Source organism: Oncorhynchus tshawytscha, linkage group LG28, assembly GCF_018296145.1.
Source record: "Oncorhynchus tshawytscha isolate Ot180627B linkage group LG28, Otsh_v2.0, whole genome shotgun sequence".
Taxonomy (NCBI): domain Eukaryota; kingdom Metazoa; phylum Chordata; class Actinopteri; order Salmoniformes; family Salmonidae; genus Oncorhynchus; species Oncorhynchus tshawytscha.
The window spans coordinates 35354844-35426259 of record NC_056456.1 but is presented as its reverse complement, the minus strand read 5'-3'; the positions used below and the strand labels follow the sequence as shown (position 1 = coordinate 35426259).

Genomic DNA, 71416 nt, shown 5'->3' with positions numbered 1-71416 from the left:
CATGTGTGGCCAACTGATTATTAACAGACCGTTTTTATTGGGACAATGTCATTGCGCTGCTTTGAGACAAGCATGGGAACTCATCTTGATAAATTAATCAATGTCAGATTTTTTTTTCTCACTGAATCTCCGTTTGGATATTTGGTTACAATTGGAATGGGGAATGTTAGCTAAGTTGAGGTGAGTACTCATGATCATTAGTCAAGCAATTGAAAGCAATGCAGATATTCTCTCTACACTCACACTCATACATTAGGCCTATTACATGTTGAGCATCCCTGATGTTTTCCTGAACTTTTGCTTTTCTGATGCAATTCACTTAGCCTACTGATGCGAATACACATTTGTACACTTTTCCCATAGGATATTCAAGTAATATTGTTTAAAAAGGTAATAAGTGTCACGCCCTGACCTGAGATATCTCTGTTTTCTTTATATTTTGATTAGGTCAGGGTGTGACTAGGATGGGTACGCTAGTTTTGTATTTTCTAGGGTTTTTGTATGTCTAGGGTTTTGTAGGTCTAGGGTTTTTTGTAATTATATTCTATTGGCCTGATATGGTTCCCAATCAGAGACAGCTGTTTATCGTTGTCTCTGATTGGGGATCATATTTAGATAGCCATTTTCCTCCTTTGTGTTGTGGGATCTTGTCTATGTATAGTTGTTGTTTTGTTCAATGAGTTTCGATTTATTAAAATGATGTGGAACTCTACTCCCGCTGCGCCTTGGTCCGATCCTTACAACGAACTTGACAGAAACACAGGCTTCCAGGGAGGGCAATTTTGGGGCTTCACCATGTTTCATTGAAATGTACAGCTGTGTATCGTCCTTATAGCAGTGAAAGTTAACATTATGTTTCTGAATGACATCACCAAGAGGTAAAATATATAGTGAAAACAATAGTGGTCCTAAAACGGAATCATGAGGAACACCAAAACTTACAATTGATATGTCAGAGGACAAACCATCCACAGAGACGAACTGATATCTTTTCGACAGATAAGATCTAAACCAGGCCAGAACTTATCCGAGTAAACAAATGAGGGTTTCCAGTCTCTCCAAAAGAATGTGGTGATCGATAGTGTCAATAGCTGCAGGACAGATGCCAAACCTTGGTCTGACGGCATTAAAAGGTGATTTACCACCTTCATGAGTGCAGTCTCAGGGCTATGATGGGCTATCAACAGCTTTTACAAACAATTTTGAGAGGAATGGGAGATTCGATATTGGCCAATAGGTTTTTACATTTTCTGGGACAAGGTTTGGCTTTTTCAAGAGAGGCTTTATTACTGCCACATTTGGTACACATCCGGTTTGGTACACATCCGGTGGATAGGGACCCGTTTATTATGTTCAACATTGGAGGGCCAAGCACATGAAGCCGCTCTTTCAGTAGTTTAGTTGGAATAGGCTCCAGTATGCAGCTTGAAGGTTTAGAGGCTATGACTATTTTCATGAATGTTGTGTTGAGATGGGATTTAAAAACTTGAGTGTCTCCTTTGATCCTAGGTCCTGACAGTGTTGTGCAGACTCAAGCACACTGAGCTTTGGAGAAATACGCAGATTCAAAGAGGAGTCCGTAATTTGCTGTCTAATGATCATAATCTTTTCGTCAAGGAAGTTAATGAATTTATCACTGCTGAAGTGGTGAAAGCCATCTTCTCTTTGGGAATGCTACTTTTTAGTTAGCTTTGTGACAGTACCAAAAATACATTTTGGATTGTTTTTAATTCTCCTCAATTAGTTTGAAAAAAATAGGATGATCGAGCAGCAATGAGGGCTCTTCGGTATTGCACGGTACTGTCTTTCCAAGCTAGTCGTAAGACTTACAGTTTTCTGGAAGCTTGATTCAGGTCTCGGGTATTTTCTGTATACCAGGGAGCTAGTTTCTTGTGACAAATGTTTTTTTGTTTTTAGGGGTGCGACTGCATCTTGGGTATTACGCAAGATTAAATTTAGTTCCTCAGTTAGGTGGTTAACCGATTTTTGTACTCCGACGTCCTACATAGAAGATCATAAAGAAGTATTGCATTGTGATCATTTCTGATAACTGTCAGACAGATGTGGGAATTGTAATGTGGCACATTTATCAAGACTCGCTAAACTGCCCACTTCAAACGGGAAGGCATGTCCCCGTGCGTGGGCTAGTCAGTCCCCTCACATGTCCGGGCTGTACGCTCCGATGACCTTACGGCTGTCATTCCACTTCTGACACCAATGTAGCGAACGACAGGGAGGGGAAGGAAGTGAACCTGGGTCACTGGCTAGAAAGGCCAACACTCTATGCAGTGCACCTATACGATTAGTCCACTTGGTGGGAATTGTAAACTGTAAAAACTGTTTTCAGAGGATTGTGGGTAATATATATATATTTTACATTACAATACTTTACACAATGTTGTATGCATGTTTGAAGAAACAAAAGCACATTTGTATATTAGTATCAAACAGTTTGTTGTGCTATGAGGTGTAATGGATCATGATGAATAGATATCAAAACCGCTGGGAAAGTATTAAGTAGATCTAATGTACATTAACAGTTCTGGATTTGATACAATGAAGTTGGATCTTAACCATTGTTTTATGCTGGACTTAATATTTTAGTGTTTGAGAAACATTAAAAGTAAAGTATATTATACATAAAAATACATCATCTTGAGTATACCCCAAAAGCTGATGCAAATAGTTGCAATTTGATTTTGAAGTGGAACCAGCACAATATTTGATTTATTATTTGATCAATTGTTCACAATAACGTTGATATGACATTAAATTAGCTTACTGAAAACCAACATAGCTACTCAACAAAAAAATGATTTCAGAAGAAAGTAGCAGGAGCACTTCAAGTATTCTACAAGAACCACATATGCTCTTAAAGGGGAATCAGGTTGTCAGACCTGATGGGGTATTTTTATGTTTTAGCCCATACATTAGTGGGTTTTTAATTTTCAAAGTCTCACGAGTGCCTGGACTTTGACTTTTTTTTATGCCACTTAGCACCTATTTGTGGTTAAAATTGTTCCTATTTGCCTTTCAAAAAATGATTTCAGTTTGTCTTAAAATCATTCATGTAATACTGCCGTGCATCACACACATTCAACACAAGCAACAATCAGCATTAACATCATTACAAAATACTGATGTTTGGATGTGTTTTCAGTCTCGAATCCAAAGGCCCTGAGATGCAACAGTATGGAACTATTGCCCCCAAAGAGTGAGTGATCAATAAAATATCAAACAGATTTTTTAAAACAGATTTGTTTTCTCTGTCTAGATTGAAGAGTTGTGCATTTATGTTGTTCTGTTGAAATATGGTGCATAATGTTCTGAAAGAATAGCAAACCAAAATGTTAGTGTCAATATTTTCAACAATGTTTTCCGGCAGACATTTTAAATAAGGTTGTGGTGGTGTTTATGTTACAGTGTCTGAAAGTCCTACAGAGCTAAGGATTGTGCTGCTCGGCAAGAATGGCTCTGAGAAGAGTGTTGTTGGGAACTTCATCCTGGAAACGGGGGCATTTGACCCCAACTATGAACAAAGTTGCTGTGTGAGAGTCGGGGGTCAGGTGGAGCGAAGAAGCATAGCTGTGATCAACACTCCAGACCTGTTTGACCCTCACATCTCACTTGACAAACTCTCAGAGGAACTGCGTTGGTGTGTCACTATGTCTAAACCGGGACCTCATGTGTTCCTGTTGGTGCTGCAGCCTGAGGAGTTCACACAGGAAGAGGGAGACAGAATCAGGAAAATCCTAAACACCCTCAGTGAACGGTCCTTTGACTACTCAATGGTTCTGACAACTCATGAAGACAAGAGGGAACACATGGCTGAGGATCACCCTCTGAATCAGATGGTCAAAGCCTGTAGAGGGAGGCAGCACCTCATGCACCTCAGCGACCACACGCAACTTATGGCAGATGTTGACAAGATTGTAAAGGAGAATGGAGGAGACTATCTCACCTGTGATGTATTTGAAGATGCTACAAGTGACATGGTTCAAGGGAAAGAGGAAATCCACAGGAGTAAAACTGATGGAAGTCTCAAATCTTCCTCTGAGGAAGAACTTGGAAAGGCTGTTTTGGAACAAGGAGCTTCAGTACAATGGTACAATTTTGATACATTTACAGAAGTTGGTAAGTATACAGCACATTGACAAAAGTTATAGTGAGATGAGCATTGAATATAAGTTGAGAGTATTATAGTGATAGTCCCCCACATTACCCTGTCAGCACTTTTTGGAAAAGGTAAGACAGCAACCCATGCTTTGGTTGTGTTTACCTGGCCACTGTAAACAAGATTAAAATCGTTGTTAAAGTAACTTCATTGAACTACAATCAATTTCAGACATTTTAGGATGATTTGGACTTGAAATGGGAAAAATGCTATTGAACTATAGCATTAATACTGTCAACCTACATTCAATCTTCATTAAGGATGACTGCTTTTTAATTTCATCATGCTTGGTTGAAAGGGACTGCAAAGATAAGGTCACTGGTATTGATTGTCAACACTTTTTCAGGGTTGACATTCCTTAAGGGAAAAGTGGAGGAGCAGTCATGGAGTGGAGAAAAATGTGGTGGGTAAAATTCATTCTCGTTTACACCATGTTGTCACTTCTATATTAAAGTGGGATGGCTACGGCTCAGTTAGGATTTGTCCAAATTATCATTCTTTTTGAAGCTCTGTTTTCAAAATGTCTATCTTGATAGGAAAAAATGATGTAACAGGTGTGTAGGCAGAATTTACATGTGAAAGTAAATAGATAACCATTTTCCTTTTCACTTGACTAAATATGATGTACTCATCTTGCAGAGCAGGAATTCAAAATGTTCATTTTTCATAATGTAATTACAACAATTGTGAAAACATTCCCAAGAGGGACATTGGCACATGGTTCATGTAATTTGTTGTAATAGTAGTACATCATGTTAGATTAACTGAAGATTTATCCACATGTACTTACTTAATATTACTGTCTATTGCTGTCAAGCTTTTTAATCACAAGCATCACAAGAAAAGGGCCCATTTTAATTTGCAGCAGGGACAATTCAGTATGAATATTGATAAACTATATTATGTTTTATCTGCATATCTTTATATTAATCAATGTGTACATATAATTTACAGTGTCTCCACTCAGGATAGTGTTGCTGGGGAGGAGTGACGACAAGAAAAAAACAGTGGGTAACATGATCCTACAGCAAGGGGCTTTTCCAGGAATAGGCCTCTCTGCTGGTTTGTTTGGCAAAAAACAGCAATGTGAGTCAGCCAGTGGGAAGGTGAATGGCAAGTCTGTTACTGTTGTAAAGAGTCCAGACTTCTTTGCTCTGTCTGTGGAGTCCCTGATGCAGGAGATGGAGAAATGTATGTCCCTCTCTGCTCCTGGGCCTCATGGGATCCTGCTTGTGTTGAAGCCTGAGGAGTTCACAGAGGAGAACAGAAACACATTCAAGTTGATCCTGAGCATATTTGGTAAAGAGGCCTTCAAGCACTCAATGGTGATCATTACTCACGAGGGAGTCACAGGAAATCCTCATCTGAGACAAATGATCAAAGACTGTGGAGGAAGGCATCATGAAATGTACAAACAAGGAAGTGACCACAAAAAGTTAACTCAAAAGATAGAAAAGATGGTAGAGGAGAATGAACGGAGATACCTCACCTCCAATGAAGAGACGACACATGATACCATGACACCAAAGGCTCAGAGACTGAACGTGGTGCTGTGTGGCAGAAGAGGAGCTGGGAAGACTTCTATAGCCAATGTCATACTGGGTCAGACAGAGTCCAGTCCAAAGTCCAGCTCCTCCTCAGTGTGTGTGAAGAGAGAAGGAGAGGTGTGTGGTCGGCCGGTCACCCTCATCGAGCTGCCTGCTCTGTTTGGAACACATCTCACTCAGGAGGAAGTGATGCGTGAGACTTTCCGCTGTGTCTCTCTCTGTGACTCTGGAGTCCATGCTTTCCTCCTGGTCGTACCTTTGGGTCCAATTACTGATGAAGACAAAGGAGAGTTGGAGACCATCCAGAAGATTCTCAGCTCACGAGTCAATGACTTTGTCATGGTCCTGTTTAGACAGGATAACATTCCAGTTGATAAAACTGCAGTTGACTTTGTGGAACAAATTGCAGACACAAAGCAACTGATCAAGATATGCGGAGGGCGGTATAAAATCTTTGATGCTTCAAAGATTGATAACGCTAAGCAGACGACAGAACTTGTAGCAGAAATAGTGAAGATGATGGATCAAAACAGAACCTGCTACACTCTGTACATGTACATGGAGGCTAAACACCAATCAGAACTGGACCAAAAGAACAGAATAATCAAGGATTTAGAGGAGAGAATCAGGAACATGTCACAAGGTGAGTTTGTTGAACACAGGGAGGAACAAATATTGGGCAGTGATTGGGAAAGCAATGATTTAACACTATGAACCTTCTGTGTTGATTTCAATATCAATTCATGCAGTAATTAACATTCATATCTTATCATTTATTGTTTAATATGTAGGTGCTGAAATGGAGTGTTCCAGCACAGAGTGCATAAGGGTGGTGCTGATTGGGAAAACTGGCAACGGGAAGAGCGCCTCGGCAAACACTATCCTGGGCAGAGAGGAATTTAAGTCTGAATCCAGCACTGATTCTGTGACAACAGTTTGTAAGAAGGCAGTCGGCAAAGTTGATGGAAGACCAGTTTCTGTGGTGGACACACCTGGTCTTTTTGACACAACACTGTCTAATAAAGATGTTCAGCAAGAGATAGTGAAATGTGTTTCCCTGTCAGCTCCTGGACCCCATGTGTTTATCATAGTGTTGAGTATCGGGAGAATGACACAAGAGGAGCTGGACACTTTGGACCTCATAGAGACAACCTTTGGTCCACGGGCAGGAATGTTCTGCTTAGTTCTGTTTTCTAGAGGAGATGACTTGGGAACAATGTTGATTCAAGATTACATTGTGAAAAGCAAGAGTGATAAACTGAAAAAATTGATCAGAGATTGTGGATGGAGATTCCATGTCTTCAACAACAAAGACAAAAACAACCGCACACAGGTCACTGAGCTGATTAAGAAGATTAATGAAATGGTGTCCATGAACAAGGGCAGTTTCTACACCAATGAGATGTTCCAGGAGGCAGAGGCAGCCATTAAACAAAAAGAAGAAGAATATAAAATGAGGAAAAACTGAGAAAAGAAGAGAAAGACAAAGAAGAACGGCTTATAAATCAAGAAATTACATTTGAAAATTTAAAAAAGGCAGAAATGGAAAGGAGAGCAACAGAAGAGGATGAGAGAAGAAAGAATGAAGAGAAAGAAAGACGAGAGTGGCAAAGAAAAAAACTAAAGGAAGCAGAGAAAAGTCAAACAGAAAACATTCAGAGAAAAAAAAAGGGAATGGGAGGAACAATTACAAACAGTAATAAACAGACAACAGCATAGAGAAATGGGAATTGTGGAGACAGAATGAGGTACAAACTCTTGTAGAACAAGAGAAAAAACAGAGGAGATTGAGAGAGAGAGGGAACGAGATAGAATAAAGATGAAGGAATCAGAAGAGCAGAGGAGAGAAACAGAGCAGAAAGAAAGAGAACGAATAGAAAAAGACTTTGAAGAAAAGAGGAGAGAGTTGACAGACAAAATGACAACGCAACGAGAGCAGTGGGAGAGAGAAAGTGGAGAGGAACAGGAAAGAAGATTTCAAGAGGATGAAAATAGAAGAGTGGAGGAACAAATAATCAAAAAAGAGAAGGAAGAATGTCAACAAGAAGAGGAAATGAAGAAAGAGAAGGAAGATAAAGTCAGGAGAGAACAAGAAGAGAAGAAATGGAAGGAAATGAGGGAAGAGCACGAAAGGGAAACAAAAGAAAAGAAGGATAAATATGAACAAGAGGCCAGAAGACATGCAGAGGAAATGAATAACTTTAAAGAGAAATATGAAAATGACTTCAAAAACTATTGGATCAACACGAAGAAGAGAAGGATAAATATGAACAAGAGGCCAGAGCACAAGCAGTGGAATTAAACTGCGTTAGAGAGACGTGTGAACAATATAAAGAAGAGAAGGAGATACTTATGCAAAAGCACAAAAAGGAGACTGATGAATTAACAGGTCAATATGGTCATAATGAAAAAGAACTGACTGATAAAATGAAGGAATTGGAGATAAAACATAAAGAAGAGATAGAAAACATGACAACGGTAATGGGAATCGGTAAACAAGTGGTGAACAAATGTACTATGCAGTGAGAGTCTAAACTACATGACAATGTGCATTAGTTATACTAGTCCCATTCAGATATGGCTTAACCCTCTGAGATTGAAGGGTTTTCCCTATGATATTTCCTGCCCTAATACATAGATTAGTTTTAGTTTTAAAATAGTAATAACATGCACTAACATGCCCTAACAACATTACTGATGGAAATTCATATGTATATACTGTATGTAAATACAACATAGCACATAAAATGTCAGTACCTACTGGACAGTAATGATGATGAGGAGGAGGATGAAGTAAAAGCTGAAATAGTATAATATTAAGATCTTTGCTCCACATTCCTTTAACGACAGTGTTGTAAATCTAATGTTTAAACTGCTGTAGTTATAGAACGATAACTACAAATGTGCAGAATGTTCACCTGTACTATCACAGAGAAAGTGGTAGAGTCCGGACACCTGTACTATCACAGAGAAAGTGGTAGAGTCCAGACACCTGTACTATCACAGAGAAAGTGGTAGAGTCCAGACACCTGTACTATCACAGAGAAAGTGGTAGAGTCCAGACACCTGTACTATCACAGAGAAAGTGGTAGAGTCCAGACACCTGTACTATCACAGAGAAAGTGGTAGAGTCCAGACACCTGTACTATCACAGAGAAAGTGGTAGAGTCCAGACACCTGTACTATCACAGAGAAAGTGGTAGAGTCCGGACACCTGTACTATCACAGAGAAAGTGGTAGAGTCCAGACACCTGTACTATCACAGAGAAAGTGGTAGAGTCCAGACACCTGTACTATCACAGAGAAAGTGGTAGAGTCCGGACACCTGTACTATCACAGAGAAAGTGGTAGAGTCCAGACACCTGTACTATCACAGAGAAATTGGTAGAGTCCGGACACCTGTACTATCACAGAGAAATTGGTAGAGTCCGGACATCTGTACTATCACAGAGAAATTGGTAGAGTCCGGACACCTGTACTATCACAGAGAAAGTGGTAGAGTCCGGACATCTGTACCTGCGTCCTAAATAGTAGTTTGTTTGGGTTTGAAAAAATTGAAAGTTATACAGTAGCCTATGTGAAATGTCTTGCCTACTAATTACTAAACAACATACTGTGTACTAATCATACTACATACTAGATAGAACGCACCGTTTAGTAAAAACACATTCAGAAAGCAACAAATATCAACACACTACTTATCCGTACTGAAAAGGCTTCATCTAATGTGCAATCGCGATTGTTCCCCTCCCTAGGTTTATTTTTGTAGAGTGCGTCCCCTATTCTGATTATCAGCTGTTGTCAAACACACTTGTTGAGAAGACGATTCTCTTCCTCAATAGGGTGCAGTGATTTCTACTAGATGAATGGCCAAATGAGTATGACATCCTGGCATTTAAGCTTACTCGATGTTTGAAATTTCAACATACTGTAAAACTCTCTATTCACATACACAGAAGCCTATTATCTAGAATGCAAGTGTGGGTATTCGGTCACGGCAAATGTTTTAAATGCTAGGATGTCATTCACATTTCGGCTAAGAATTCACTGAATGCTATTGTGGAAGAGAATCGGTTTTTCAGACCCAGGTGTGTTTTACAACATCTGCAAATAAGATCAGGGGACGTGTTGTACCAAAATGAATGTATGGCAGTAAACAACGCAATTGGGCATTAGATCAGATTCCCAACCCCAGTCCTCCAGTACCCCCAACAGCACACATTTTAGTTGTAGCCCCGGGCAAAAACACCAGATTAACACCTGTCAAGGGCTTGATGATTAGATGACAAGTAGAATAAGGTGTACTTGTCTGTGGGCCACCGAAATATGGTCCTACTTCTGGTTGTACTTGAGGACCAGAATTGGGGAACACTGCATTAGATGACACATTATCCTGGTATGTATGATCATAGTATGTATGAGCCTAGTATGTATGTATGATCCAAGTATGTATGGTCCTTGTATGTATGTATGATCCTAGTATGTATGAGCCTAGTATGTATGATACTAAATCAAATCAAATCAAATTTTATTTGTCACATACACATGGTTAGCAGATGTTAATGCGAGTGTAGCGAAATGCTTGTGCTTCTAGTTCCGACAATGCAGTAATAACCAACAAGTAATCTAACTAACAATTCCAAAAAAACTACTGTCTGATACACAGTGTAAGGGGATAAAGAATATGTACATAAGGATATATGAATGAGTGATGGTACAGAGCGGCATAGGCAAGATACAGTAGATGATATCGAGTACAGTATATACATATGAGATGAGTATAGTATATATATCTGGGCTCCAAGGTGGCATAGCAGTTCAGACGTCTTTTGTCCTCGTCTTGTCGTGTCCTGTATATATATATATTTACAACTTTTTTCACATACATTTCATTTTTATTTTCCATCAACTCATCTTCAAAACACTCTCCTGCAACCCCCTCACCAATTTATATTTATAAAAAGTATTATTTACCTCAAATCTGTAATCCTCCAAGAAGCTAGCCTGAAACTAGCCAGAAGCTAATCCAGAAGCTAGTTAGCTTCTTTACTGGCAAATCGTTAGTATTCAGCTAACCACGGTTTGTGGTCATCAGCTATCCTTTAGCTCGAAAATCTATCGCCAGTTCTGTACGGCGCAGCGCAGCTCGGAACGGAACGGAACATACCGGACCAATTTCTCTCCATGTCCCTGGATTTCGACTGCTCTCTGGACATTCATACCCGGATCTCACAGCTAGCTAGCTGCTATCCGTGTGACTATCGGCCTTCGTCGATTCCGGAGCAAACATCAATTATTCCGGAGCTAGCCAGCTCCGTCAATCACTCCTGAGTTCCATCAATCACTCCTGGGCTGCAGTCACCTATCCGGACCCGTTCTACTGCCTACGCGGAGCCCCACCGGGCCTTCACAACTGGACTGCCGACGTTATCTACCCGAAGGAGATAGCTCCTCCGTCGCGACGTTACCTGAACGCCCATCTGCGGCCTGCTAACCGTTAGCTATCTTACCGGCTGCTATCTGAATAGACAATCGGACTATTTATTTATTTTTATTATTATTATGTTTTCTTCTTGGGCATCTATAACTATATCTATTGTTTTTATTTTTGTTGTTGTGTGATTTGGATTAATCCCCCCTACCACACGGAACCCCACTAATCTACTGACAGAACGCAAGAGGTGGCTAACAACAGACCTCCATCCTATGCTAGCTTGCTACCGATGGCCTGGCTAGCTGTCTAAATCACCAACCAACCTCTCCACTCACCGGACCCTTTTGATCACTCGACTAAGCATGCCTCTCCTTAATGTCAATATGTCTTGTCCATTGCTGTTCTGGTTAGTGTTTATTGGCTTATTTCACTGTAGAGCCTCTAGTCCTGCTCACTATACCTTATCCAACCTATTAGTTCCACCACCCACACATGCAATGACATCTCCTGGTTTCAATGATGTTTCTAGAGACAATATCTCTCTCTTCATCACTCAATACCTAGGTTTACCTCCACTGTATTCACATCCTACCATACATTTGTCTGTACATTATAGCTTGATGCTATTTTATCGCCCCCAGAAACCTCCTTTTACTCTATGTTCCAGACGTTCTAGACGACCAATTCTCATAGCTTTTAGCCGTACCCTTATTCTACTCCTCCTATGTTCCTCTGGCGATGTAGAGGTGAATCCAGGCCCTGCAGTGCCTAGCTCCACTCCTATTCCCCAGGCGCTCTCTTTTGATGACTTCTGTGACCGTAATAGCCTTGGTTTCATGCATGTTAACATTAGAAGCCTCCTCCCTAAGTTTGTTCTATTCACTGCTTTAGCATACTCAGCCAACCCGGATGTTCTAGCTGTGTCTGAATCCTGGCTTAGGAAGACCACCAAAAATTCAGAAATTTTAATTCCAAACTACAACATTTTCAGACAAGATAGAACTGCCAAAGGGGGCGGTGTTGCAATCTACTGCAAAGATAGCCTGCAGAGTTCTGTCCTACTATCCAGGTCTGTACCCAAACAATTTGAACTTCTACTTTTAAAAATCCACCTCTCTAAAAACAAGTCTCTCACCGTTGCCACCTGCTATAGACCACCCTCTGCCCCCAGCTGTGCTCTGGACACCATATGTGAACTGATTGCCCCCCATCTATCTTCAGAGTTCGTGCTGCTAGGTGACCTAAACTGGAACATGCTTAACACCCCAGCCATCCTACAATCTAAACTTGATGCCCTCAATCTCACACAAATTATCAATGAACCTACCAGGTACCTCCCAAAGCCTTAAACACGGGCACCCTCATAGATATCATCCTAACCAACTTCCCCTCTAAATACACCTCTGCTGTCTTCAACCAAGATCTCAGCGATCACTGCCTCATTGCCTGCATCCGTAATGGGTCAGCGGTCAAACGACCTCCACTCATCACTGTAAAACGCTCCCTGAAACACTTCTGCGAGCAGGCCTTTCGAATCGACCTGGCCGGGGTATCCTGGAAGGATATTGATCTCATCCCGTCAGTAGAGGATGCCTGGATATTTTTAAAAATGCCTTCCTAACCATCTTAAATAAACATGCCCCATTCAAGAAATTTAGAACCAGGAACAGATATAGCCCTTGGTTCTCCCCAGACCTGACTGCCCTTAACCAACACAAAAACATCCTATGGCGTTCTGCATTAGCATCGAACAGCCCCGTGATATGCAGCTGTTCAGGGAAGCTAGAAACCATTATACACAGGCAGTTAGAAAAGCCAAGGCTAGCTTTTTCAAGCAGAAATTTGCTTCCTGCAACACTAACTCAAAAAAAGTTCTGGGACACTGTAAAGTCCATGGAGAATAAGAACACCTCCTCCCAGCTGCCCACTGCACTGAAGATAGGAAACACTGTCACCAATGATAAATCCACCATAATTGAGAATTTCAATAAGCATTTTTCTACGGCTGGCCATGCTTTCCACCTGGCTACTCCTACCCCGGACAACAGCACTGCACCCCCAACAGCAACTCGCCCAAGCCTTCCCCATTTCTCCTTCTCCCAAATCCATTCAGCTGATGTTCTGAAAGAGCTGCAAAATCTGGACCCCTACAAATCAGCCGGGCTAGACAATCTGGACCCTTTCTTTCTAAAATTATCTGCCGAAATTGTTGCCACCCCTATTACTAGCCTGTTCAACCTCTCTTTCGTGTCGTCTGAGATTCCCAAAGATTGGAAAGCAGCTGCGGTCATCCCCCTTCAAAGGGGGGACACTCTTGACCCAAACTGCTACAGACCTATATCTATCCTACCGTGCCTTTCTAAGGTCTTCGAAAGCCAAGTCAACAAACAGATTACCGACCATTTCGAATCTCACCATACCTTCTCTGCTATGCAATCTGGTTTCAGAGCTGGTCATGGGTGCACCTCAGCCACGCTCAAGGTCCTAAACGATATCTTAACCGCCATCGATAAGAAACATTACTGTGCAGCCGTATTCATTGATCTGGCCAAGGCTTTCGACTCTGTCAATCACCACATCCTCATCGGCAGACTCGACAGCCTTGGTTTCTCAAATAATTGCCTCGCCTGGTTCACCAACTACTTCTCTGATAGAGTTCAGTGTGTCAAATCGGAGGGTCTGCTGTCCGGACCTCTGGCAGTCTCTATGGGGGTGCCACAGGGTTCAATTCTTGGACCGACTCTCTTCTCTGTATACATCAATGAGGTCGCTCTTGCTGCTGGTGAATCCCTGATCCACCTCTACGCAGACGACACCATTCTGTATACTTCCGGCCCTTCTTTGGACACTGTGTTAACAACCCTCCAGGCAAGCTTCAATGCCATACAACTCTCCTTCCGTGGCCTCCAATTGCTCTTAAATACAAGTAAAACTAAATGCATGCTCTTCAACCGATCGCTACCTGCACCTACCAGCCTGTCCAACATCACTACTCTGGACGGCTCTGACTTAGAATACGTGGACAACTACAAATACTTAGGTGTCTGGTTAGACTGTAAACTCTCCTTCCAGACCCATATCAAACATCTCCAATCCAAAGTTAAATCTAGAATTGGCTTCCTATTTCGCAACAAAGCATCCTTCACTCATGCTGCCAAACATACCCTTGTAAAACTGACCATCCTACCAGTCCTCGACTTTGGCGATGTCATTTACAAAATAGCCTCCAATACCCTACTCAACAAATTGGATGCAGTCTATCACAGTGCAATCCGTTTTATCACCAAAGCCCCATATACTACCCACCATTGCGACCTGTACGCTCTCGTTGGCTGGCCCTCGCTTCATACTCGTCGCCAAACCAACTGGCTCCATGTCATCTACAAGACCCTGCTAGGTAAAGTCCCCCTTATCTCAGCTCGCTGGTCACCATAGCATCTCCCACCTGTAGCACACGCTCCAGCAGGTATATCTCTCTAGTCACCCCCAAAACCAATTCTTTCTTTGGCCGCCTCTCCTTCCAGTTCTCTGCTGCCAATGACTGGAACGAACTACAAAAATCTCTGAAACTGGAAACACTTATCTCCCTCACTAGCTTTAAGCACCAACTGTCAGAGCAGCTCACAGATTACTGCACCTGTACATAGCCCACCTATAATTTAGCCCAAACAACTACCTCTTTCACAACTGTATTTAATTTTTATTTATTTATTTATTTTGCTCCTTTGCACCCCATTATTTTTATTTCTACTTTGCACATTCTTCCATTGCAAAACTACCATTCCAGTGTTTTACTTGCTATATTGTATTTACTTTGCCACCATGGCCTTTTTTGCCTTTACCTCCCTTCTCACCTCATTTGCTCACATTGTATATAGACTTGTTTATACTGTATTATTGACTGTATGTTTGTTTTACTCCATGTGTAACTCTGTGTCGTTGTATCTGTCGAACTGCTTTGCTTTATCTTGGCCAGGTCGCAATTGTAAATGAGAACTTGTTCTCAACTTGCCTACCTGGTTAAATAAAGGTAAAATAAATAAATAAATAAATGTAAACCAAGTGGCATAGTTAAAGTGGCTAGTGATACATGTATTACATAAGGATGCAGTCGATGATATAGAGTACAGTATCAACGTATGCATATGAGATGAATAATGTAGGGTAAGTAACATTATATAAGGTAGCATTGTTTAAAGTGGCTAGTGATATATTTACATCATTTCCCATCAATTCCCATGATTAAAGTGGCTGGAGTAGAGTCAGTGTCATTGACAGTGTGTTGGCAGTAGCCACTCAATGTTAGTGGTGGCTGTTTAACAGTCTGATGGCCTTGAGATAGAAGCTGTTTTTCAGTCTCTCGGTCCCAGCTTTGATGCACCTGTACTGACCTCGCCTTCTGGATGACAGCGGGGTGAACAGGCAGTGGCTCGGGTGGTTGATGTCCTTGATGATCTTTATGGCCTTCCTGTAGCATCGGGTGGTGTAGGTGTCCTGGAGGGCAGGTAGTTTGCCCCCGGTGATGCGTTGTGCAGACCTCACTACCCTCTGGAGAGCCTTACGGTTGAGGGCGGTGCAGTTGCCATACCAGGCGGTGATACAGCCCGCCAGGATGCTCTCGATTGTGCATCTGTAGAAGTTTGTGAGTGCTTTTGGTGACAAGCCGAATTTCTTCAGCCTCCTGAGGTTGAAGAGGCGCTGCTGCGCCTTCCTCACGATGCTGTCTGTGTGAGTGGACCAATTCAGTTTGTCTGTGATGTGTATGCCGAGGAACTTAAAACTTGCTACCCTCTCCACTACTGTTCCATCGATGTGGATGGGGGGTGTTCCCTCTGCTGTTTCCTGAAGTCCACAATCATCTCCTTAGTTTTGTTGACGTTGAGTGTGAGGTTATTTTCCTGACACCACACTCCGAGGGCCCTCACCTCCTCCCTGTAGGCCGTCTCGTCGTTGTTGGTAATCAAGCCTACCACTGTTGTGTCGTCCGCAAACTTGATGATTGAGTTGGAGGCGTGCATGGCCACGCAGTCGTGGGTGAACAGGGAGTACAGGAGAGGGCTCAGAACGCACCCTTGTGGGGCCCCAGTGTTGAGGATCAGCGGGGAGGAGATGTTGTTGCCTACCCTCACCACCTGGGGCGGCCCGTCAGGAAGTCCAGTACCCAGTTGCACAGGGCGGGGTCGAGACCCAGGGTCTCGAGCTTGATGACGAGCTTGGAGGGTACTATGGTGTTGAATGCCGAGCTGTAGTCGATGAACAGCATTCTCACATAGGTATTCCTCTTGTCCAGATGGGTTAGGGCAGTGTGCAGTGTGGTTGAGATTGCATCGTCTGTGGACCTATTTGGGCGGTAAGCAAATTGGAGTGGGTCAAGGGTGTCAGGTAGGGTGGAGGTGATATGGTCCTTGACTAGTCTCTCAAAGCACTTCATGATGACGGATGTGAGTGCTACGGGGCGGTAGTCGTTTAGCTCAGTTACCTTAGCTTTCTTGGGAACAGGAACAATGGTGGCCCTCTTGAAGCATGTGGGAACAGCAGACTGGTATAGGGATTGATTGAATATGTCCGTAAACACACCGGCCAGCTGGTCTGCGCATGCTCTGAGGGCGCGGCTGGGGATGCCGTCTGGGCCTGCAGCCTTGCGAGGGTTAACACGTTTAAATGTCTTACTCACTTTGGCTGCAGTGAAGGAGAGACCGCATGTTTTCGTTGCAGGCCGTGTCAGTGGCACTGTATTGTCCTCAAAGCGGGCAAAAAGTTATTTAGTCTGCCTGGGAGCAAGACATCCTGGTCCGTGACTGGGCTGGGTTTCTTCCTGTAGTCCGTGATTGACTGTAGACCCTGCCACATGCCTCTTGTGTCTGAGCAGTTGAATTGAGATTCTACTTTGTCTCTGTACTGGCGCTTAGCTTGTTTGATAGCCTTGCGGAGGGAATAGCTGCACTGTTTGTATTCAGTCATGTTACCTAGTATGTATGATCCTGGTATGTATGAGCCTAGCATGTATGTATGGTCCTAGTATGTATGTATGATCCTAGTATGTATGGTCCTAGTATGTATGAGCCTAGAATGTTTGATCCTAGATGCTAGTATGTGTGATCCTAGTATGTATAATCCTAGTATGTGTGATCCTAGTATGTATAATCCTAGTATGTGTGATCCTAGTATGTATAATCCTAGTATGTGTGATCCTAGTATGTATAATCCTAGTATGTATGGTCCTAGTATGTATAATCCTAGTATGTATGGTCCTAGTATGTATGGTCATAGTATGTATGGTTCTAGTATATATATGAGCCTAGAATGTTTGATCCTAGATCCTAGTATGTTTATATTTGTTGCTTACTGCATTCATTTTTTACTTAACAGTACATTAGAAATAGTATTTAGTATGATTACATACTTCGTACACACCCATTGTCTTCCTGGCCTGTACTAGCAGCCGCTGCCTTGCTTTTATTTGTTGATTTCATCTGTTTAACTTTTATATCCGTGACTGTGCTTTATATATCCTGATGCTATTTCTGTCTTTGTGCTGTTCAAACCACTGAATAAAAGACAAAAGAGACATATATCAACACATCTGTTAATGATTGATTTATTTCATTCAGTTAACAACAGTTCCCAAATCTCAATGTCTTGTCGTCCAGGGGCATGTCTGAATACCCATTCTTGCATTCTAAATATTTACACTCTGATTGGGTGTGTGAAAATAAACGTTCTATGTGAAATGTATAGTAGACTATGTGAAAAGTATAGGAGACTGTGACATTTTGCTGTAAAAAACAACATTTTGCCTGCCTGCAGACTGCTATATTGGTCCTCTAATACAGGATTATTAAAGGTCCAGTGCACTACAAAAAATAAAAATAAAAATTGTTGTTTATAAAAACATGTTTTCTGATTTTTCAGGGGGTGCTTCAGCACCCTTACTTCCTGCAGCTATGGCTGCAGATAACCATCTAATAAAGCATTGCATGGGTTAGGGTTAGGCAATTCTACATGACTGGCGACATTAGCTAAATATTTTTAAGTACAACACAAATAAGAGAAAGTACATGGTTAGAATATAGTTACAATAGGGCATATTTTATATTTTGAATTATTAATAGGCTGACTTTACAGAATATCTTAACACTTCCAACGCGTTCTCTCTCGCTCTGCTTTATAACTTTCTCGAGTGGGTAGAGAGGTGCAGAGAGAGGGGCTCTCAACAGTTTAATGAAATAAGGTTAGTTGTGAAAACATGTCAATATCGATGTTCCCGAACAGATTTGGTTGGTTTTAGATATTGTGGCTTAAGTGGGCTAGGTCTACTGTCTGTTCAAAAAGCAGATGTGTTCCCGCCTGCGCTCTACCGCCTACAACGTGTCATATATTTAGCAAATAATGTTGCATATCTAACATAACAGTGCAATTCTATAACAAGGAAAATAAATCAAATGGGCATATTTAATTATTTTAAATAAATGACGAAGTGCAATGCTGGAGAGAGTTGCAGGCTCATCTCTTTCAGAGCAGAGAGAGGGGAGAGGGATCATAATATAATATAATTCTAGTTCTGTGAAAGAGATTGTTACGAATACTCCCTCTCCGGCCTCTAGGTCACCAGGCTGCTGATTATCCCGCACACCTGTCACCATCATTACGACCGCCAGCGCATCATGACACTCACCTGGACTCCATCACCTCCTTGATTACCTTCCCGATATCTGTCACTCCCTTTGGTTCTTTCCTTTGGTGTTATTGACTCTGTTCCATGTCAGTGCGTTGTGTTGTGTTAATTAATTAATTAATTAATTAAAGATGCACTCCTTGTACTTGCTTCCCGACTCTCAGCGCATTCGTTACAGAGATGGCCTCATACGTCGGTCAAACACGCTCAAACCCAGGCCCTGCCCAACCTGCATCTGTTATCACAATATACCCTGGTGCGGCTGGGTAGCCTACTGGTTAGAGTGTTGGGCTTATTCTGCCCTTGAGTTGCGTTCCCATGCAAAACTAGACAGATAGCTGACAGATAGCTAACAACTAAGTCTTCAATAAAACTCCCAAGGCGTGACTTTTCTTGAATTAATATATTGAAAATTTATGTTGCGTTTATGTTGTGAAACTGCAAAATACAGAAAATAATATACTTTAGTATTCAATTCACACCGACATACTGCAGCTGTACATTAAACATTTGAAGTTGCATAAATACAAAGCACGCGCTAAGGTACCATGCATCTGGCATGATAACCAAACCATATAGCTAATTGTTAACCATATGGTAATTGGCTCCTTTCATTACTCTAATAATGTATAACCATCTATGTAGAATAACAAAGCATATTACACTAGAAACAGTAACAAAACTACAGTATTGTATATTTTACAATTCGTTTGCATGACGCATGAGCAAAGTAATACAGCTAACGACATACATTAAAGGCATTGCAATTTGTGAGTAAATGCAACCAACATTGATATGTAAGCAACTCTATCAATAACAAGATTATCATCATTATCTAAATGCTTGAATCGAACTTACAAACAAATATTTTTCCAAGGCTGAAGCGTGACAAGAAATAACTACATTGAAAGACCTGCACCGTAGCGTTGTTTGTAGCTGCTTCTATGCGTGCAAAACAAATTCTGTACTTCCTGTTTGCGTCGTCTTTCTAAGTACCAGAAAGCGCCACTAGGGGGCAAATAACACCATTGAACACAATGAAAATCCAATTTAACCATTGTAATAAAATAGTCTGTTACCTTCTAACAGGATGGCAGCACAGGGATAGTAACGGAAAGGTTGCAAGTTTAAATCCCCGAGCTGACAAGGTACACATCTGTCGTCCTTCCCTGAACAGGCAGTTAACCCACTGTTCCTAGGCTGTCATTGAAAATAAGTATTTGTTCTTAACTGACTTGCCTAGTTAAATAAAGGTCAAATAAATAAATCAAGCGTGGGTTGAAAATCTACATTTTCAAAATATGTTTTTTAGTGGGCAGGGTAATTAACAAGGAGGAAACTTGATATAGCCCAACTCTGATCGCTTTCCTTTGAATTTTTACAATGTAAACAGTGACAATTATTTGTCATGCCACAGAGGTACTGGATCCAGGCAAATGGGCGCCGGAATTCCAGAACTGAGAGGTTTCGGATCCTGTTCCGTCAGGATTCAGCTCAAATTAAGAACTGATCCCAACAAATATCATAATCGACTGATAGCTTTCTTATCCCTAGATTCTTTAATGATAAAGATCAGTGATCAAACCCTTTGAGTAATCATGTCTAATGTCTAATGTCTGCATTCGCAAAGTATTCAGACCCATTGACCTTTTCCACATTTTGTTACATTACAGACTTTTTCTAAAATGGATACAATTACTTTTCCCCCTCATCCATCTACACATAATACCCCATAATGAAAAAGTGAAAACTGGTCTTTAGACATTTTTTCAAATGTAATTTTAAAAATAAATTACTTATTTACATTTACAAGTATTCAGAACCTTTGCTGAGACTCGAAATTGAGCACAGGTGCATCCTGTTTCCATTGATCATCCTTGAGATGTTTCAACAACTCTATTGGAGTCCACCTGTGGTAAAATTCAATTGATTGGACATTATTTGGAAAGGCACACACCTGTCTATATAAGGTCCCACAGTTGGCAGTGCATGTCAAAGCAAAATCAAGCCATGAGGTGAAAGGAATTGTCCTTATAGCTCCAAGACAGGATGGTGTCGAGGCACAGATCTGGGGAAGGGTACCAAAAAATGTCTGCAGCATTGAAGGTCCCCAAGAACAGTGCCCTCCATCATTCTTAAATGGAAGAAGCTTGGAACCACCAAGACTCTTCCTAGAGCTGGCCAGCAATCGGGGAGAAGGGCCTTGATCAGGGAGGTGACCAAGAACCCAATGGTCACTCTGACAGAGCTCCGAAGTTCCTCTGTGGATAATAAGATATTACAGTTTTTAATGTCCCGTTGGTAGGGTATACGTGCTTTCAGTTCGTCCCATCTATTTCCCAGCGATTGAACGTTAGCTAGCAGTACGGATGGCAAAGGCAGATTAGCCAGTCGTTGCCTGATCCTCACAAGGCATCCCGATCTCTTTCCACTAAATATCAGTTTCTTTCTCCAGCAAATGATCGGAATGAGGGCCTGTTGGGGTATTTGGAGGATATCCTTCCCGTCCGACTCATTAATTAAAGAAACAGTATTTGTCCAATTCAAGGTGAGTAATCGCTGTTCTGATGTCCAGAAGCTCTTTTCGGTCATAAGAGATGGTAGCAGCAACATTATGTACAAAATAAGTTACAAACAAGAGAAAACAAACAAAATAGGATGGTTGGTTAAGAGCCAATGAAACGGCAGCCCTACTTGGCACCATCACAAGACGGCACCATCACAGTGAGTGAGTTAGCTGTTTCTGTCTGAAAATCTTTTGGTATGACATACCGTCCAGTATATATTCAGGAAAGTATTCAGACCCGTTGACTTTTTCCACATTTTGTTACATTACAGCCTTATTCTAAAAATATTTAATAAAAATCCTCACAATACCTCATAATGACAAAGTAAAAACAGGTTTAGACATTTTTGCTCAAATAAAATAAAACAGAAATACCTTATTTGCATAAGTATTCAGACCCCGCACAACTTCAACTCTTCTTCAACCCACGGCCTAACTCACAACTCTTCTACAGCCCACGGCCTAACTCACAACTCTCCTACAACCCACGGCCTAATGCACAACCCTTCTTCAATCACATGGCTTCTTCTCTACTTTCTCCCCTCTCTCCTATTCTCGTTAACAGAGCCCCTGTGTGTTACAACCTCCCCTGGCTCTTTCATATGTAACTGTGGCTACTATCTCCACATCATTCTCAATGTATAATGTCTATCCATAACATTCAACTTTTATCATTGAAATACTGTAGCAGATGGTTTGGTTAGTAACAGTACTGCCTTCCTGCAATCTGTAGGCTACTGTCAGTCCCGACCTAGAAATGCCTTGTGTTTTCTGGATCAGTGGTATTGACAGTGTTCCTGGAGTAGGTGGTGTTGTGGCGTGGGTTCTCTGGTCCACCATGGTAGGGATGGACCATTTTATAACAACACTACATAGAGGTATATCCAACATGCAGTATTTACAACATTTTATTCCAAGGATGTATAGACAAAAATGTGAAAGATGTATTTTAAATATACAGCTGTTTTCCAGATAAAGCTACCTAAATGTATTGCTTATTATCCAATAAGTATTCCCTGTTATGCAAGAAACAGTTTGTCACTCAAAACTTTCAACACACCATCCAGGTTTCTCTGGTTACTGGTGCCACCTTGTGGAGGAAGCATTTCATTGTGAAGGTGGGTTTACAGTCTTGATATACCTGGAGACAGTTTGGAATTTTGTCTTTACAGTTTTGTTTTGGGTATGAAGGGCCTAGCTAGATCTACTTAGCCTGCTCAAATCACTTCAGAGTAACATCAAACCAAGTCATTTAGCTAATGTGTGTACAGTATATGCCCAATATTAATCAAATATGCTATTTATTTGAATTGTACATTAATAACCATTTATGTTTTACAATTATATTTTGTTGTTGTTGAACAATGTTAACAATGTTTACCAAACACCTCTCAATATCTCCAACTGGAAAGGGACAGAATGTTTGGTATGTCATTTATTTTTTTAACTGCAAGGTATTTAATGGCTAAATGAGCTGGGTTTAATTCAATGTGCTGACATGGGTATGCAATTTAATGTATGTCAGGTGGAGAACATTCAGTCTTGTTGTTATTCTGATTACAAATCAAGATCAAGTTAGTGGTTTGTAAAGAAATTCACCTTGTAGATTGAAGTCTCTCCACAACTCCACAAAATGAATTGTCATTTTAACACGTAGGAAGCTGCAACTTTCACTTTCACATTTATCTGTCACAGTGCAGACATTTTAACGATGAAATGGCGGACTCTGCATCATTCAGAGACGAAGGTAAGAGCAGTAAAACCTCAACAATATATATATTGGCCTGATGTTCACCAAATCTTGTAACGTGTCATTCACATTGTTGGCTAAATTTCTAGCTCAATTTGCCAAACTGGCAAAATATTCTTTTTTTTGCGGCTCATATTGGGCAACTGCTCTTCGTCTAGTATGGCCTACAACACTCTATGCTGTATCTTTGGGAAATCATTTACAGGAAATAAAACCGGGGTTCTGGAGCAGGCAGCATATTATTGTTTTCCAGTTTATTTATAAAAATGTTATACCTGAATGTTAATAATCTAATTAATGACACGAATCTGTGTCGGAACTGATATTATTGTCACGGGTCTCGCCCCTGCACCATTCTGATCCAAAAGAGTTGGGTTGAATGCGGAAGACACAGGAACGCATTAATGCAACTGAACAGGGTTTCTTTCCTGTGTACGTCGCTCACAGTACGGACCCTCCCCAGCCTGCTGGAGCAGCAACTCTCTCCCTCGTCGAGCTTTAACAGCTACGGTTAATGAAGTCCACATGCGATAATGTTCAATAGGCATGACTTACACTTCACATTTGCAACATAGTTGTGAGTTAAATTGTTGGCAAAATTTACTTTGTTGCATAATCACTGTTAAAAGATCAATCATGAACTAATTAATTGGAGTACCGATTGCAATATAGTACAGTAACCGTGGCCTAGCTAGTTGGCTGTGGCTGCAGTGCCATGGTCTGGAATGTGGAAGAAGCGGCATGGGTACAGACAAGGTTGCCAGGTCAAGTTCAAATTTGTAGCCCAAATGACCCCTGAAAACTAAATAAATATACAAATATATACAATAATAAGACCCATAAATATTTTAAAAAGTAACAAAGACAAATAGAAACAAATTGTAGTATATAAATACAAATTAAAAAGATAATCTAATTATTACACTATTACCCTGTTGCTAACAAAACACACAAATAAAACTAAATTGCACAAATCCTATAATCACACAAATACACAAATAGAATAACACACTTATAAAGAAGAGAACCTGATTATTACACTATTGCACTTCAAACAAGAAACACCCAATCTAAATTGCACAACTAATTGCATTACTAATTGCATTAGTACTGTGCAAAGTTAGAGGTGCGCTATTTGATAGATTCCCACACTCCCGCTGCCTCGAGCTTCCAGTGGGGAGACCTGAGGTCAACCTACCCAGGCATAGATGCTTGTAATGTTCAAATCAAATCAAATATATTTATATAGCCCTTCGTACATCAGCTGATATCTCAAAGTGCTGTACAGAAACCCAGCCTAAAACCCCAAACAGCAAACAATGCAGGTGTAGAAGCACGGTGGCAAGGAAAAACTCCCTAGAAAGGCCAAAACCTAGGAAGAAACCTAGAGAGGAACCAGGCTATGTGGGGTGGCCAGTCCTCTTCTGGCTGTGCCGGGTGGAGATTATAACAGAACATGGCCAAGATGTTCAAATGTTCATAAATGACCAGCATGGTCGTATAATAATAAGGCAGAACAGTTGAAACTGGAGCAGCAGTTCAACTGCTCAACTGTTTGAGTCATGGTGATAAGACTGACATAACATCATGACACCCCTTCAAGTCAACACCTACAGTACCTCATCATGTATACTCCAAATGCCAATTTGGAAAAGCAATTTCCAAACACCTGAAGGTACCACGTCATCTGTACAAACAATAGTACGCAAGTATAAACACCATGGGACCACGCAGCCGTCATACCGCTCAGGAAGGAAACGCGTTCTGTCTCCAAGAGATTAATGTACTTTGGTGCGAAAAGTGCAACTCAATCCCAGAACAAGAGCAAAGGACCTTGTGAAGATGCTGGAGGAAACAGGTACACAAGTATCATTACCCACAGTAAAACAAGTCCTATATCGACGTAACCTGAAAGGCCACTCACCAAGAAAGAGGCCACTGCTCCAAAACCGCCATAAAAAAGCCAGACTACGGTTTGCAACTGCACATGGGGACAAAGATCGTACTTTTTGGAGAAATGTCCTCTGGTCTGATGCAACAAAAATATAACTGTTTGAACATAATGACCATTGTTATGTTTGGAGGAAAAAGGGGAGGCTTGCAAGCCGACGAACACCATCCCAACCGTGAAGCACGGGGAGGGGGGGGGTCATGTTGTGGGTGTGCATTGCTGCAGGAGGAACTGGTGCACTTCACATGGCATCATGAGGGTGGAAGGTTATGTGGATATAGTGAAGCAACATCTCAAGACATCAGTCAGGAAGTTAAAGCTTGGTCGCAAATGGGTCTTCCAAATGGACAATGACCCCAAGCATACTTCCAAAGTTGTGGCAAAATGGCTTAAGGACAACAAAGTCAAGCTATTGGAGTGGCCATCATAAAGCCCTGACCTCAATCCTACAGAAAATTTGTAGGCAGAACTGAATAATTGTGTGCGAGCAAGGAGGCCTACAAACCTGACTCTGTTACACCAGCTCTGTCAGGTGGAATGGGCCAAAATTCACCCAACTTATTGTGGGAAGCTTGTGGAAGGCTACCCGAAACATTTGACCCAAGTTAAACAAAAAATGTTTTACCCCTTTTTCATGGTATCCAATTGGTAGTAGTTACAGTCTTGTCTCATCGCTGCAACTCCCGTACGGACTCAAGAGAGACAAAGGTCGAGAGCCATGAGTCCTCTGAATCACAACCCAACCAAGCCGCACTGCTTCTTGACACAATGCACATCCAACCCGGAAGTCAGCCTCACGAATGTGTGAGGCTCTACACACCGTACACCTGGCGACCTACTTCTGAACCACTGGGAATATGATGAAAGTAGTAAATGCTTAAATAAATAAATGTCTCTACTATTATTCTGACATTTTGCATTGTAAAACAAAGTGGCAATCCTAACTAACCTAAGACATTGAATTTTTACAAGGATTAAATGTCAGGAATTGTGAAAATGTGAGTTTAAATGTATTTGGCTAAGGTGTATGTAAACTTCCGACTTCAACTGTACATACATATACCTCCACATGTATATGACATTGCATATGTACATACTGCTGTTTAGGAGTTTGACTGACAGGGGGATTATGGAGTGCTTACAGTACAGTCAAAAGTTTGAACACCTACTCATTCCAGGATTCTTCTTTATTTGTACTATTTTCTACATTGTAGAATAATAGTGAAGACATTATAACTATGAAATAACACATATGGAATCATGTAGTAACCAAAAAGTGTTAATCAAATCCAAATATATTTGCATTTGAGATTGTTCAAAGTTTGCACACTCTTGGCGTTCTCTCAACCAGCTTCATGAGGTAGTCACCTCGAATGCATTTCAATTAACAGGTGTGTCTTGTTAAAAGTTCATTTGTTGTTTTCTTTCCTTCTTAATGCGTTTGAGCCAATCAGTTGCGTTGTAACAAGGTAGGGGTGGTATACAGAATATAGCCCCATTTGGTAAAAGACCAAGTCCATATTATGGCAAGAACAGCTCAAAGAAGCAAATAGAAAGTCCATCATTACTTTAAGACATGAAGGTCAGTCAATCATGAGCATTTGAAGAACCTTTAAAGTGTCTTCAAGTGCAGTCGCAAACCATCAAGCGCTATGATAAAACTGTTTCTCATGAGGGCTGCCACAGGAAAGGAAGACCCAGAGTTACCTCTGCTCCAAAGGATAAGTTCATTAGAGTAACCAGCCTCATAAATTGCAGCCCAACATCAACTGTTCAGAGGAGACTGCGTGAATCAGGCCTTCGGGGTCGAATTGCTGCAGAAGAGACTTGCTTGGACCAAGAAACACAAGCAATGGACATGAGACCGGTGGAAATCTGTACTTTGGTCTGATGAGTACAAATTTGACATTTTTGGTTCCATGTCTTTGTAAGACACTGAGTAGGTGAACGAATGATCCACACACGCGTGGTTCCCAGCGCGAAGCGTGGAGGAGGAGGTGTGATGGTGTGGGGTGCTTTGCTGGTGACATTGTCTGTGATTTATTTAGAAGGTATTTAGAACCAGCAAGGCGACCACAGCATTCTGCAGCGATACGCCATCCCATCTGGTTTGCGCTTAGTGGGACTATCATTTGTTTTTCACCAGGACAATGACCCAACACACCTCCTGCATCAGAGTGCTGCATCAGATGACCTGGCCTCCACAATCACCCAACCTCAGTTGGACCACAGCATGAAGGAAAAGCTGCCAACAAGTGCTCAGCATATGTGGGAACACCTTCAAAGACTGTTGGAAAAGCATTCCAGGTGAAGCTGGTTGAGAGAATTAAGATTTTAAGAAAACACTTTTTTGGTTACTACATGATTCCATATGTGTTATTTCATAGTTTTGATGTCTTCACTATTATTCTACAATGAAGAAAATAGTACAAATAAAGAAAAACTCTTGAATGAGTCGGTGTGTCCAAACTTTTGACTGGTACTGTACATCTGATCAGATATAAGGGGAACCCTGTTGTGTCTGTCTGAAGGGAGAAGCTGAAACTCTAGGTGGAGTACATGGGAGGGGTCTGACATTATTTTACTGTTATGTCTCATGATAGTTTGTCCATAAACACAGTCTGCAGTGACGGGTGCTACCTCACACCCATCACCTTAATGGCTGTATGGACCATTGATTTGTGATTTTAAGGTAACTGACAAGTTGCCAATAGAATAGAATCTATGACAGCCTGGTAGAATAGGAGCATGACTTTCTGTGATGATAAACTTCTAACACTGAGGAACTGTGTGGGAATGTACAGACCTATAAAAGACAGGAACACAGGCTGGTGTACAGTGCATTCGGAAAGTATTCAGACCTTGGGAATTAACAGGACTATATGAGAATTAACTGGAATATATGGGAATTAACGGAAATATATGCTAAATAATATTAATACCATTTAAATGTAGATGTTTTTTTGCATTGGATATATTTAACATATCATATGGAGTCAGAAACATAATTACAAATGATGAAATCCTTCCAATAGAAAAAAACAATTAAGTTACGAATTGAACTTTAATTAAATGAGTTGACTCTTCACATTGGATGATTTCACTGAACAACAAAAGAAAGGGGATATTGAATGATCCCAATGATCCATCTCCTAAAAACGTTTCAAACAATTTATCTGTAAAATGATGTCTAGAAACTAAAGCTTTGGTTGTCTTCCTCTCAGGCTTCCATGTCTTCTCCCTGGACCTCCTCAACGTTCACCACTTGAACATCAGACTGAGGCCTCATCTCCACTGTCACTTTCCAACCTTGTTGAGGATGGCTCATTTTCAGGCTCAAAAGCCTCAAATTTTCCTGGACAGCCACCAATTTCTCAACCCTTGTATTGGTCAGCCTGTTGCGTGCTTTGGTGTGTGTGTGTGTGTGTTGACAAACAAGGACCAGTTGTGCTCTGAGGCGGCTGATGTTGGTGGGATTTGGAGGAGGATGGAGGGAACAGGGGAAATAACCTCAGATCCACAAAGTCCCTTCCACCAGGTGGCTGATGAGATATTGTTAGCACGACTGCCATATTGCATCTCCATCCCAAAGCCTTTGCTTGGAAGTGTACTTCGCTAGACTGCCAAGAACCTTGCCCTCATCCAGGCCAAGGTGGTGAGACACGGCAGTGACAACACAATAGACCTGGTTGATCTCTGCACCAGACAGGATGCAGAGTCTGAACATCAGACAGGATGGCATTGTCTCCCTCAATCCCTGCAATGGCTACTGCTATAGGTTTCAGGCTGCTTACCACTCTCTCCCAAAATACATCATCCAGGAGGATCCTCTTGATGGGGCTGTCCATATTGGCAGACTATAATATGTTCATTTCTTGGAGAAACTCCTTCCCTCCAGGAGACTGTCAAACATGATGATAACACCAACCCAACGGGTGTTGCTGGGCAGCTTCAGTGTGGTGCTCTTATTCTTCTCCCTTTGCTTGGTGAGGTAGATTGCTGCTATAACTTGATGACCCTTCACATACGTAACCATTTACTTGGCTCTCTTGTATCCATTGTTTTCAGTGCCATGATGTCCTTGAGGAGCAGACCTGTGTGTCTGTTGTCCCTTGTGTCTGTGCTCTTGTAGAATACTGGTTGAGGGGTGGAGATTATGTAGTTAATTATTCCTTGCCCACGAACATTCCACCACCCATAAGAGATGTTTGCAATACAGTCTGCTATCTCTATGATTTGCTTGACCTTCACTTGAACTCTGTTGAACTCCGCATCCAGCAAATGAGTAGATAAAGCATGTCTGGTTGGAGGGCTGTATGCTGGGTGAAGAATATTCAGAAATCTCTTCCAATACACATTGCCTGTGAGCATCAGAGGTGAACCAGTTGCACAGAGCTCGAGCAAGACATTCATCAGCATTTCTCTGACTATGTTCCTCCATTGAGTCAAGAAAACTTCTGATTCCAGGAGGACCATGAGGACCATGAGGTGTTGCTATCGATAAGGTGTCTGATTCATCATTTTCACCTCAAATTAGAAGTAGAGGGACTTTTGTCTGAGGTTGCTTGTTGTGAGCGCTGAGGGAACTTTATGCAAGTGGCCAGATGATTCTGCAACTTTGTTCTTCACATATGATTTGGCACAGTATTTGCAAATGTACACAGTGTTTCCTTCTACATTAGCTGCAGTGAAATGTCTCCACATATCAGATAGTGCCTGTGGTATTTTCCTGTAAAGATTAGAAAAATAGATTAGAAACATATACAATTCCATGTACAGATAAATAGTTAAGCAGTTAGATTAAACAACTCCTTTGTAAGATAAATATTTTAAAATGAAACATGTATGGAAACAGCTGAATTAACACTCCTCAGTTAGAAGGCTCAAGCATGCTAAAACCCACATGGTAGCAAAAACTAACTAGCAGAAATTGTTAACAAGTTAGAAATGATTTTAACACACTTTGCTGTAGGCTACTATTTATTAGTTAACAACAAATCCTGTATGTCATATAAAATATATTCACCCCACCCAGTACTGTAATCAAAACTTAAAAAAGAAAGCATGTAGTCCTTGACTCAGACAGTGTAGTAGTGTGGGCTCAATAGCATCTCATTAGTGTGCAAGATCTTGAGAATCAGCTGTACATGTGATGGAAGAATGTACTGTGCATGCAGAGGGTTGCAATTCCATTGAATTGGGGATAGTTTAACCAAAATATGTGTATCCCACAAATAAGGTTCACTGTTATAAGCTAACTTTTTGATGAATTTAAGCAAAATTCCCCAAATTCTCGGGTTTAACTTCCCATGAAAAATTTCCGGAAAAATTCCGGAAATTTACTGGACAGTTTCCGACCCTTTGCAACCCTATTCAGACCCCTTGACTTTTTTCCACATTTTGTTTCGCTACAGCCTTATTCTAAATTAGATTAAATTGTTGTTTTCTCATCAATCTACACACAATACCCTATAATGACAAAGTAAAAACAGGTTTTTTGACATTTCTGCAAAAAATGATGATCAATGGAAAGAGTCTCATAGAAAAGGGTCTGAATACTATTTCTGTTTTGTATTTTTATACATTTGCAAATATTTCTAAAAACCTGTTTTCGCTTTGTCATTATGGGGTATTGTGTGTAGATTGATGAGGAAAGGATTTATTTAATACATTTTAGAATAAGGCTGTAACGTAACTAAATGTGGAATAAGTCAAGGGGTCTGAATACCTAGCTATAGCAGCTATTAGTGTATTATAGCATGAGTCGGCTTGGTTGGTTGCTGTCTATCATCTCTCTTAACCACGGTAGGTAGCCTGGAGGTTAACGCAGTTGGGCCTGTAACTGAAACGTTGCTGGTTTGAATCCCGAGCCGGCAACATGGTAAAATCTTCCGTTCTGCCTTTGAGCAAGGCAGTTAACCCCCAACAACACCCACTCCCCGGGTGCCGATGACATGGATGTCAGTAAAGCAGCCCCCTGCACCTCTCTGATTCGGAGAGGTTGGGTTAAAATGTGGAAGACATGTTGTCTGAATGTTGTTGCGCCACTGACTAAGTTTTCTTTCCCCGCACCATATGTCGCTCACAGCCCCCTTCCCCTGCCTGCTAGATTGGCACCTCTCTCCCTCCTCGTGCTTTATTAGCTACGGTTAATGAAGTACTTTTCTGCTGCTTCCATCACTCAGATCGGACCGGGTGTGGATCCGACCAGGTCTATATGGAATGGTTCTCTATATAAAAACAATAATTTATCCATATCGGGTTCGGGTGGGAAAGCCCCAGGTCTGTTTTGGACCCGTAAAGACCTCTATTCTGAACCCCTCCTTAATAATCTGTTTGAGCCAGGGGAGAACGGCTGCTCCCTCTAATTGAAGCCACAAAGTTCAAGGCCGACCTCGGTACTGGAGGCATTGTTTGCAGAAAACAACATCCTCTGTTATAGTGAATGAGGAAATGGCAATCTTCGTGGTACATTTTTGTGTAAATAAAACAATTCAGAAGAAAATCATGGTACCAATAACTGTTTCTTACACCAGATGTCCTTTAACCAATTATTTTAAAATCGCACACAGAAGAAATTACGAGGATAATTTTGTAGATCATAACCTGTTGGCCTTCAACTTGAGATACTCAATGAGTCGTGTCAAGTGATCGATGGCTTTGTCCATTCATATATACAGTGATTGGTTTAGAGCTACAGACTTCCTGGATGTGTCAATTGACTTGTGTATTTGTTCTGGATCTGTGAGACAAGACAACATCCCGAAAACGATTATTCTCATGAAAACGGTTTGAGCTACATGCTATTATGACCCCACCATGACAAGCTTAGACTGTTTTGCTCACAAGCCACACAGGACTCAGAATGTCAAGGTTTTTATACATACCAGTAGAAGATCATCAGAAGGATTGCATTGTGATCATTCCGGATGTTTCTTATAGCTGTCAGACAGATGTGGGAATTGTAATTCTGCTCATTTATCGAGGCTCACTAAACTGCCCCCTCTAAACAAGAAGGCATGTCCCTGTGCTTTGGCTTGTCAGTCCCTCACAAATGTCAGTGTGTGCATTTAGGATGAATTCTGACACCAATGCAGCAAATGACAGGGAGGGGAAGGGAAGTGAACCCAGGTCACTGGCATGAAAGAACAACAGCCTATGCATCACTCCAATGGGGTTAATCCACTTGGTGGGAATTGTAAACTGCAAACAATGATTCAGGTGGTTAGTAAACTATACTATAATTATTTTGACATTAAAAAAATGTAGTTGTCATCTTTATTTGCTAAAAATGTGTACTTTACTTGACTTCTTCAACCAACCTGAAAAAAAAAAATTCAACATAAGATTTGATCTAAACAAGAAATTGTGTGTAAAAACAACTACAACAACAATTGTTTTTAATTTTCTCAATTTTCATAATATTTCCTTTCAACTTCAGAACTGTAAGTTCTTCCAACAACTTGCCATGTGTGGCTCTGTTTTCAGAGAATTGTGGGTAAAAAAATGTTTATACTTTACGATACTTTTACACAATGTCGTATTCATGTTTGAAGAACAAAACGCACATTTGTATATTAGTATTAAACAGTTTGTTGTGCTATGAGGTGTAATGGATCATGATGAACGGATATCAAAACCGTAGACAAATTGACCGTCAATGATCAGAACACCCATTCTCACCATTACTAAGATCATGTGCGCCATTATTGCCAGATGCCAATACGTGAAGCTACAATGCTTTCCTCCAGTTAGTGGAATGAGTACTACGCTTAATAATTCCTGCTGAAGTGGATAAACATGTCAACTGATTAAATACTGTAAATAAAGAAATGTTTAATACTAGAACACTATCAATGAAAATAACTATTCAGAAAGATGAAGTAGATCTAATGTACAATTACAGTTCTGGATTTGATACGATTCAGTTGGATCTATAAAAATGTTGTTATGCTGGACTTAATATATTAGTGTTTGTGAAACACTAAAAAGTTAGTATATTATATGCTAAAATTAGAGGTCGTCCGATTATGATTTTTCAACGCCAATACCGATGCCGATTATTGGAGGACCAAAAACATACAGATATCGGCCGATATATATATATATATATATATATATATATATATATATATATATATATACATATATATATATATACATATATATATATATATACATATATATATATATATACATACATATACATATACACACATATACATATACATATATATATATACACATATATACACATACATATACATATACACACATATACATATATATATATATATATATATATATATACACATATATATACATATACATATATACATATATACACATATATACATACATACATATATATATATTGAAATAATGACAATTACAACAATACTGAATGAACAATGAACACTTTATTTTAACTTAATATAATACATCAATAAAATCTATTTAGTCTCAAATAAATAATAAAACTTGCTCAATTTGGTTTAAATAATCCAAAAACAGTGTTGGAGAAGAAAGTAAAAGTGCAATATGTGCCATGTAAAAAACTGTTTAAGTTCCTTTCTCAGAACATATGAAAGCTGGTGTTTCAATATTCCCAGTAAATAAATATTAGGTTGCAGTTATTATAGGAATTATGACGCGTCGACTATTTCTCTCTATACCATTTGTATTTCATATACCTTTGATTATTGGATGTTCTAATAGGCACTTTAGTATTGCCCGCCTAATCTCAGGAGTTGATAGGCTTGAAATCATAAACAGCGCTGTGATCAAGCATTGCTAAGAGCTGCTGGCAAACGCAGTAAAGTTTGAAAAGTAAAGTCAAAATCCTAGTACAAAGAAACTTTTCACCAGATCATTACCAGGTATGATGTTTTATTGTTGACAACAAATACATTTATGGGCTGACCAGTGAAAACTGCTCTTGTTGTCTTGAACAGTAGCTAACGTTAGCATCAGCAGTACAGGAAATAGTTATTCAGCCAACCTGAATTATATTAATTCACGCCCGTCAATCCTGTACCTTCAAAGGTAGAAACCTTGACATATTCATAAAAGCTGTTTATAACTATTCTTATTTGAAAAAATTGTCCACATTAAGGTTGATATGACATTAAATTAGCCTAGCAATAATGTACATACTCAACAAAAATTACTTCAGAAGAAAAGAAGTAGCAGGAGCGCTTCAGGTATTCCACAAGAACCACAGGTTGGAGGGGAATCAGGGTGTCTGACCTGACGGAACTGATATGCGTTGGTGTATTTTAATAATGTTTTAGCCTATACTTTAAAGGGTTTTTGACTTTCAAACCCTCACTAGTGCCTGGACTTGGAGTTTTTGCCACTTAGCACCTATTTGTGGTTTTCCTTTTTTTTTCAAAAACATATTTCAGTTAATCTTTTAATACTTGTAAATGCTTGTCATTTAATGCTACACTGAGTTACACAAATTCAATTCAAGCAAAAAGTCAACCTCTACAGGATCGGTGGGTCCCCGCGGGACAGTTGAGCTAACGTAGGCTAATGTGATTAGCATGAGGTTGTAAGTAACAAGAACATTTCCCAGGACATAGACATATCTGATATTGGCAGAAAGCTTAAATTCTTGTTAATCTAACTGAACTATCCAATTTACAGTAGCTATTACAGTGAAATAATACCATGCTACTGTTTGAGGAGAGTGCACAGTTATGAACTTGTATTAATGAAAATGTATTACTAAATCAATTAGCCACATTTGGGCAGTCTTGATACAGAATTTTGAACAGAAATGCAATGGTTCACTGGATCAGCCTTAAACTTTGCACATACACTGCTGCCATCTAGTGGCCAAAAAGTAAATTATGCCTGGGCTGGAATAATACATTATGGCCTTTCTCTTGCATTTCAAAGATGATGGTACAAAAAAATACAAAAAAATGCATGTTTTTGTCTTTGTATTATCTTTTACCAGATCTAATGTGTTATATTCTCCTACATTAATTTAACATTTCCACATACTTCAAAGTTTTTCCTTTCAAATGGTATCAGGAATATGCATATCCTTGCTTCAGGTCCTGAGCTACAGGCAGTTAGATTTGGGTATGTCATTTTAGACGAAAATTGAAAGAAAGGGGCGGCTCCTTAAGAGGGTTTACAACTTTACAAAATACTGATGATTGTGTTAATTTGATGTGTTTTCAGTCTCGGATCCATGGGCCCAGAGACGCAAAAGTGTGGATTTATTGCCCCCAAGAAGTGAGTGATCAATAAAATAACAACCAAATAAAAATGTAAAAGATTTTAGATTTCTCTGTCTAGATTGAAAAGTTGTGTATTGATGTTGTTTTGTGGTAATATGGTGCATCATGTTCATAGTGTTATCCTGAAAGGAAAGCAAACAAAAATTTTAACATTTGAAATAAGATTGTGGTGGTGTTTATGTTACAGTGTCTGAAAGTCCTACAGAGCTAAGGATTGTGCTGCTCGGCAAGAATGGCTCTGAGAAGAGTGTTGTTGGGAACTTCATCCTGGAAATGGGGGCATTTGATCCCATCTATGAACAAAGTCGCTGTGTGAGAGTCGTGGGTCAGGTGGAGCGAAGAAGCATAGCTGTGATCAACACTCCAGACCTGTTAGATCCTCACATCTCACTTGACAAACTCTCAGAGGAACTGCATTGGTGTGTCACTCTGTCTGACCCGGGACCTCATGTGTTCCTGTTGGTGCTGCAGCCTGAGGAGTTCACACAGCAAGAGGGAGACAGAATCAGGAAAATCCTAAACACCCTCAGTGAGCGGTCCTTTGACTACTCAATGGTTCTGACAACTCATGAAGACAAGAGGGAACACATGGCTGAGGATCACCCTCTGAATCAGATGGTCAGAGCCTGTAGAGGGAGGCAGCACCTCATGCACCTCCGCGACCACACTCAACTTATAGCAGATGTTGACAAGATTGTAAAGGAGAATGGAGGAGACTATCTCACCTGTGATGTATTTGAAGATGCTACAAGTGACATGGTTCAAGGCAAAGAGGAAATCCACAGGAGTAAAACTGATGGAAGTCTCAAATCTTCCTCTGAGGAAGAACTTGGAAAGGCTGTTTTGGAACAAGGAGCTTCAGTACAATGGTACAATTTTGATACATTTACAGAAGTTGGTAAGTATACAGCACATTGACAAAAGTTATAGTGAGATGAGCATTGAATATAAGTTGAGAGTATTATAGTGATAGTCCCCCCACATTACCCTGTCAGCACTTTTTGGAAAAGGTAAGACAGCAACCCATGCTTTGGTTGTGTTTACCTGGCCACTGTAAACAAGATTAAAATCGTTGTTAAAGTAACTTCATTGAACTACAATCAATTTCAGACACTTTAGGATGATTTGGACTTGAAACGGGAAAAATGCTATTGAACTATAGCATTAATACTGTCAACCTATATTCAATCTTCATTAAGGATGACTGCTTTTTTAATTTCATCATGCGTGGTTGAAAGGGACTGCAAAGATAAGGTCACTGGTATTGATTGTCAACACTTTTTTCAGGGTTGACATTCCTTAAGGGAAAAGTGGAGGAGCAGTCATGGAGTGGAGAAAAATGTGGTGGGTAAAATTCATTCTCGTTTACACCATGTTGTCACTTCTATATTAAAGTGGGATGGCTACGGCTCAGTTAGGATTTGTCCAAATTATCATTCTTTTTGAAGCTCTGTTTTCAAAATGTCTATCTTGATAGGAAAACATGATGTAACAGGTGTGTAGGCAGAATTTACATGTGAAAGTAAATAGATAACCATTTTCCTTTTCACTTGACTAACTATGATGTACTCATCTTGCAGAGCAGGAATTCAAAATGTTCATTTTTCATAATGTAATTACAACAATTGTGAAAACATTCCCAAGAGGGACATTGGCACATGGTTCATGTAATTTGTTGTAATAGTAGTACATCATGTTAGATTAACTGAGGATTTAATCCACATGTACTTACTTAATATTACTGTCTATTGCTGTCAAGCTTTTTAATCACAAGCATCACAAGAAAAGGGCCCATTTTAATTTGCAGCAGGGACAATTCAGTATGAATATTGATAAACTATATTATGTTTTATCTGCATATCTTTATATTAATCAATGTGTACATATAATTTACAGTGTCTCCACTCAGGATAGTGTTGCTGGGGAGGAGTGACGACAAGAAAAAAACAGTGGGTAACATGATCCTACAGCAAGGGGCTTTTCCAGGAATAGGCCTCTGCTGGTTTGTTTGGCAAAAAACAGCAATGTGAGTCAGCCAGTGGGAAGGTGAATGACAAGTCTGTTACTGTTGTAAAGAGTCCAGACTTCTTTGCTCTGTCTGTGGAGTCCCTGATGCAGGAGATGGAGAAATGTATGTCCCTCTCTGCTCCTGGGCCTCATGGGATCCTGCTTGTGTTGAAGCCTGAGGAGTTCACAGAGGAGAACAGAAACACATTCAAGTTGATCCTGAGCATATTTGGTAAAGAGGCCTTCAAGCACTCAATGGTGATCATTACTCACGAGGGAGTCACGGGAAATCCTCATCTGAGACAAATGATCAAAGACTGTGGAGGAAGGCATCATGAAATGTACAAACAAGGAAGTGACCACAAAAGTTAACTCAAAAGATAGAAAAGATGGTAGAGGAGAATGAACGGAGATACCTCACCTCCAATGAAGAGACGACACATGATACCATGACACCAAAGGCTCAGAGACTGAACGTGGTGCTGTGTGGCAGAAGAGGAGCTGGGAAGACTTCTATAGCCAATGCCATACTGGGTCAGACAGAGTCCAGTCCAAAGTCCAGCTCCTCCTCAGTGTGTGTGAAGAGAGAAGGAGAGGTGTGTGGTCGGCCGGTCACCCTCATCGAGCTGCCTGCTCTGTTTGGAACACATCTCACTCAGGAGGAAGTGATGCGTGAGACTTTCCGCTGTGTCTCTCTGTGACTCTGGAGTCCATGCTTTCCTCCTGGTCGTACCTTTGGGTCCAATTACTGATGAAGACAAAGGAGAGCTGGAGACCATCCAGAAGATTCTCAGCTCACGAGTCAATGACTTTGTCATGGTCCTGTTTAGACAGGATAACATTCCAGTCGATAAAACTGCAGTTGACTTTGTGGAACAAAATGCAGACACAAAGCAACTGATCAAGATATGCGGAAGGCGGTATAAAATCTTTGATGCTTCAAGATTGAGAACGCTAAGCAGACGACAGAACTTGTAGCAGAAATAGTGAAGATGATGGATCAAAACAGAACCTGCTACACTCTGTACATGTACATGGAGGCTAAACACCAATCAGAACTGGACCAAAAGAACAGAATAATCAAGGATTTAGAGGAGAGAATCAGGAACATGTCACAAGGTGAGTTTGTTGAACACAGGGAGGAACAAATATTGGGCAGTGATTGGGAAAGCAATGATTTAACACTATGAACCTTCTGTGTTGATTTCAATATCAATTCATGCAGTAATTCACATTAATTTATTATAATTTGTTGTTTAATTTGTAGGTACTGAAATGGAGTGTTCCAGCACAGAGTGCATAAGGGTGGTGCTGATTGGGAAAACTGGAAATGGGAAGAGCGCCTCTGCAAACACTATCTTGGGCAGAGATGAATTTGAGTCTAAAATCAGCAGTAATTCTGTGACAACAGTTTGCCAGAAGGCAGTCGGCAAAGTTGATGGAAGAACAGTTTTTGTGGTGGACACACCTGGTCTTTTTGACACAACATTGTCTAATAAAGATGTTCAGCAAGAGATAGTGAAATGTGTTTCCCTGTCAGCTCCTGGACCCCATGTGTTTATCATAGTGTTAAAAATCGGGACAATGACACAAGAGGAGCTGAACGCTTTGGACCTCATAGAGAAAACCTTTGGTCCACGGGCCAGAATGTTCTGCTTAGTTCTGTTTACTAGAGGAGATGAATTGGGAACAATGTTGATTCAAGATTACATTGGGGAAAGCAAGATTGCCAAACTGCAAAAATTGATCAGAGATTGTGGATGGAGACTCCATGTTTTCAACAACAAAGACAAAAACAACCGCACACAGGTCACTGAGCTGATTAAGAAGATTAATGAAATGGTGTCCATGAACAAGGGCAGTTTCTACACCAGTGAGATGTTCCAGGAGGCAGAGACAGCCATTAAACAAAAACAAGAAGCAATACTGAAGGAGAGAGAGATGGAGATAAAGGCTGACATGGAGAAACTGAAGGTCAGACATGAAACAGACATGGAAAAGATGAAGTCAAAGTTGGAAGAGGAGAGATTGAAAGTTCAGGAAGAAAGACAGCTGAGAGAAAAACTGTTGAGAGAGAGAGAAGAAGCTATTAGAAAAGAACATGAAGACAAGGAGAAAGCAGAGAAGGAAGAAAGAGAGTTGGAGGACAAAAAAAGGAAAGAGGATGAAAAGTTGAAAAAAGAAATATGGGACACAGAAAAAGAAAAGATGGAAAAAGAGATAAAAACTCAGGAAATAAAGTTGAAAAACCTCGAAAGGGAAAAGGAAGAAGAATATAAAATTAGGAAGGAAAAACTGAGAAAAGAAGAGAAAGACAGAGAAGAACAACTTCAAAATCAAGAAAGGAAGTTTGATCAACTAAAAAGGGAACAGGATGAACAAATGGAAAAGAGAGAGAAAGAAGAGGATGAGAGGAGAAAGAAGGAAGAGGAAGAAAGACAAGAGTGGCAAAGAAAAATAGAGGAAGCAGAGAAAGGTCAAACAGAACTTCAAGAGGTCATGCGTAGAGAAAAAGAGGAATGGGAGGAACAATTGAAGAAAGAAAGAGACAGACAACAGGAAGAAGAAAGGCTCAGGAGACAGATGGAGGCAGACACTCTTGTAGAACAAGAGAAAAAACAGAGGAGATTGAGAGAGCAGTTTGAAAGAGAGAGGGAACGAGATAGAATAAAGATGAAGCAATCAGAAGATCAGAGGAGAGAAAAAAAGAGAGAAAAAGACTTTGAAGAAAAGAGGAGAGAGTTGACAGACAAAATGACAACGCAACGAGAGCAGTGGGAGAGAGAACGTAGAGAGGAACAGGAAAGAAGATTTCAAGAGGATGTAAACAGAAGAGTGGAGGAGAGACTACGACTAAGAAAACTGGAGGAAACATTTCAACAAGAACGTGAAGAAGAGAATATGAGGAAAGAGAAGGAAGATAAAGTCAGGAGAGAACAAGAAGAGAAGAAATGGAAAGAAATGAAGGCAGATTATGAAAGGAAAACAAAAGAAAAGAAGGATAAATATGAACAAGAGGCCAGAAGACTTGCAGAGGAAATGAATAACTTTAAAGAGAAATATGAAAATGACTTTCAAAAACTATTGGATCAACATGAAGAAGAGAAGGAGAAACTAAGACAAAAGCACAAAGAGGAGTATGATCTTTTGAATGCTCTATATGGTCATGATAAAACACAACTGACTGAGAAAATCAATGAATTGAAAAAGAAGCAGGAGAAAGAGAAAAAGAATGTGCGCAAATGTATTGTACTGTGAGAATCTTGAGCCCTATTTGAATGGGACCGGTATAATTAAGCAGTAAGGCCAGAGGAGGTGTGGTATATGGCCAATATACCACAGCTGTTCTTATGTACGACACAATGCTGGGTCCTTGGATACAGCACTTAGCCGTGGTATATTGGCCATATACCACAACCCCCAGGTGCCTTATTGCTGTTATAAACTGGTTACCAACATAATTGGAACAGTAAAAATATTTTTGGGTCATAACTGTGTATATGGTCTGATTTACCACGTATTTCGGTTTTAAAAGCAGGTAGCAAGCAGGGAGAATGTAATGACTACCTGAACCCAGTGTGTGTGCTCCGTCTGGTGACAGTTGAAAAACAAGAGGCCCCCATCACCACGGCGGCAGCTAACGCAAACTGATACATGTGAAACTCAAACAGTTGTGGTATTTCCTTCTATGCTTCTCAGTCAGGAGGTTTGTAATATACTGTACTGTATGTTCATTTGGTTTCAGCACTTTTATGAGGGCTTTTATGTCCAGTCCAAGATACAGTGCATTTAATGGGACAGTGAAGCATATTTTCTTATTTTGGCTATGGGGTTAAAGTGCAGACTGTCAGCTTTAATCCATATCAAGTGAACCGTTTATAAAATAAAGCACTTGTAAATAGTCCCCCATTTTAGGAACCTAAAAGTATTAAATTGTATGTGTATTAAATTAGTAAAAAGTGAAGAATTTAGTCCCATATTCCTAGCATGCAATGACTACATCAAGCTTGTGAATACATTTGCTTTTGCTGTTTGTTTTTGTTGTGCTTCAGATTATTTTGTGCCCAATAGAAATTCATAGTAAATATTGTATTGTGTAATTTTATTGTGTCAAATAAGGTTGTCACGAGAATTTTGTTCGCAATGTTCTAAACTGAACTTCAATTAAACTACTCGGTTTGTAAAGTTCTGGTTGAATGTAAAAGCCTGAGTCCCAATCTACAAGAATCAAAAAGTTTGTTCACAAGAGCTCTGCCCTTCTGGGACAGAACTATTCCTTTTATACACACACACAGTTACTTGGTTCTACCCTAGTCTAATTTTAGGCTACTCCCTGCTCAAACAAACAGCATCTTCCACTGACCACATTCCATGGTCTAACTGTTCCACATTTTGCCATATATCTTTTAGTCTTCTACAAGCCCACCAGTTTCTCCCCCACCTAGGTTGACCCCTGCTTTCACAGTTATCACAAATCGAGTGAACAGTTAGCCTGGGATATCTCAACTACCCCCAGCTCAACACACAATGGCTTAGGCACACACATTAACTGTATTATGACTCTAACACATTTATATATTCTTATAATTCGAATACATTTCAAAGTTATATGGTTTTAGAGTGGAATACTTTAGTCATTAAATCTGAAAATACAAATTCTTCTATCAGTATCACTCATCATTATTCACAATTCATTCAACAATATCTGTAATCATGGTTACATCCACAAGAAGGTAGAAGTGTTTAGAAACATATTATATTGTTATTTACAATAAAGGTGACTCAACACATTATTTTACGATTCACTTCTATTGGGAACAGAGAAGTGAAAATCTGAAAATCTGAAAAACAACCAAAATGAACAGCAAATGCATCCAACAAATTTGTAGTCACTGCGTGGTATGAACATGGGAACATATACTTACTACTTTAATACACACTTTGGTACCCTAAAATGGGAGTACTACATACAAAAAGTGCAGTAATTTCTTAACTGTCACCCTATGTCTGATTTCAAATCCAAACGTTTGGATTATATAGACAAAAAAATTTAAAAAATGCTTCACTGTCCCAATAATTACAGAGTGTACTGTCTAAGAAAAGCTATGAAGTACGTGTAAATAATGAGTTCATGGCTGAGTGGAAATACATATTATGTCTTGTACATCTGAGTCTTTATATGATGTTTCAGTCAGCTTTCAGTCATAGAGAAGACCTGTCATGATACTGATACTCATTCTGACGTCCTGGATACATCTACAATAGCCTTACCACACCCCTGGATTCCACTGCTGGATTCAGGAGATGACCAGGACTGAGTATTCTTACCTCTAAAATGCTGAACATGTTTGCTAATATGACATACATTTCAGACAGCAATGGCTTTTTACTATGTTTTCATATGTTATCAAAGCCTTTAATATGTCGTTGTGTAGTGTGGGTATTCATGTTTCCATAAGAAATGGAAGCTGGTTTCAAAACTTTTTATTTGGAAATAAAATTAACAAACTAACGAGAGGAAGGGTTTGAGGTTGACAGGTTTTAGAAATACTATGAAAACAACATTAAATACACTCAGGAGAGACAATGTTCACAAAACACTGGAAATGGACAATGTACAACCACAGAAAACATACCAACATACTGACACAAATTTAGATTAGACCATCTTCAAGTCTGCTAGCTTCCCCTAATTCTACAAACACAATACAGATTTTTTTTCTACAGACAAACGTAGTATTAAATGCGCAACTTTCACATAGACTTCTATGGGACCATAAAACCTAGAGGGACTCATGTTGGGTTTCAGGATAGTCAGGATATCACAGTCAGTAAAATGATATACCTTCAGGCACTGTAATTGAGCAAATCAGATTAACTATTGCAGGTTTGGAACTTCCTGTTGATAAGACACTAGTCATCCTGCTTTAGCAGTATTGGACCATGGGAGATATTTTAGTACCTTGGGAGGACCGTGAGAGAGTGTAAAACATGAACTTGTCTCACTTTCTTCCAGTTCTAGCGTCTAGTTGACATTTGTGTGACGTGTGTTTTTTTAAATGTACTTCTTCCTGTACTGACCCATGTAACTCCTCAGGAAGTCTTCGAACTGTGGGACAGCGTACCCGGGCCTTGCCTTCTGCTGCACCTGCTCCTTCTTGGGATCCTTGGTCGCTGATTCCATCGCAGCGGGGGAGTCCTCGGCGCGACGAAGGCGGCAGTTGTAGTCGTATTCAGGGTCGCAGTCGGGATCGGGCAAGATCACACCGCTCTTGGGCTTGTTGGCCTCGGCGGTGAGGGTAGCGGGGGCGGACATGCCGTTGCAGGTGAAGTCGTAGGGGTGGCACTGGGTTACAGCGGGGGCCTTGGGTTCGTCGCTGGCCTTCACAGGAGTGCAGTCCTTGTCGTAGTGCACGTAGCAGTCATGGCCCTCCTTGGTCTTCCCGAGGACGCCCAGGCGGGAGCGGATCTGGAACTGAGGCAGCGCTGGAGGGGCCTTATAGAGGGCGGCGGCGGCACCAAGCAGGCAGTATGGGTCGTAGCGCGGGTCACACGCCAAAGGGGCGGGGGCTGGTGCCGGTACGTCTTTTGGCGTGTACTCCAGGACGGGCTTGGTGAGGCCCGCCAGCTTGGTAGCGGTGAGGGGGTTGCAGCCCTTGTCGAAGAGGGGGTTGCAGTGCTGCTCCTTGGGGGTCTCCAGGGGAGTGGGAGGAGGGGTCGCTACGCTAGCCATGCACAGGGGGTCGGTGGCCGGGTCGCAGGTGGGGTACAGGTGGAAGAAGCCGGAGGGGTCCTTCTTCACCAGCTGAGGCCGGCAGTAGGGGTCGTTGGTGGGATTGCAGCCCAGAGCAGCATAGGATGGGGCGGGTCCAGTAGCGGGCCTGTAGCCGTAGGCGGCGCGCAGGTGGTACTGCAGACACTCGGTGTCGTCAGGGTTACAGATATGCAGCAGCTCTGTATTCTGCTCAGCGGTGAGGAAGGGCTCCAGGACTGGGGCGTAGAACCCTGTGGGGGTTTTCTGAGGGTACGGCAGGAAGGGGGTCAGGACAGGCACTGGGGCGGCTTCGACCGGAGTCGGGACAGGCTTTGGGGCAGCCATCTTAGGGGCCATGGGGAAGAGGCAGTAGGGGTCGATATAAGGGTTGCACATTCCGACGGTGGCAGTCTTGATGGGCGAGGGCATCAACACCTTGGCCTTGGGCTTGCTGGTGGACTCGGCGATGCACTCTGGGTCGTCGGATTCGGCGCAGGTCTTGTAGATAGCACTGAGGTGGGTGAGGTAGTGGTTGAAGGTGGGACCCTCCTCGGAGCGGTGCTTGTTCTGCAGGTAGATCATGTACATCTTGTCCAGATCCTCGATCTTTAAGTGAGGGAAGAAGAGACAGACTCCCATCAGATTCAGACATGGGTTCAAATTGTATGTTTTCTTTCAAATACTTTGCACATTTGATTGAGCCTGCCTGAAAAGCCAGATGGGTCAAATGTTCACTTTTCCCGACTATAACATTGGTTCCATTGTGCATTGCTCAATCTAGACTGTCGAGGGCTAATGGGGGTGGTGGAGAGGCGCAGTACAAAGTAGCAGTTATCTACAAGTCAATAAACTGAAGTATATGGATTAAGATAAACTGGTAGCTATCAAACCAAAAGTACGTTCACTCAAAACAACGTCTGTGGATTGTTTGACACTCACTCCTTCCTGGTTGCCAGTATCCATGAAGAATCTGTACCATCCCCAGAAGTCAGGGAGCCGCTGGAGGACGGACATGTGAACAGGAAGACTCCTCTTGCTGCGGACATCCCTGGATACTGAAGATGCTGATACAAGAGAGAGAAAGACAGTATATATTAAGAAGAGAATGTGGACTCAAAAAGAGCCATATTAGATTAAATAAACACATCAACACCTGTACATGAGTATGTGTGAGTACACCACTACATGGTGGTTGTGTATGTACTGTAAGGATGTATGTATAATGGTATCACAGTAAGTGAGTTAACTGTTTATGTCTGAAAATCTTTTAGTATGACATACTGTCCAGTACACACCTACTCATTCAAGGGTTTTTCTTCATTTGTACTATTTTCTACATTGTAGAATAATAGTGAAGACATCAAAACTATGAAATAACACATATGGAATCGTGACGCAACCCAAAAAGTGTTATATTTTAGATTCTTCAAAGTAGCCTTCCTTTCCACAGTCTTGGCATTCTCTCAACCAGCTTGACTGGTACTGTACATGCTAATATCCATGTTCCCCTTGTTGTCTCATTCAAACCAGTCCCCCTCACTCACCCTCCTCCTCCTCCACATTCTGCCTCACCGGGCCGGCCCCCAGAAACTCTGTAAAACAACGGTAGGGACATGAGTCGACGAGAACCAGATGTTGTGTGGCTCTGCTAATAGATTCCCTGGGAGCACATGGCAGGAGCCTGCACTTAAAGAAACAGGAAGCATCCTGACCATTAACATACACATCCTTTAAAAATACACATACTGTACAGACATACCACCTGGAAGTCAGTGGAAACCATAAAACTACAAAGAGAGCCCAGAAGACCCCCCCCCACCCAATTAAACCCCCACTATAAAGTAAGATGTTCTGGGGGGAGGCAGGGGGTGGAATCTGATGGTCTGTACATTGCGTCTCTGTACGTTAGACACACCAGGGGTTTCCTTCAGAGGTTTATGGCAGAAGGGGAAACTTCTCGTCAACTGGTTATGTTATGGTGAGACGTCTACGGTGCCTTACCTTGACTAATGAGACTAGAGTTCAGCTCCAAGGCATCAGAGATTCAGCTCCAAGGCATCAGAGATTCAGTTCCAAGGCATCAGAGATTCAGCTCCAAGGCATCAGAGATTCAGTTCCAAGGCATCAGAGATTCAGTTCCAAGGCATCAGAGATTCAGTTCCAAGGCATCAGAGATTCAGTTGGTAACCAGTTTATAATAGCAATAAGGCACCTCGGGTGTTTGTGGTATATGACCAATATGTATCCAGGTACTCCACCTTGCGTTGTGCATAAGAACATCCCTTAGCCATGGTATATTGCCCATATACCACACCCCTTCCTACCACACCCCTTTTTGCTTAAATAGAGCCGCATGAATGGTTCTGGGGGAGCTGAGCACACCTGATCAATTGAAATAAACTTGCCAACGTTAGAGTTCCTGCCGTCTGTTCAGAAAGAAATTAAATCAATTCAGAAAAGCCTACTGCACCATGAGAAAGACTATAATTTTGCCACAGAGGGTGAATAGCTTATTAAAAATAGCCAAGCTGTGGAGTGTAGCCCAAAAACAAGGCATAGCATGCAGTCGGAAACACACTACAAATCTGTCAGTGAACGAACAGCATGTAAACAAAAATGGCCTTTCAAAATATTTATACAATTGCGGGAAAACACGTTGGAAAGCAAATGGCTCCTGCTGAAAAGAGAAGACTATAATCTGTAGGCTTCCAAAATATTTTAGCATCTTCCAAATATTATTTTACAAAGTAAAACGAGAGAGCAAGAGAGAGAGAGAGCATGCCAAAACCATTCTCAAAGTAGCCTGCCATTTCGATCATTGTGCGGTATTATGATGCTTTCAAGACAACTTGGAACTCTGAAAAAATGTGGTCGAATCATGATGTCAGTTATCTACAGGTCGAAAAGTCTGAGCGCTAGAAAGAGGCCAGAGTTCCCCACTTGGATTACCAAATTACATGACCGTTCAAAACTAATTTCTCCAGTCGGAGCTCGTTTTTGTTTTATACAGAATTCCCTGTTGTCTTGAACGCACTGAAGTCGGAAGCTGGAGATTTCCCAGCTCCGAGTTCCCAGTTGTTTTGAACGCAGCATTAAAAAAAAGATTATACCAAAGTCTTCAGTTATGTAAAATTAAATGCGTTTATAAAAGTCCCAAAAATGTTTCCCTTGTGTGCAACTTCTGCAAGTGCCTCTATCTACTGCTCTATGCCACTACGCAAATGTGCTATGAATGCAATGCTTAATTATAAAATACTTTTTTTTGCCTCTTCTCATGCCTCAGAGCTCAGGTCCCCCCCTCCTCTTGCTCACTTTTTGTTCCGGCACCTTTAGAAATGAAGCACTAGGCTACAGTAAAGCGACTGATATAAAGTGCCAGTCAGTAAATCAGTCAGTCATGTCTTCTAGAAAGTGCTGAGGCACGGCAGTCTCACTCACCTGGTGATAACACTAGGAGGATTCCAGTGTAGATCAGGGAAAACGGTCTTCCTGCCCGTGCCATTTTCAGCTTTGTCTGTCTCCTGAGGGTGAAATTGGGAATATTGAGTATTTTTGGAGAGGAACAGGTAAGAGGGAGTGAGATTTATTCCTGAACATGCTACAATGGGCTAGACTTTATACACATTTATGTGTAAGCATTAACTATGTCTAAGTAGTGTACATACCAATAATAAATGAAGATTTGTTAACATTTCTAAATATGTAGTCTAAAATAATTTATACGTTTCCAATAGTGATCGGCTCCTCTAGCTCACAAAATGTCTGCTTGTGTATGGTCATGTAAATTCATAACCTTTGCAGTAAACAATTGTTTATACAGGCCCAAGTCATTGTCCTGTAAATGGCCAATCAGTCTAATTTGTTTATTCTATCAAAGGTTGAGAACAGCTGACCTTGGAGCAATGCACTAAAGCACCAAAGGCTAGTAACTTCAACAAAAAATATTTTAACTTTCTGCAAAACAATATCATGTAGCCTGCTTACCTTGGTCGGACTAGACTATAGTTTTTTCCTGAGGCAAAGTCTTGAAAAGGCATTCAAATGTAATTCACTGGAATGATGTATTCTTCTATTGGCTTTACCACTGATGGAGGGATTGACTTAACAGAATAGAACTCCTATGTGTTATGATGAAAATGCATTGCCAGCTTTGCTCCCAAACCAACAACTGAATCATTGTAGATTCTGAAATAAACTCTTGCATGTAGTAACTGACTGACACTAGCTTTCCTACCATACAAAGAGCTCGGTACTAAATAAACTCAGCTTTAGCCATGGTTATATAGACAATATACATGAACTGTATATAAAAAGTCACATTAGTGACATCTAGCAAACATTACACATTAGTGACATCTAGCAAACATTACACATTAGTGACACCTTGTATAATGAAAAGCGCTCTACAAATGTAATACATACTGATTCTTTATAAGCACACCACTGTAACACACTATACGCATTATAATCCATGACTTACCTGTTGTTCAAGTGAAGCTCTGCCCTCCGGAGATCCTGAAGGAGCCAGTGGCTCTCTGAGTTGATTGGTTTGGGGGGCGGGGTATAGCTCACCGAGCTGTGTGCGCACCCTACCTTTCTGCTCCCTTGTATGGGAGAGGAGCGCAGGGCAACATTTTTAAGGAGCTTCTTGATCATTAAAAAACAAAAAGGCATGTCGTATGGCTGGAGCATGCTGTTACAAACTCCGGTATTGGCTCCTGTACAGCCAGCTGATGGACCAATAGGGGGCCTGTAATTACCCCAACTGAACAGCAAGACCCCTGGGTAAATAAATACCCGATTAACAGGATACCATTTTGATGTACCTTCTTATTTGTTTTACACCGATTTGTAATTTGGGTTTAAGATGGCTATAAATATCAATCAAGACAACAATCATCGTCTCTGGATAGAACAGCCATTATTATGGATCTTGGAGCTGATTCAGGCAGCATGATTCACTCAGTAAAACCCTAAAAACAGTCAACTTGTCTCTGACTGTGTTGTTTCTCACAGAACATCTAGTGTAGTATAATAGAATGTAAAGATCCCTCACTCAGACATAGATACAGCCTACCTTCTACCACTATATGTGCAGTGTCTCCAGCAGGTTCATAGAGACAGCCCTGGTCAATAGCTAGTCATATATATCTCATAACACATTCCTCTGGTATTTAATTAGAATCCCCATCAGCTGTTGCTATAGCAGCAGCTACTCTTCCTGGTGGTCCACATAAATCATGACATAATACAGAACATTAATAGACAAGAACAGCTCAAGGACAGAATTACACAGATTTAAAATAACCAAAAAAGGGTCCTACAGTTAAACTATGGTCTGTGCGATCCAGAAACGTTTGGACGTCCCTACCCCATTGAAGTTGAAATTTATAATGGTTAAGGTAAGGGATGTCCCAAGAATGCTGAATAATACTGACCGTTACACTATCTTAACTTCTTACACCATCTTTCCTGGAAACACAACTGAAGAGAGCGACTGTTGTCCAAGCTGAGACCTTTAAGAGCACACTACCAACTGAGCTCTGACTGACACCTGGAAACATGCCAACCGGGACCGGTGGCACTGAGCTGGTTCTGTTGGAATCAACTTGAAAAGCTTTTATGAAGCCTTCAATGACCCTTCATAAGGCCTTCGTAGATGCTTCATCAACCATTCATAAGCAAACGTTGTGCTACATGGAAGGTGGGAAAAGGGCTATGCCACATTTGAATAATATAGAGTATAGAATGTATGGATCATGAAATGGACCATGTGCAAAGTGAAGACATTACCTCCTCAGTCTTCCATGCACGGAGGCATTCTATAGGTCAATGAACCAGTTGCCTTGACAACAACTCTTAAGTTAATAGTAGCCATATTGTTAACGTCAAAGTTGTTATACTCATGGAAACATTATGGCAAGGGAAATTTGTGTGAACAGCCCATAAAGCGGTTTCTTAACACTTGTGGACCCTGAAAACTCGTAAAAATAAAACAGACCCTTGCTGTAAAAAACGATGAGGTCCTACCACCACTTTCATGTAAGCAGTTTTTCATGTGTTCTCTTGCGTGTTCGTTTGACGAACTACACGCCACCAACAAGGGAAGAGAACACGTGTGGTCAGTCAACGAGGTGAAACATTCGGAAAGATGTTTAGTGGTGGGGGTACTGAAACTATTTTTGTCCGCTCACACAGGAGCAATAAAGTCCCAGTGCACAAAAAAAGATCCATCTCAGGGGAACCCTCAGCACCCCTACATCCCACAGCTATGGGAATGAATAGAGCTGATATCATTATTTATTCAACGTCACAATCAAATCTGTTCCACAGAACAGAGTTCTATCTCAATGTTCTGTGACGTAGCACCCTCGTCATCCACAATTGATTAAAAATAAATATTAATTTGTTGACATGGAAAGTGCTAATTCTAAAGGCCAGGAATTATTTACATTTTGGATTTGGAACATTACAATGTGTCCTGAGCAATTAATCATAGCATAGCCTATTACAATGTTTGGTGGAATTGGATCACACCAATAAATCAACAACTCTCCATATCGACATTAAACATACTCAAACTTTGTGCTTCAGTTGTTTACTTTAGAAAATACAGGTTATTCATGTAATTCTTTGTGGAGTACAATTGACATTTTGCTGTGAGAATGCCAAGAGTGTGCACAAGCTCTCATCATATATTCGTTTACCACTTTTTTGGTTACTACATGATTCCATATGTGTTATTTCATAGTTTTGATGTCTTCACTATTATTCTACAATGTTGAAAATAGTTTTTTTTTTTAAATAAACACCCTGGAATGAGTAGGTGTGTCCAAACTTTTGACTGGTACTGTATATACAGTATATATAGCTTTATAATGTACTGTGTCCTGCTCCAGTGTTTCCAAGGTAACCAAATGCATGTACCAGTGATATATGCATTTTCTCATGTTTCTTCTTAACATTTATGTAACCAATGGAGACCAAATGAAACAGGATATTAATCTAAACCACTATATCCATCAAGCCTCACTGTGCCCATATATAAAATCTAGGAACTACCATTATTGTCAGGCTTTTATTCGTCATTACAAATAATTTAAGCGATTCTTTGCGGTGCCCCATTCATCATCTACCATCTGCAATCTGACTGCATCGGAGGCTCTGAGATCATCCTGTATATAATTATGCTCCACATGCCTGAGGAGCAGGTGTTCTCAGAGAGAAGAGGGGAGAGAGAGAGAGCGAGAGACAAACCTACAATCCAGCTTGGAAGTCTGTTGAAGCTACGTTGTCAACTCATAAATTGGAACATTCCACATATTTTGGGGGAATCGTGCAACATCTGGTGGCAGCAGTGGCGATTTTGTTAAAACCTAGAACTGGCTATTTGGCTGAATGTAAATTGTATGTCATTAGAGTTTAAATAGCCAGTTTTCCATGTAGTCCCAAAAAATCATCCACTCTATCATTCAATCACCTTGTAAAATGTAAACCCCCCCCCACAAAAAGTAAACCCATAATCTTCCTCACTGGACATCATCATCATCAAAATGGTCTTCAAAATCTGTGAAGAAAAAAAACAGATGCATGAATTTAGAATAAACTGTGATCTTCACAAGTCAATCCCCTAAAAGCTGTTATCAAAAACCATACTTTGGCAATACTAACAAGGAAAAGGCAGACAACAGGAAAACATTACTTTAAACCAAATGAAAGACTCCAACCACTTGTAACCAACCACTTGTACATTACCTGTACTCTAAGACGGGCTGTTAAAATAGACGAGTACCTATCTCATATTACATGTTTATAGGGGGGCAGCAGGTAGCCTAGTAGTTCGAGCGTACAGATTAAATCCTCAAGTTGAAAAGGTAAAAATCTGACGTTCTGCCCCTGAACATTGTAAATAAGAATTTGTTCTTAACTGACTTGCCTGGTCAAATAAAAGTCACATAAAATAAATAGGGAGGCATGTCTAAGGGACATAATCTTTGTGCATCTCCTTTGAACTCAATTGGGAAACGTGTAGCCACTTAATGTACCAGACCTGGGTTCAATTAGCCTAACATTTGACATCTTTAAAGAAACTTTGGCCATTTGATTGAGCCTGAAGTGCCAGATGGGTGGGGTTTGCACTTGTGAGACTTTGATTGGTTCCATTGTGCCATGCAAGATCAAGCACAGATTAAGACTGTAAATAAAACATATACTATTTGAATCCAGGTCTGATATGCAGCCTACTGTGTACACGAATGCTGTATTCTACAGTACTGTCTGTAAACGAATGCAAGAATGTTTTTCTAAATCAACCTTTAACCCCCCAGCCAGCCAGCTGATTCAAAAGCCCCTCATTAGTTAAATCAGCTACTGCTAGTTCTGGAATAGATCAAAGATGTGGACTGGCTTGGGGGGGTATTCCAGGAAAGACTGTGATTAGGGAAACAATGCTCTAAACTAATCAAAATGCACACAAAAATAAAAAATTGTGCGCTACTTGATTTATTCAAACAATCCACTTTAATAAGTTTGGGGGAAGCCTCTTCAACTAGACACAGTCACATAGAGGAAATAAATACATAAATTCTGTCTCTTATAAACTAACGTCTCCTATAAACAAACAGCCCTGGATGTTCCAGCAGAGCGGGTCTAGGTAGTGAATCAGACTCCATTATTTATGTATTATCATCTGTTTTTCCAGGTTTCCAAAACATTTAATCGAAAAACAAAAATGTGGATGTTCTAAGTCCACAACATTTATCAAAACACACCAGGAGACAATTTTTTTTTTAGGTCTGGGAAGAAGAGGTTTATTTCCAATATGACAGTGGACACTACATAGCCGGTTCCAGGCTGCGTCCATCTGCTCCCACTCAAAGGAAACACAATTGAATACTTTGGCTAACAACCAATGAGGGCCTGCCAATAAAACTATGCGCATCCAATCAGATACATATTTCCAATATCACGAGCTGAACACGTGCATACCATTTTAACCAGGTGGGCCTAATAACATGCTGCACATCTCTCAAACAATACAGTTACCCTTTCATTCAAGTGTGTACATAGCAAGAGGATGTTGTTTAGCAGTTTCATATATGTAATGATAGAGTTGGATTAATGAAAATAGCATTCTGCCAGGTAAGCATAGGCTACTATGCAGTTAACATTTAATTCAGAAGGATTTTGTGAAAGCCTTTCCATCTACCAGGGACCCGTTTTTCATAAGTGATCTATCTAGATTTCATCTACCAGATAGGATTAAACGTATAGAAATAGAATGAATAGAACAATGGTTTGTCTGTTCTGTTCATTATATTTCTGTGCATTTTAATCCTACCTGATAGGCGAAATCCCAGATAACTTTTGAAAAAAATGGGCCCTGAAGGCTGTTTTCAAAACATCGTCGCTAACGGCTACACAAAGTTCAGAAAGGTTCAGAAAGTTGCAGGAAATACAAAATACTTGTGCATTGTGTTCATTATGACACACTTGGGGAAATATTTATTTTTAATATATTTTAGTTGATTCCCTATCAATTTCAATACATTGTTGAATATTGTTGTTCTGTTTTAATGTCTGGATTCCGTGATTGCGTCCACATTCTCCACATCGCGGATTTTATAGACATATGGTGAGAAGAAGTCATGTTTGATGTTATTTTGCCTCAAGACAGGGATCACACTACATTATAAAACTAACTTTGTAAAATAAAAAACAGGAATGATGGTTTGAGACCAGTAAAGATGCTTCCTGCTGCTTCAGAAGCCAACAGAGTTCTGAAGAAACAGAATGGAGGTGAGCTGCTGGAGGAAGGCACTAATGGATTCAATCTGCCCTGACGACTCGGCTCATACGGAACACAGCTCAGCTGCTCTGGTTAAAGGCAACAACCTCAACCCAGTCAAAGTTCCAATGCCCTACCAAGTCAATGTGTTTAAATTACAGTTGGATTGATTCTGTGAGTGTTAACATGATAGGAGTTTCAGGATTGATATTGTAACAAACCACCTCTACGTTATGCAACTGGAGGAGGAATCCTTATTGAATCAGTGGTTAGCTGGTCTGCCTACGGGCTGGGAGACCCTGTATCGAGACGCGGTATCGAGACCCGCAAGGGCCTCAATACATTATACACCGCTACCGTTCGCAAACAGATCACTACAATATCAAAATTATGCATATATTTGATACTGTTCAGTGATGTTTTAGTCATTTTAGCAGCTAGAACTCTTAATGTTTGAAAAGCACAAAGGTTATCATTGCTATTATTTATTTTGAGTAAAGTTAACCACACTACAACGTTACAAAGTTACTCTGACTATTCTGGTCAGATTATGTCTGTCCACGGATGCTAAATTTCGCATGGGACGTCAATGTCATTTTGTGCTTGTTGAGACGTCATATTACCATCTTACAAGGACAACATCTATGTGTCTAGGAAAGACATTTAGGTTATCTGGTCAATTAGCCTTGATTCCTTTCTCGAACTTCATATTTAGTTTGTTATCTTGGACAGTTAAAAAAAGACACCTTTTTCAGATCACTAAAGAAATCTAATCTAATCGTCTAGAAAATATACTTTTATTATCAGTACACAATCTGATCATGACGTCCCAAAATATGTCAGAATGACGTCATTGCAACCAGCTTTGTGTACTGGGCATGGGTGAACCTTTATGAATAATGAGTGTCTTCAAAAAGAGTGGTAGCATATAGCAGGGTTTCCTAACCCTGGTCCTGGGGCACCCCACGGGGGCACATTTAGTTGTTGTGTTTCAAATCATCCAAGTTTGATGATGAGTTGGTTATTTGAATCAGCTGTGTAGCGCTAAGGCAAAAAACTACGTTTGAGAAACCCTGGCATATAGGATGCAAGGCGGCGATGGCCCTGACAAACATTCACAAGAATGTAGCAGCAACTCTGTCTCTGACAGGATAGATAGTTACATATTTACTATTGGAGATGTAGAGTTATCATTTCACCCTAACAGGTGTTCTTAAATCTTACCATTGAAAAAGTCTGCATGAACTGCCTTCTCATTGGTGGCCAGGTCCATGAGCAGTCCTGAACTGCCCCCGGCCTGTCAGGATAGAAAATGCAGCAGGTGATGGAGGTGAACTCAACGAGCACACAGTTAAAGAGATGGGCATTTCTGAGGGTTGCTGTTATTACCTATTTAAATATCGCCTAGTCAGATCATTACTCTTGTTCCAGCTGGCATTATTAGGTAGGTACCATTGGCGTAGCATAAAGAACTTATGACCAACCTTAATGTGACGATACTTTCAAATCTTCTCTCATTGACTGAGACAGGTGGGTGTTCACCCCAAAGTGCTGCATGTCATGATGACGCTCACCCATCTCGACCAATGAGAGAAGATTTGAAATAGACAAGATGGCGGCGTACACATTGCTGGATTACTTCATGGAGCAAAATATTTTTTATTTAATAACAGAGTGTTTACTAAATTCAAACTAACCACTTGTAACTGGACACTGACATTTTAGAAGAAGATACATGTTTGGCCAAATCTAGAAAGAAGATGATAATCGCCAAGTTAAGGTTTGCTACACCAAACAGGTACTTATCCTCTACCGTAACAGGACACCCAGTAATGGATACCAAAACTCTGTGTCTATTTCCCATTATCTGGTGTATAATCTGTAGCTATGCGTGTGTGTTTCTGGGGGTTTCCCTGTGCCAATGGACAAAGTACGACTTCAACAGCTAACGTTAGTTCATCCAACTGCAACTCAAATTAGACAAGACAGCAGTGCTCAAAGTTAGTGGTGAGCTGAACCAGAATCTGGGTTTACAAAGAAGACGTTGAATATGGCGATTCTCCTTTAAGCTCAGGAAGCAGCCATTCAACTTGCCATTCACTAGCTTTTCAACTTTAATAATGTCCAAATGTGACCCGATTCAGGAAACTAGGCGTATGTCGCAAGTCTTGACTTCACAGGAGAGCCTTTTGAACATAGTTTTTTTTTAATCAAAATGTGTTTTTTTGGCAGAAATGCCTTCTTGAACATGTGAACTTTCATGTACCTTAATATCAAACTTGTTTGTCATCTGTAAATACAAATACAATTGTTAAATTATTAGCCTAGTTGGTTTAGCCACAGAAAAAGCCAGCAACCTTCCCGCTAGCCATGATTGGCTGAGATAATGAGTGGGCTGGATTGGTCTGCGGTGTTGCATCTGTGTCTATAAAATTAGCTGCTAGTAATGCAGTTTTTTTTTTAAGATATAACTTTAGCCATGGAGAACTGCAAATATGTTGCTACTGCTCTCAATAACATTGCTTCCCTGAATTTATCCGGCGCTATCGACAAAGGACTGGGAAAAAGGTTGTGATGGACTACTTTCTGGACGACGACGAGTGCCGTGCAATGCTGGCTGACTCACTCTGAAAATAACATGTCTTGAAATCAGTGGAACACAACGGGCCAAACAAGCTGTACTAAACAGAAACACAGGATGTCTGATGAAAGGTGTTGCAGTCTGCCGTGAAGCTTTCATCCATGTATACAGGTAAGAATCTAGCTACAGATTCAGATATTATACGTTCCGGTTTCGTTTTGGTCAGACAGTTGTTTTCATTGCAAACTAAAGCTTGCTGTTAGCTAGCTAGCTGGAGTTCGATGGCTGGCTTGCGAACTAACAATGAAGCTAACGTTAATTTGGTTAACTTTAGCTTGCTATGACAATCGATTTGTATTGCTAGTAACGTGACTCTATGGATTGGGATTATAGTTCTTATTTTAGCTAGCTAACGTTAATGTGACATGTCTAAATAAAAGACCAAGTTAAAGCTTGCTGTTATCTTTGATTTATTTCACCTTTATTTAACCAGGTAGGCTAGTTGAGAACAAGTTCTTATTTACAACTGCGACCTGGCCAAGATAAAGCAAAGCAGTGCGACACAAACAACAACACAGAGTTAAACATAGCGTACAGTCAACACAATAGAAAAAAAGGTCTATATAGTGTGTGCAAATGGAGTGAGAAGGTAAGGCAATAAATAGGCCATGTAGTAGCGAAGTAATTACAATTTAGCAAATTAACACTGGAGTGAAAGATGAGCAGATGGTGATGTGCAAGTAGTGATACTGGTGTGCAAAAGAGCAGAAAGTATATTAAAACAATATGGGGATGAGGTAGGTAGATTGGGTGGGCTTTTTACAGATGGGCTATGTACAGCTGCAGCGATCGGTTAGCTGTTCAGATAGCTGATGTTTAAAGTTGGGTGAAAGCTCTGACCTCTAGCCTGTAGATAATTTGTGGGCAGAACTGAAAAAGTGTGTGTGTCCAAGGAGGCCTACAAACCTGACTCAGTTACATCAACTCTGTCAGGAGGAATTGTGGCAAGCTTGTGGAAGGCTACCCGAAACATTTGACCCACATTCAACAATTTAAAGGCAATGCTACCAAATACTAATTGAGTGTATGTAAACTTCTGACCCACTGGGAATGTGATGAAAGAAATAAAAGCTGAAATAAATCATTCTCTCTACTATTATTCTGACATTTCATATTCTTAAAATAATGTGGTGATCCTAACTGACCTAAGACAGGAATTTTTTACAAGGTTTAAATGTCAAGAATTAATAAATAAATGTATTTGGCTAAGGCTAAGGTGTATGTAAACTTCTGACTTCAACTGTAAATGACTATCACCCAGTAGCACTCACTTTTGTCATCATGAAGTCCTTTGAGAGACTAGTCAAGGATCATATCACCTCCACCTTACCTGCCAGCCTAGACCCACTTCAATTTGCATACCGCCCCAATAGGTCTACAGATGATGCAATTGCCATCACACTGCACAATCCCATCTGGACAAGATGAATACCTATGTAAGAATGCTGTTAATTGACTACAGTTCAGCATTCAACACCATAGTACCCTCCAAGCTCATCATTAAGCTTGAGGCCCTGGGTGGTGAAGGTAGGAAACAACATCTCCACCCCGATGATCCTCAACAAGGGTGTGTGCTCAGCCCTCTCCTTTAGTCGCTGTTCTCCCACGAATGCATGGCCATGCACACCTCCAACTCAATCATCAAGTTTGCAGACGACACAACAGTAGTGGACTTGATTACCAACAACGATGAGACAGCCTACAGGGAGGTGGTGAGGGCAATCAGAGTGTGGTGTCAGGAAAACAACCTCTCACGCATCTTCAGGAAACAGCAGAGGGAGCACCCCCCCTATCCACATCAATGGGACAGCAGTGGGGAAGGTGGAAAAGTTAAGTTCCTCGGCGTACACATCAAGGACAAACTGAAATGGTCCACCCACACAGATAGTGTGGTGAAGAAGGCGCAACCTCAGGAGGCTGAAACAATTTGGCTTGTCACCCAAAACCCTCACATACTTTTACAGATGCACAATTGAGAGCATCCTGTCGGGCTGTATCACCGCCTGGTACGGCAACTGTACCACCCACAACCGCAAGGCTCTCCAGAGGGTGGTGCGGTCTTCACAACCCATCACCGCGGGTAAACTACCTGCCCTCCAGGACACCTACAGCACCCGATGTCACAACAAGAATTAAGGACAACAACCACCCGAGCCACTGCCTGTTCACCCCGCTACCATCCAGAAGGCGAGGTCAGTACAGGTGCATCAAAGCTGGAACCGAGAGACTGATGGCCTTGAGATAGAAGCTGTTTTTCAGACTGTTAAACAGCCATCACTAACACAGAGAGGCTGCTGCCGACATACAGGCTCAAAATCTTTGGCCACTTTAATAAATGGATCACTAGTCGGTTTAATAATGTTTACATATATTACATTACTCATCTCATATATATACTGTATTTTATACCATCTTGCCTATGCCGCTCGGTCATCCATATATTTATATGTACATATTCTTATTCAATCCCTTTAGATGCGTGTGTATTAGGTAGTTGTTGTGGAACTGTTAGATGACTTGTTAGATGTTGCTGCACTGTCAGAAACTAGAAGCACAAGCATTTCGCTACACTCGCATTAACATCTGCTAACCCTGTGTATGTGACTAATAAAAAAATTATTTGATGTTTTGCCACGGTGTGGGCAATATCAGAGGGAAAGAGAGAGGATGAGATCTAGTAAGAGGGAGATGTGGATATAGGACATTAGTTTAAAGAGTATATTGAGTAGAACGTCATTACATATAGTCTTTAATCTTTTTTAATGAGCAACGGGGCTGGCAGTTAGGATTTAGTTTCTCCCTGTCTCAGGCCCACACTCCAGTACAGTAGGTGGCGGTAATGCAGTATAACGTTGGATGCCTACCGCCAATAAACCCCACCGAAGACGACAGTGGTGAGCTGGCTAAATTCAATAAAAAGCTCAATTACAATTCCTACAGCCACCAAATAGAGCTTGGTTACTTCTAGTGTGAGTAGTTCATACAGAGGAAATCTAACTAGTTACAGTAGCTCCCTAACAGGTCATGTTAACGTTAGCCAACATAGCTACTTAACTATCAATCCTGAAGCATAACAAGTGTTTGCAAACCTCGTCAAGATCCACGTATGGCCCAGCTCCTTCGCGGAACATCTCATCACGGTTGAGTTTTTTTGAGTTTCGGTCTTTAATTGTCATACGTGAATTAAATAATTGAACGCTTGAATGTGTAGCAAACTAGCCGCTAGCTAGCTGCCGTCGCAGGTTTTGATGCAGTGTCACATAAAAATATATCCGATGGGGAGACAAGGAACGCGCATGCTACAGAATAAACGTGCAGGATATACAAGTGTCTCCTAAGGCACATTTACACCAACATTGTGTTTAGTTTAAGACTATGTTAAATGAGACCATATGATGGATTAAAACAACGTTAGGAGTTTTAACATATTAAGACTCATACATTTATCATGCATTCTTTTTTTTTTACAGCAGCCACAAGGTGGCAGTAAACATCTGTCCAATCAAGCTCACATGATATTGATTTCCTTGTACTTTATTGCCTCTAATGAGAATACTCATGTTTTCAGTTTGCGACACACATTTTAAATTAGGTCACAACAATTAAGTTCCAGTCATAGGATTTAAAATAACGTAATTGTAACTGGAATATATATATATATAACTATTTTCTTTTGACAGAAAAGCATAAAACCCAGACAAACTATTACTGTACATTGTTTTCCTCTAACGATTCCTCAGAATAATTAATGAAATGTCACTGAAGTTTACCCGAGCGAACATATTATTACACAGATGAGGGAAAATATATAACTTGTTTCCATCAACATCATACTTTGCATACTATGTTGTTGCAAACCAAATGTCCCTGTAGGAAAATTCTATTAAGTTCTACTCTACATTACTCTACTCTATCCTATTGAATTGATTGTATTGAATCTTTCAGAGGGTCTAATCACAGCCCTGCTGCCTGCTGGCAACCATCCGACTAACATCAATGTTGCTGCTCGTGAAGATCTCCCTGGCTTTGTTGACGGTGGCGGCAGGGAGGGTGCGTGTGCGCCCCAGGATCCAGGCAAAGTCCATGTGGAACAGACGCAGGACATCGGTGCAGGAATAGATCAGCGCTGAGTTCTCATAGTCAGTTGAGAGGATCCAGTAAGGAGAGTAGGGCAGGACTATTAGAGACACAGAGATGAGAAACAAACAGATGAAGGCAAGACACACAGGATCACATTAGGTTTATTTCACAGATTATAATGTGATTGCAGTCGTGATGACTTCTTCAAACTGCAAGACATGTAATTATCCCTCTCAAATGGTGTCAAGATCAACATAGTGGGATGAGATGGCCTTCGGTTCTTATTTTATATTATTCTGTTTATATGGGCTAACAGGTCCAACTCATGACATCTGCTGACTTTCAAAAAACAACCCCTACCATTTGAACTGTGGTGAGTGATCTCTACTGCTCAGTTTGTCCTTAAAGGCTAGTATCTTTCTCATATTTGTTGACCATTGAATGTCATTTGTTAGCTGTGAAGTCTACACACATGTTTAGTAGGGCACACTGTAGCAAAAACATTTAGCAACGGAAAACAAACAAGCAAAATCTCATAGGACAATTTCAGGTAGTAGCTACCTCCCTGTTTTATTCAATGGTTTATATATACACTAGATGACTAACAGGGGCCGCTGTTTTGATGCCACCTTGCCCTCCATCTTGGAACTACCCCACCGCTATAAAAAAGACTTTAGAAGCTATAGAAAGTAATTTATTAATGTCTACATTTGTTTTTGCCACGTTTATTATATTACACCTTAATGCATATTTGTTTATAATATTATGTGAGCATGAAAATAAAAATATAAAATATATAAAACATGTTCCTTAAAGTATATATTTTTTGCAAGTGCTAATGTTACTTTCCCCACTGCAACCATTGAAATACTGTAGAATTCCTATGAACGACTGTTCCTTCTGTGGAGTGCCAATATGATGGCCGGTGGCTTCAGAGCCTCTCATTGGCCAATACAAAGCATCAGCAATCCAGGGTTTATTCCATTTCAAAATGTTTTCTCCCTACTGAACATGACCCTGGTTAAACTTGTAAGAAGAAAAGGGATGGCTTAAACCAGAATAGACTGGAGCTCTTGAGAACTGGAGCTGGGCAGTGGCACTCCTGCCCTAGATGAGGTGTAGGACAAGTTCAGGCAGTACCTCCCTATTTAATGCAGTTTCTCCCTACTGAACACAACCCTGGTTGCCCTGCTCTACTGTAGTTATGGTGTAACAGCTGATCATAACACTCACCGTAAGAGTAGCTGATGCCTAACTTGGCTGGGTTCTTCAAGTCCTCTGTGACTCCTGTCCCCTCGATAGTCCTTAGCTCTCCCTTTCTGTCAAAGGTCACCAAAAGGTCAAAAGCACGAGATTCATATCAAAGGATATCAACAGAAAGAACTGTACAGCAACTGAAATGATCTGCATGTCAACTGAAATTAGCTGATTTTCAACAGAAATGAAATGTGTCACAACTGAAATAAACTGCATGGCTCACTACTTTGAATTTGCGAACAACATTGTTCAGGATAAAAGTGTATGTAATCAAAAGGTGTATTTAGGGTTGAAAAATTCCTGTAACTTTCCCAATATTGCCTGGTTTTCCCAAGAATTATTAGGAGGAAATAAGCAGGAAATCCGGAATCTTCCAACCAGGATTTTTGGAAAACTGGAGAATTTAAATTACCGGAATTTTTCAATCCTAGGTGTACGTAATCTACTCACAATATTTCAGAGCTGACCACTCTAATGGTCTGATCAGCCTTCATGGAGAAGTTGGTCTCAATGCACTTCCCTTTCTCAAACTGGGCAGGCAGTTTGGCGATTTCAAACCATCTACCCATGAACTAGAAATAAATAAACACAAATTCTCAAAATCTCCAACTTAACATGTTGTTGTGCTTGTTGATTCTTTCTGTGATAAAAATGCTACACAAGTTATTTAAATACATGATTATTATGAACATATCACAGTGAATGTCATACTAAATCTACCTGTCTTACAAGATGAACACTAAACACTACATTAGTCATGGTCTCTTCATTTTCTGATTGACTGGCCATTCATGATTGGCAGGTACAGTAGGTAAATTATCTGTGCCGATTGGTCAGGCAGGGGGTAGTACCTTTTTCATGCTGAAGGCGGGCTGGACGGCTGGTTCCGGACAAGGCCCCCAGTGGGGAACCTGGGCACTGACGAGGGGCAGGAGGAGGAGAGGCAAGAGGAGGGCAAACAATGGCGTCATGGTCACAGGGGCAGCCGTCACCTGAAAATAATTACTATCAATCAACAGAGAAAACAAAGCTTTAAAAAAATACATTTTCTGAGGGACAACAGAGAGGAAGAGGCTAAGCGAGAGGTTTACTCCGCCCAAAATCTGTCCGCGAAAATAAGCCCACGAAGTGAGGAATTTTTGTTTGGTGGTTAATGAGAGTGTAGAATTTGGTCAACAAAAAATCTAATCCTAATTTGCCACAAGGCGTATTTGATCGAAAATAAGTTAGTTAGGTTGTTTCAAATCACAGGCAGCCGGTGGCACCCTAAATGGGGAGGACGGGCTGGAACGGAATCATTGGAATGGCATCCAACACATCAAGCACATGGTTTTCATGTGTTTGATACCATTCCATTTACTCCATTCCAGACATTATTATGAGCCGTTCTCCCCTCTGGCCTCCCGAGTTTACAAATGCACTGATATAAGTGGACGCACTTGAATTTTGCAACTTTTTTAGTAGTGCCTTTTGCCATAGAGATATATAGTTTTAGCACGGACATTTGAGTTGAGGACTTCCACCATTTTAAAATAGTAAATTGGGTGGAGATTCCTATGAGTTTGGCGCAATCAGCCAATGAAGAAGAAGGACATTAACTACATTTTAAAATGGTGCTTCCCATGCGGTCACAGATCTATAATGGCAAAGATGAATCCTTTATCAACAGTAGTTCTAGGGCCTGTTGTTCACATGTGTATCTGCCCTCTCATTGGCTAGAATAGTCCCACCTGATCTCGCCTCCTCCCACCTGCCTTCCATCTTTGATGACATGTATTTCCATTTTTAGAGCGGTCACTTGACTATCTTGTCAATATAAGAGAACATTTTTGGGGACAAGAAGTCAGTCCAGGAATAGGCATAATTGGTGAAACTCGCCTTAGATGTTGTTGTCCATTTTACTAATAGAAAGATGGTTAAAGAGAGCAAACCACAGGAAATTCCATCTCGACAGTGTTTTTTTCATTGTCGATTAAAATAGTAAATGGAGAAAAGGAGGACAGATGACTCATCGGCCATCATTTCCTCAAATGCAAAATATTAACATATAATATCTCTCTCTGTCATAAACGCAAAACATACAGTATCTCTATCTGTCTTAAATGGCTGGCAAATGTCACTCACTTTCTCCTAATTAGTCACATTTTCAAGACAGAAAAAAAAGATTCTTCACAAAGAAAAGAGAAAATCAATATAAATATGTTTCAGCATCAATCATGTAACACACATCAATCATTGGGTTAATTGAAGTTCACTGCTATTTGTAAATAGATATATAGAGATCAGATTTGTTTCCTTTCCCAGTCCCTGCTGTTGGTCTCTTCGTCTCAGATGCCGAAGATATTCAGCAAACTCTACCTTATTTGTCTTGCTATCGTACCAACCAAAGTTCATTTGAACTCCCCAAACAAGTGTTCTAATTTGAACATTGAGAGCGTACATTCATTCGAAACATTTATCTTTATATGAAATCCCATACAACAGCAAAAAGCACATCTTACCTCTGTCTCTCTGGTCAGGATATCTGGTCAATTCAGGATGTGTATTTATAAGAGAAGCTTCAGTCTCCTGGGTCACGCCACACTGGAGTCTCTCTCATGAATGAACGTCTTTGTTGCACCCCAGGGCTTATTTCTGACATAAAGTAAACCATTAGCAAACTGGAGTCATGGGGACATACCAGGATAAATGTTATAAAACAATCTGGCGGGATGGAATAGGATGGAATAGATAGACTGGGATGGAATAGATAGACTGGGATGGAATAGATAGACTGGGATGGAATAGATAGACTGGGATGGAATAGATAGACTGGGATGGAATAGATAGACTGGGATGGAATAGATAGACTGGGATGGAATAGATAGACTGGGATGAAATAGGTTGGGATGGAATAGATAGACTGGGATGGAATAGAATGGAATAGATAGACTGGGATGGAATAGATGGAATAGATAGACTGGGATGGAATAGATGGAATAGATAGACTGGGATGGAATAGATGGAATATGATGGACTGGGATGAAATAGGTTGGAAGAGATGGAATAGATAGACTGGGATGGAATAGAATGGAATAGATAGACTGGGATGGAATAGATAGACTGGGATGGAATAGATAGACTGGGATGGAATAGGATGGAATAGATAGACTGGGATGGAATAGGATGGAATAGATAGACTGGGATGGAATAGAATGGAATAGATAGACTGGGATGGAATAGAATGGAATAGATAGACTGGGATGGAATAGATAGACTGGGATGGAATAGATAGACTGGGATGGAATAGATGGAATATGATGGACTGGGATGAAATAGGTTGGAATAGATGGAATAGATAGACTGGGATGGAATAGAATGGAATAGATAGACTGGGATGGAATAGATGGAATAGATAGACTGGGATGGAATAGATGGAATATGATGGACTGGGATGAAATAGGTTGGAAGAGATGGAATAGATAGACTGGGATGGAATAGATGGAATAGATAGACTGGGATGGAATAGAATGGAATAGATGGAATAGATAGACTGGGATGGAATAGATAGACTGGGATGGAATAGATAGACTGGGATGGAATAGATAGACTGGGATGGAATAGATAGACTGGGATGGAATAGATAGACTGGGATGGAATAGATAGACTGGGATGGAATAGATGGAATAGATAGACTGGGATGGAATAGATGGAATATGATGGACTGGGATGGAATAGATGGAATATATAGACTGGGATGGAATAGATGGAATCGATAGACTGGGATGGAATAGATGGAATACATAGACTGGGATGGAATAGATGGAATATGATGGACTGGGATGGAATATATGGAATATGATGGACTGTGATGAAATAGGTTGGAATAGATGGAATAGATAGACTGGGATGGAATAGAATGGAATAGATAGACTGGGAGGGAATAGATGGAATATGATGGACTGTGATGAAATAGGTTGGAATAGATGGAATAGATAGACTGGGATGGAATAGGATGGAGTAGATGGACTGTGATGAAATAGGTTGGAATAGATGGAGTAGATGGACTGGGATGGTATAGAATGGAATGGGATGGAATATGATGGAGTAGATGGACTGGGATGGAATAGAATGGAATGGGATGGAATATGATGGAGTAGATGGACTGGGATGGAATAGAATGGAATGGGATGGAATATGATGGAATAGATGGAGTAGATGGACTGGGATGAAATAGGTTGGAATAGGATGGAATAGATAGACTGGGATGGAATAGATGGAATATGATGGACTGGGATGAAATAGGTTGGAATAGATGGAATAGATAGACTGGACCTTTATTTCTTACTTCTTACTTACATTGTGTTGTCTGTTCTTGTTGTTGTTGTTGTTGGTCATCCAGAAGGCGAGGTCAGTACAGGTGCATCAAAGCTGGGACCGAGAGACTGAAAAACAGCTTCTATCTCAAGGCCATCAGACTGTTAAACAGCCACCACTAACATTGAGTGGCTACTGCCAACACACTGTCAATGACACTGACTCTACTCCAGCCACTTTAATCATGGGAATTGATGGGAAATGATGTAAATATATCACTAGCCACTTTAAACAATGCTACCTTATATAATGTTACTTACCCTACATTATTCATCTCATATGCATACGTTGATACTGTACTCTATATCATCGACTGCATCCTTATGTAATACATGTATCACTAGCCACTTTAACTATGCCACTTGGTTTACATACTTATCTCATATGTATATACTGTACTCGATATCATCTACTGTATCTTGCCTATGCTGCTCTGTACCATCATTCATTCATATATCCTTATGTACATATTCTTTATCCCCTTACACTGTGTATAAGACAGTAGTTTTTTTGGAATTGTTAGTTAGATTACTTGTTCGTTATTACTGCATTGTCGGAACTAGAAGCACAAGCATTTCGCTACACTCGCATTAACATCTGCTAACCATGTGTATGTGACAAATAAAATCTGATTTGATTTGATTTGATTTGTTGTTGTATGGTCCACTGGGAAATGTTTGAGTGGCACTCTATTTAGCTGTACAGACATTAGTAGGTGTTTACTAAGCAATTTGTTCTAACAAGCTCAGTCCACACAGTCGTATCTGTAATTTAAACAAGACTTTGGAGGATGTCAAACTTTAATATAAGATGTAAGCTATGATTTTCAGGTGTGAATCCCGAAAGAGTAACAAACACACAATTCTTTGTATGCAGGCATGTAATAAAATGACTTAAAGCATCATTCCACCCACCCCCCACCCCCCAAAACCCCAAACAGCAAGCAATGCAGTTGAATAAGCACTTTGTTTTAAGCTCTTGATTGAGCTTGCCTGGCTCAATTGAACCAATGGAATTGTCCTAAAAGTACAAACCTTGCACATCTGGCTGTCCAGGCAGGCTCAATCAATAGCTCCAAAATATTTGAAATAAAAACTGTTATTTTGGACCCTTGTCTGTACTGACAACTGACAAGTGAGGGAGTTTCATCTGACAACTGAGGGAGTTTCTAACATGGATGCCATACTTTGAGTTTCTTTGTTACTCGTGCATGACAGTGCAGAGTTTGGGGGGTCTCGTCTGGGACGGAACGCTCTCTGCTCAGGATCAAAGTTCACATGGAACAGACTGCGAGTACACCAGGGTGTAGCTGTCATAGTCAGTGGACAGCACCCAATAGGGACCAGGGTGTAGTTGTCATAGTCAGTGGACAGCACCCAATAGGGACCAGGGTGTAGTTGTCATAGTCAGTGGACAGCACCCAGTAGGGACCAGGGTGTAGCTGTCATAGTCAGTGGACAGCACCCACCAGGGAGTAGCTGTCATAGTCAGTGGACAGCACCCAGCAGCGACCAGGGTGTAGTTGTCATAGTCAGTGGACAGCACCCAGTAGGGACCAGGGAGTAGCTGTCATAGTCAGTGGACAGCACCCAGCAGCGACCAGGGTGTAGTTGTCATAGTCAGTGGACAGCACCCAGTAGGGACCAGGGAGTAGCTGTCATAGTCAGTGGACAGCACCCAGCAGCGACCAGGGTATAGTTGTCATAGTCAGTGGACAGCACCCAGTAGGGACCAGGGTGTAGTTGTCATAGTCAGTGGACATCACCCAGTAGGTGTTACTACTACTACAACAGTCACTACTATTGCCGTTATAGTCTACTACTACTACTACTACCACCACTACAACAGTGTCATGACGTTGGCAACAGTTACTACTTCCACTACTACTACTTCTACTACTACTGCTACTACAACAGTTACTACTTCCACTACTACAATAATTACTTCTTCCACTACTACTACTACAACAGTTACTACTACTACTACTGCTACTACTACTGCTTCTACTACTCCTACTACTACTACAGTTACTACTTCCACTACTACTAATACTACTGCTGTTACTACTCCTACTACTACTAGAGTTACTACTTCCACTACTACTACTACCAATACTACTACTACTACTACTACTACAACAACAGTTACTACTACTTCAATAGTTACTACTACTACTACTACTTCCAATACTACTACTACTTCCAATACTACTACTACTACTACTCCCACTACTATTACTACTACAACAGCTACTACTTTCAATACTACTAATACTACTACAACAGTTACTACTTCCACTACTACTACAGTTACTACTTCCACTACTACTACAACAGTTACTACTACTACTACTTCCAATACTACTACTACTTCCACTACTACTACAGTTACTACTTCCACTGCTACTACTACTACTTCCACTACTACTACTACTACAACAGTTACTACTACTACTACTACTACTTCCATGCTACTACTACTACTACCACCAATACTACTACTATTACTACTACTTCCAAAACTACTACTACGTCTACTACTAGTACTAATACTACTACTACTTCCAATACTACTACTACTACTACTTCCAATACTATTACTACAACAGCTACTACTTCCAAAACTACTACTACTACTACTTACACTACTACTACAACATATACTACTTTCAATACTACTAATACTACAACAGTTACCACTTCCACTACTACTACTACTACTACTACTAATAATAATAATAATAATACTAATACTACTTCCAATACTACTTTTACTACTACTACTACTACTACTACTTCCAATACTACTACCATTACTATTACTACTACTTCCAATACTACTACTACTACTACTACTTCCAATACTATTACTACAACAGCTATTACTTCCAATACTACTACTACTTCCAAAACTACTACTTTCAATACTACTAATACTAATACTACTACTACTACTACTACTATTTCCAATACTACTAGAATCATAAAACACGGGACAAGATGTTAAAAACTGTCCATTGTGCCAATAGATGGAATGCACTCACATGAGATTTGCCGTGATGTTGACAGAGTGGCATGGGAGGTTTATTTCTTAGACTGGGTTAAGATGTCAATTTTGGGACACATCCTCAGTAGTGTGCCTTCGAATCAGTGGGTGTTTCGGCCTTTAATCACTAAACACCCTCATCAAAGGTGGCCAGCTAAAGGGTGATCAAGCCTTAGCTTGTGTCCCATGCCCAATTAAGATGTCCCACGGGACTATGCAAGGCAGGGGCGTCCTCTTCCCTGAGCCAGCCCTACAGCTGACCGCATACCTCATATGCCCTCCTCAAGTTGGAGGGATCTGAATTGGGTTCTCAGGTGGGGGTGGGGGTCATGAAGTTATAGCCCAGCAAGGGTCCTTCCGTTTGATCCAGATCCACTGGCTGCCTCTTTCAGCTGCTTGAGAAACTGCTCTGACGGTCTACCGCAGAGCCTGTCCATGGATTCCAAGTTCTTTCAGCAACCTGAAGGTGGAAGACGCCACAAATCCTCTGCATCCCACTTCAACTGGCCAGACTTTTGCATTCCAGCCACGCTGAGTTGCGTCTGCTGCCAACTCTGTGTAACGCAGTTTCTTACGCTCGTAGGCCTCTTCAACAGAGTTTTCCCACGGGACTGTGAGCTCTATGATGTACACAGCCTTTCGTGAAGGGGACCAGAGTACCATGTCTGGCCTAAGGTTGGTAGAAGCAATCTCACTACAGCTACTACTAATACTACCACTACTAATAATACTTCCAATACTACTACTACTACAACAACAGCGACTACTTTCAATACTACTAATACTACCACTATTACTACTACTACTACTACTTCCAATGCTACTACTACTACTACAACAACAGCTACTACTTCTACAGCTACTACTAATACTACCACTACTACTACTACTACAACAGCAACTACTTTCATACTACTAATACTGCCACTATTACTACTACTACTACTACAGCTACCACTAATACTACCACTACTACTAATAATACTACTACTATTACTACTTCCAATACTACTACTACAACAACAACAGCTACTACTTTCAATACTACAACTACTAATACTACCACTACTACTACTACTACTACTACTACTTCTACACAGGAAGTTCCATTCCTGGTATTGATAATCCCATCAGACCAGCCAACAGCATGGGCATGGACCCTGCTCACAACACATCACCTTTTCAATTTCAATTGTTTTATTTATTTATTCATTAACTTTGTTAACACATCCAACAACATTATACACATAAATCATGAATAAACACAAAGGCGGCAATATTGTTAATTTACACACAGAACCACACACACTTCTCCATCAGGCGTTAGGTTGCAGGTATCCTGTCCACAGCTTCCCTTCTGAAATACGGAAGGCAGCTTCTGTATGTGGTACCACCTGCCCAGGTACTGCAGGAACAACAACAGGCTACAACACCACATCAGATCAGCCTCGGTCTCAGCAGGATCTTTTTTCAACATTCAGTAACACTTTACTTGAAGGGGGTATAGACGGTAGTATAAAGGTATTGATGACACTTGTGTAATCTTGACGTTAAAAAGGGCTATAAATGTATACATCAATATATAAACATAGATATGTATAATACATTATAATGCAGTCGTGAAGCGACTGTCATAATCATTACATTTTCAGTTATGTAGCTATGTTACAATCAAAATCAAATGTTACTTGTCACATGCGCCGAATACGACTGGTGTACCTTACAGTGAAATGCTTACTTATTAGACCCTAATCAACAATTCAGTTTAAAAAAAATACAAATAAGAATAAGAAATAAAAGTAACAATTAATTAAAGAGCAGCAGTAAAATAACAATAGCGAGACTATATACAGAGGGGTACCGGTACAGAGTCAATGTGCGGGAGCACAGGTTAGTAATATGTACATGAAGGTAGAGTTATTAAAGTGACTATGCATATATGATAACAACAGAAAGTATCAGTGGTGTAGAAGAGGGGGAGGGGGCAAATAGTCTGGGGAGCCATTTGACAAGATGTTCAAGAGTCTTATGGCTTGGGGGTAGAAGCCTCTTGGACCTAGACTTGGCGCTCTGGTACCGCTTGCCGTGCGGTAGCAGAGAGAACAGTCTATGACTAGGGTGGCTGGAGTCTTGACA

The 71416-nt window shown here is 40.7% G+C and overlaps 6 protein-coding genes and 1 long non-coding RNA gene across 7 annotated transcripts; 4 read left to right on the top strand and 3 right to left on the bottom strand.

Moving 5' to 3' along the window:
• The first annotated feature begins 2725 nt into the window (after window positions 1-2725).
• Window positions 2726-7189, top strand: LOC112227196 (GTPase IMAP family member 8). The gene is made up of 5 exons (XM_024392067.2): window positions 2726-3214; window positions 3424-4134; window positions 4521-4577; window positions 5129-6364; window positions 6513-7189. The coding sequence occupies exons 1-5, from the start codon at window positions 3193-3195 to the stop codon at window positions 7187-7189; spliced, it is 2703 nt and encodes a 900-aa protein (XP_024247835.2). The 5' UTR covers window positions 2726-3192.
• A 15923-nt stretch (window positions 7190-23112) lies between these two features.
• Window positions 23113-37732, top strand: LOC121841175 (GTPase IMAP family member 4-like). The gene is made up of 6 exons (XM_042307872.1): window positions 23113-23143; window positions 35295-35348; window positions 35541-36251; window positions 36641-36697; window positions 37250-37355; window positions 37432-37732. The coding sequence occupies exons 1-6, from the start codon at window positions 23113-23115 to the stop codon at window positions 37730-37732; spliced, it is 1260 nt and encodes a 419-aa protein (XP_042163806.1).
• A 341-nt stretch (window positions 37733-38073) lies between these two features.
• Window positions 38074-42088, top strand: LOC121841146 (trichohyalin-like). The gene is made up of 2 exons (XM_042307607.1): window positions 38074-38479; window positions 38628-42088. Exons 1-2 carry the CDS (start codon window positions 38353-38355, stop codon window positions 40616-40618), a joined length of 2118 nt encoding a protein of 705 aa, XP_042163541.1. The 5' UTR covers window positions 38074-38352; the 3' UTR covers window positions 40619-42088.
• Window positions 42089-42828: 740 nt separating this feature from the next.
• Window positions 42829-50737, bottom strand: LOC112227195. The gene is made up of 5 exons (XM_024392065.2): window positions 48595-50737; window positions 47553-47635; window positions 45659-45706; window positions 45054-45178; window positions 42829-44720 (listed from the first exon to the last, which is right to left on the bottom strand). Exons 1-5 carry the CDS (start codon window positions 48804-48806, stop codon window positions 43416-43418), a joined length of 1773 nt encoding a protein of 590 aa, XP_024247833.2. The 5' UTR covers window positions 48807-50737; the 3' UTR covers window positions 42829-43415.
• Window positions 50738-51173: 436 nt separating this feature from the next.
• LOC112227194 (COP9 signalosome complex subunit 9) lies at window positions 51174-59950 on the bottom strand. Its single transcript, XM_024392063.2, has 3 exons — window positions 59632-59950; window positions 55126-55198; window positions 51174-51681 (listed from the first exon to the last, which is right to left on the bottom strand). Exons 1-3 carry the CDS (start codon window positions 59716-59718, stop codon window positions 51644-51646), a joined length of 198 nt encoding a protein of 65 aa, XP_024247831.1. The 5' UTR covers window positions 59719-59950; the 3' UTR covers window positions 51174-51643.
• LOC121841148 lies at window positions 59520-61419 on the top strand. The gene is made up of 2 exons (XR_006080157.1): window positions 59520-59682; window positions 60488-61419. It is a non-coding gene; the product is annotated as an uncharacterized LOC121841148 (long non-coding RNA).
• On the bottom strand, window positions 60061-64476 carry apoda.1 (apolipoprotein Da, duplicate 1). Its single transcript, XM_024392061.2, has 5 exons — window positions 64381-64476; window positions 62731-62884; window positions 62330-62451; window positions 61856-61941; window positions 60061-60719 (listed from the first exon to the last, which is right to left on the bottom strand). The coding sequence occupies exons 2-5, from the start codon at window positions 62848-62850 to the stop codon at window positions 60493-60495; spliced, it is 555 nt and encodes a 184-aa protein (XP_024247829.1). The 5' UTR covers window positions 62851-62884; window positions 64381-64476; the 3' UTR covers window positions 60061-60492.
• Between the last annotated feature and the right edge of the window lie 6940 nt (window positions 64477-71416).

What these genes read in the sequence shown, in the direction of transcription:
- LOC121841175 (XM_042307872.1), top strand. Translation starts at nt 23,113, where the DNA reads ATGGCGGACTCTGCATCATTCAGAGACGAAG. An exon ending in TGCATCATTCAGAGACGAAG is followed by an intron (nt 23,144 to 35,294) that starts GTAAGAGCAGTA and finishes ATGTGTTTTCAG; the next exon opens with TCTCGGATCCATGGGCCCAG. An exon ending in GGATTTATTGCCCCCAAGAA is followed by an intron (nt 35,349 to 35,540) that starts GTGAGTGATCAA and finishes TTTATGTTACAG; the next exon opens with TGTCTGAAAGTCCTACAGAG.
- apoda.1 (XM_024392061.2), bottom strand. Translation starts at nt 62,850, where the DNA reads ATGACGCCATTGTTTGCCCTCCTCTTGCCTCTCCTCCTCCTGCCCCTC. An exon ending in CCGCCTTCAGCATGAAAAAG is followed by an intron (nt 62,452 to 62,730) that starts GTACTACCCCCT and finishes ATTTATTTCTAG; the next exon opens with TTCATGGGTAGATGGTTTGA. An exon ending in AGGCATCAGCTACTCTTACG is followed by an intron (nt 60,720 to 61,855) that starts GTGAGTGTTATG and finishes TGTCTCTAATAG; the next exon opens with TCCTGCCCTACTCTCCTTAC.
- LOC112227195 (XM_024392065.2), bottom strand. Translation starts at nt 48,806, where the DNA reads ATGCTCCAGCCATACGACATGCCTTTTTGTTTTTTAATGATCAAGAAG. An exon ending in GAGCTTCACTTGAACAACAG is followed by an intron (nt 47,636 to 48,594) that starts GTAAGTCATGGA and finishes TTTCACCCTCAG; the next exon opens with GAGACAGACAAAGCTGAAAA. An exon ending in ATACTGGCAACCAGGAAGGA is followed by an intron (nt 44,721 to 45,053) that starts GTGAGTGTCAAA and finishes CCTCACTTAAAG; the next exon opens with ATCGAGGATCTGGACAAGAT.
- LOC121841146 (XM_042307607.1), top strand. Translation starts at nt 38,353, where the DNA reads ATGATGGATCAAAACAGAACCTGCTACACTCTGTACATGTACATGGAG. An exon ending in AATCAGGAACATGTCACAAG is followed by an intron (nt 38,480 to 38,627) that starts GTGAGTTTGTTG and finishes TTTAATTTGTAG; the next exon opens with GTACTGAAATGGAGTGTTCC.
- LOC112227196 (XM_024392067.2), top strand. Translation starts at nt 3,193, where the DNA reads ATGGAACTATTGCCCCCAAAGA. An exon ending in TGATACATTTACAGAAGTTG is followed by an intron (nt 4,135 to 4,520) that starts GTAAGTATACAG and finishes ACACTTTTTCAG; the next exon opens with GGTTGACATTCCTTAAGGGA. An exon ending in AATCAGGAACATGTCACAAG is followed by an intron (nt 6,365 to 6,512) that starts GTGAGTTTGTTG and finishes TTTAATATGTAG; the next exon opens with GTGCTGAAATGGAGTGTTCC.
- LOC112227194 (XM_024392063.2), bottom strand. Translation starts at nt 59,718, where the DNA reads ATGACAATTAAAGACCGAAACTCAAAAAAACTCAACCGTGATGAGATG. An exon ending in CATACGTGGATCTTGACGAG is followed by an intron (nt 55,199 to 59,631) that starts GTTTGCAAACAC and finishes CTATCCTGACAG; the next exon opens with GCCGGGGGCAGTTCAGGACT. An exon ending in TCATGCAGACTTTTTCAATG is followed by an intron (nt 51,682 to 55,125) that starts GTAAGATTTAAG and finishes TTTTCTTCACAG; the next exon opens with ATTTTGAAGACCATTTTGAT.